The sequence below is a fragment of the Manis pentadactyla genome, chromosome 16 (assembly GCF_030020395.1).
Source record: "Manis pentadactyla isolate mManPen7 chromosome 16, mManPen7.hap1, whole genome shotgun sequence".
In the NCBI taxonomy this organism is placed as follows: domain Eukaryota; kingdom Metazoa; phylum Chordata; class Mammalia; order Pholidota; family Manidae; genus Manis; species Manis pentadactyla.
The window spans coordinates 57,633,027-57,705,115 of NC_080034.1; the positions used below are offsets into that span (position 1 = coordinate 57,633,027).

Sequence of the window (72,089 nt, forward strand, 5' to 3'; positions counted from 1 at the left end):
GAGAGAGGTGAGCTCAGCCTCCCAAAGACACACGAGGTAGGGAACATTCCCAAGGAGATCCTTCACTGAACCACTAAAAAAAATGTACTTACATGCACTCCAACACTAAAACAATCGGAATAGGAGGTATAGCATCCTGTGGAGGGAAAAGGAAAAGACAGTGTGTTCTAGACCACAGACCTTAGGATCAGTGGGGTGGGGGTATTAGTTCCCTAGGGCAGCAGTAACAAGCACCACAAACTGAGGGGCTTAAAACAGATGTGCATCCTCCCACAGCCCTGGAGGCCAGAAGTCAGAGAGCAAGGTGTCAGCAGCCTCGGTTCTCTTACAGAGGCTTGGAGGGGCTCTGCTCCAGGCCTCCGTGCCGGCCCCTGCTGGTGGCCGGCCACCCTGGGTGGTCTCCGCTTGTGGAGGCGTCACTCTGGCCTCTGCCTCCACCTGCAGGGGGCGTTTCCTCTGTGTCTCAGTGTGTCTGAAATTTCCCCCTGGTCCCCAGGCACTGGATTAGGGCCTAACATAATCCAGTACGACCTCATTTTACCATGATCTGTAGAGATCCTATTTCCAAAAAAGGTCTCATTCACAGGTTCCACATGAGCATGAATTTTGAAGTGTTCAAACCAGTACCAGGGATTTTTTTTTAAAAAGGATAGTAATTACCTGGGGGAAACATATTAAAAATGCAGATTCTTACTACCAACATCCCTGAATTTCTGCCTCTGTGGACTGAAATAAAGTACCGAGAACCTGCATTTAGTAAGCATCCAGGTGACTGTGTGGGTGGAGAACACTGGGTGAGTAGGACGAATGGGAAGTGCTCTCCTGCAGGCAGTAACAGGAGGCCGCTGGGGCGCTGAAGCACCAGGAAGGCTGAGTGGAAGAGGTGGCTCCTGGGGGGCACTGAAGGTGAGAGGTGAGGCGGTGATGAGCGTTTGCACCTGCTCCGCCGCACTACAGGAGTGATGGTGTGGGACAGGGAGCAAGAAGGCAGGAGAGGCCACGCCTTTGGTGTCTGTGTTTCAGGGGTCTGAGGAAGAGCACTGAGAAGCTGTTTGTGCACATCATCTTTAAGGAGTATGAATTAACTAGACAGCACTCAGTGCAAGGCTTGTTATGTACTTTGTGAATTGTTTTATGTCTAAACCAAGTTAACGGACTCTGAGTGAAGCACCAGGGCTGTGAGACATGTCATGTCAGTCATTACCGGCAAGCACATCACCCTCCGTCAGAGCCCAAAGGGTCCTATGCAGTCCAGTACACCGAGCAGGAGCTTTGCTCCGCAGTCCAGCAGGGCTGCCTCTGAGATGCCGACCGTGCAGCCCCCATAAGACCCACTCACATGAGCCTCACACCCTGGGCCCAGTGTGGCCATAGAAAACCTGGCTGCGGTTTCCAAAGCTGGAGCTTAGCATCGGATCCCAAAAACCTGCCAGCCACCCCCACTGAGGACCTGCCACCTCCCGGGGTCATGTGAGAACAGAGTGCAAGCTTCTGCTTTCAATCCCTGGGAATCTAAGCACATTCCTCGCAGGCCACTGGGTCACCTCCTCCACATGCCCCTTTCCTCCTGACCTGCTGCAAGTCCTGTGGGACAATCCAGATTCAGAACCCCCGAGAGCCGGAAGCTGTTGGGCCTCTCCTGGAGTGAGGGAAAGCGGGTGCTACAGGACACAAAGGCAGGCCGGGGTGTGGAGGGGACAAAAGATCAACTGCATCCCTCAGCTGATCCTGCCGTGGCCACCTGTATAAATCTGGGCTTCACCTTGTGTTTCTATATGTATTTATTTTCCTTTGTGTTGAATAACATAAGGCGATTTGGATGCTTTAAGTAAAAAAGAAAACAGTGTTTCCCTTCTCTAAGCAACAAGCAGAAGCAGCCCGGGGCTGGGTGCTTGCTATGGCCACGGCGAAGCTCCTCTACCTCTTCGAACCTCAGCTTCTCTCCTCGTTAAGGTCACATTTTCCCTGCCTTCCTCACGCCTCGAAAAGCTCCACGTTTCAAGGAAGGCAACATATGAAAAAGGATTTTGCAAACCCTATTTCCCTGATGGCTCACCAAAGATAGGGTTTGGTGAACCCACAAGTAAACACGTGGGCCTGTGGGTCAATCATCCTCCCATCACTCATTTTCTGGAAGTGTCTAATTGCTGGAGTCATGCACTGGGAGGTGAAGTTCAAAAGCTATTTGTGAGCGCTCCTTTTCCCTCTGACTGCACGTCAGCAGTAGGAACCAGACGGGCTACAGATACTGTCATCTGGTTCGTCTCAGCTTCGGATGGACTGAAAAGATGTCCCTGTGGGCCCGGAACAGCCCTGGTTTATCTCTGTCGCCCAGGCCCAGTGATGAATACAATGCTCTTCCCCTTCACTTTGGGAAGTGTTCCAGTTTGAGCAACAACGAAGATGCTCACCCTAGCCGCTTTAGGTAAAGACGATTAGGTAAATTACCTATGGCACAAAACAGGATGCCAGGTAATTACTAAACCCATCAACACTCTTTAAAGGATCCCACACCCCACAGGAATAGAAACTACACCCACCTGCTAATTCTTGAAATCTGTCGCCATCTCGTGGCCAAAGGCTGCTGCTCTCACAGGATCTTTTGACTTCAGAAAGATGGAGTATGGACACAAAATGCACAGAAGGAATCAGGGGTTTGCAAAGTATCTCTTTTACATACATTTTTGTGTTTCTTGACTAAAGAAAACAGCAAACATTTTCAGGAGACGCTGACAAGACAGGAATTAGGTCTCTGATTTTAGACTCAGATTCCCACTAAAGACTGACTATATGCAGCTGGCAGTGTAGAGTGTTATTTTAATGTAAGTTCTATCTTATATTAAAATATTGATTCATCAACTCAGCACAGTGGGGATGATGGTATGTAATCAAATAAATGCACCAACAAAGGTCTAATTCTTGTCTGGGATCGGGCCACTGAAGAAGGCTGTTCCATGTAATAAAGGAACTGTCTGGAAAGGGCTGGGGGTAGGGGAGCTCAAAGAAGCTTCCCTGAGAAAGTGGCTGGTGAGCTGAAATCTGATGATGACTAGGAGGGGAGCGGAGGGGAGGTCGGTGTAGGGGAAGTGGGTGGGCACATGCTTGTAACTGAGCCATGGCTCACACTGCTGTGAGGGTAGAGTGAGGGGCTGCGCATGAGGTCAGGCTGGAAAACACGATCTGGCCGCCTGTCACTGGGCATGCTACAGATTTTTACCCCTTTTTCTAGGAGCAGTGGGAGACCATTTACATGGTACAAGCAAGGAGATAAACAGGGTCATATGTGAGTTTCAAGAACACCATTCTGGTGACAATGAGGAGAAAAAACTGGAGAGGGACTGCAGTGGGTTGAGACAGCCCCTGTTGCAGTGATCCCGGAGAGCATCGCTACAGCAGGGAGCGCTCAGTATACACTGGGAGCTAGCCAAACGTTCTTTACAGAATCCTTACAGAAATCCTGTGAGATAGGTACCATTACTACCACCATTTTACAGATGAAAAATGAAACACACAGAAGTCTAATTCCAGAGACCACTCTTGTGGCCAGTACACTACATTGCCTACAGACTGTAATAAGAAAATGGAGAAAAATAAATCGTTTCAGGAGCTATTTCAGAATTAGAACTAACAAGACTTGACGTGTTAGATATGGGGCCTGAAGGTATCAAGGATGATACTTAGGCGGTCGACTTTAATAACTGTACAGAGGCCGCTGGAAGAACAGTTTCAACAAGGTTATCAATCTGACCTTGCAGACGTTGAGTTTGACCAGTGTTTAAGACAACCAAGAGGAGAGACTGTGAAGACTCTTGGCACAAGAGATAGGAATGTGTCCCCACTGGTGAAAAGAAGGGAGTTGAAGTCACAAATAGGATTGCCTGAGGAAACGGCACGGTAAGGAAAAAGGGACTTCAACCTAGCCCTGGGAGACTCTGACATTTATATGCAGGGTAAGCCTGCAAATGAGATGAATCGATGGCCAGACAAGATCAAAACCAATAAAGGGATAATTTCCTATCATTATAACCAAAGAAAAAGGATGTCTCAAGGAAGGGACAGGCTATGATGACAAATGCTCTGAGATCAGGCACAGCTGGGGACAGGGAAATGTCCTTTGGATTTTATGTCAGGGTCACAGAGGCAACTCAGAGAAGCCTGCTGTGGAGAAGGAAGTGGCTGGGAGACATGGGGAGTGCTGACAAGGACTTTCCCTCTTCAGGACAGAATGTTTGCCGAGTATGTTTAAACGTTGAAGAAATGGTCCTGTTGACAGTGACTGGATATACAGAAGAAAATCACGGAGTGTCAGTTTGCTGAAAGGCAAGGGGAACAGGAACCAACGCATGGGAAAAGGGTTTGTTTCACAGAGGCAGAAGGGTCTGTCCTCTCATGAACCAGGAGGGAAGCACAGACTGGGGGTAGAGACAGACAGACAGAGGGTGGGAGTATGAAAGCTTCTTAGAAGGGAGAAGAGATCCAGGCTAAGGTCTCAATTTGCTATGAAAAAGGACGCACAGCACTTCCCTGGGTCGGGTGCATAATCGAGGATGGAGGATTAGTATCTCATGTATTTCTGCTCTTTGGTCTCAAGTAATGACTTCTCTTTAATTAAAATGGTTTGCACATCTGCTTATTTCAGTTGTCTCTGATAATGTAGATAATTAAGTATTATTATGAAATGTTGGGTGTAAAAAAGGGGTTACTGTTTCTATGAAAACTTACTTGGATGTTTTGGGAAAATTTGATAAAGGCAAGATAGTAAAACCCTGTCTGTCCATCTAGGAACAAGTAAGGCAACTTTGTAAAAGATAAATATATAGTAAAAAAATATAGTAAAAATCATTGTTCTGTTAAGGTTCTGTTCTTGTTACAATTTTAAGAGACCAAAACTGGAAATCACATAAGTAAGTCTTTTACAAAGAAATTAAGATTGAACTCCAATGGATTTATATTCAGTAAGAAAAGCCTTGGTTTTACCTCAAAGAGTGTAACATGACTGACTCCCCATTTCAACAGACTTTTTCAATGAACTGACCAACTCCTGGACCAAGCTGTCTTTAAGAAGGCTTCTACGGCTACAGCGGTGAGTAAGATGTACGGAAAGAAGAGAGGGAGGTTAAGTTACTGGTTGCCTATTATATATTAACAAATCTACTTAACAAGTATTTTTAAAAATATATTCCTTACAAGAATCTTAGACGACATCATTCCCATTTAGTAGACCAAGAAACAGAGTGGTCAAATAAACTGCCAACTCTCTGTAGCATTTGGGTAGGAACTCAGTTCTCCTGATCTTTTATAACTCAAATCAGATTGGCCATTTTCACCAGTCTTATGCACACCTGGACTTATCCCCAAACTGCCCCCTAAAACATGTCCCACCTGTGTCCTCCATCAGCCACCATCGATTTGTACTTGTCCCTCGGCTTCCATATGTCATCAATTACCAAACCCTGCCAAATCAACTCCCATTAATATCTACTCATTTTGTCCCCAATACCACCAGCCTGCAGATTCGCATCGTCTTGCATGGACTGATGCAACAGTTTCCTGCCACCACAATCTCTTCTAATAATTAGCTCTGAGCAATGTCAGTCTACAGTGTGTGTCAGCTGAACACTTGATCTTCCTTCAAGTTCTTTCTTCGTCTTGCTTCCAGCATCTTACTTTCCTTCAGGTATGTTCCTGGTTCTCTGACCAGTCCTTCTCAATGTCCTAATGGCCTCTTTTGTTTTTTCCAGACTCTTAAATGCTGATGCTCTTGGGAGGCCACTCCTCTCCCTGGCAGGTCCAGTTCTTGCCTACAGCTCCAACTGCTTTCACATGCAGATGGCCACAGTCTGTTTCAACCATATCCAAATACTATTTTTACAACTGGTTAGTATTTCTGTATACCTAATGGCATATAACCACCTCAAATTCAAATATGTATGCCCCAAACTTGACTTTAGTCTTCCATCTCCCCGTGGCCAGCCTCAAACCTACTCCTCCTTTGTGCATCCCTCAGTGTCATCAATCCCAGCTTCAGGAATGAAACCATCCTGCAACTCTCCTTCTCCTACACTGGCCTTCACAATCCCATCTCAAATCCTGCTGATCCTGTTAACTCGAAATGGAAACTGAATGTAAGTCATGAAACCATAAAACTCTTAGAAGAAAACATAGCCAAAAATCTCTTGAATATAAACATGAGCAAATTTTTCCTGAACACAACTCCTCAGGCGAGTGAAACAAAGGCAAAAATGAACACATGGGACTACATCAAACTAAAAAGCTTCTGTACAGCAAAGGACACCATCAGCAGAACAAAAAGACATCCTACAGTATGGGAGAATATATTCGCAAATGATATATCCGATAAGGGGTGGACATCTAAAATATATAAGGAACTCACACACTTCAACACCCAAAAAGCAAATAACCCAATTAAAAAATGGGCAGTGAATATGAACAGATACTTCTCCAAAGAAATTCGAATGGTCAACAGTACATGAAAAAATACTCCACATCACTAATCATCAGGACAATGCAAATTAAAATGAGATATCACCTCACACCAGTTAAGATGGCCAACATCCAAAGGACAAACAACAAATGTTGATGAGGATGTGGAGAAAGGGGAACCCTCCTACGCTGTTGGTGGAAATGTAAGTTAGTTCAACCATTGTGAAAAGCAGTATGGAGGTTCTTCAAAAAACTAAAAATAGAAATACCATTTGACCCAGAAATTCTACTCCTAGGAATTTACCCGAAGAAAACAGGATCCCAGATTCAAAAAGACATATGCACCCTTGTTTATCGCAGCCCTATTTTTTTATTTATTAAGGTATCATTGATATATACTCTTATGATGGTTTCACATGAAACACAATGTGGTTACTACATTCACCCATATTATGAAGTCCCCCCCATACCCCATTGAAGTAACTGTCCATCAGTGTAGTAAGATATCACAGCACTATTTACAATAGCCAAGACATGGAAGCAACCTAAGTGTCCATCAGTAGATGAATGGATAAAGATGTGGTACATATACACAGTGGAATACTATTCAGCTAAAGGAAAAAACAAATCCTATCATTTGCAACAACATGGATGGAGCTAGAGGATATTATGCTCAGTGAAATAAGTCAGGCAGAGAAAGACAAATAGCAAATGATTTCCCTCATTTGTGGAATATAATGAAGCAAAACTAAGAAACAAAACAACAGCAGACTCAGACTCAAAGAAGGGACTAGTGGTTACCAAAGGGAAGGGGCTGGTGAGGGTAGGTGGGGAGGGAGGGAGGGAGAAGGGGATTAAGGGGCATTATGATTGGCACACATAATGTAGGGGGGTCACGGGGAAGGCAGTATAGCACAGAGAAATCAAGTAGTGACTCTATAGCATCTCACTATGCTGATGGACACTGACTGCAACGGGGTGTGTGGGGGATTTGATAATATGGGTGAATGTAATTACCATAATGTTGCTCACATGAAACCTTTATAAGATTGTATATCAATGATACCTTAATAAAAAAAAATCTTGTCGATCCTTCGTGTCCTCAAATTTCCCATGGTCATCACTCCTCTCCAGGTGGCACGGAGCTATTTTCTTACTGTAACTACAGTGAGACACACCTGTTCCTACTGTGCCTCCAAATCAACCCTCCTTGCTAGTTAACATCTTTCTACGCCACCTGTTTCGTCCAGGTGCCTGCCTGCAAGAGGAACGACTTAATACATGTCCAACAAGTGAATCAATGCCCTAGCTCCAAGTAAAGTATCACAATGCTCTTCAACAAATAGAAATTTCAAAGCCATCATCATTGCATAGAAGGCCTTTTGCGACCTAGATCTTTCCTACTTCTCCAGGTTCAAACCATCGTCCCCTATAATCACTCTATTCCAGGAATAATCAACTATCTACAGTTCTCCAAACAAGGTATCTTCCCATAACAGACTTTTTCAATGAACTGACCAACTCCTGGACCAAGCTGTCATTAAGAAGGCTTCCAAGGCTACAGCGGTGAGTAAGATGTATGGGAAGAGAGGGAGGTTAAGTTACTGGTTGCCTATTATATATTAACAAATTTAAATTTTTTTAAATTAAATTAAAAAATTTTGAAATTCAAAAGACATTTGCACAGCTCTTTGTTCTGTCTGGAATCCTTGTCTCACCCTCGACCTGGAAATCTCCTACTCTTCCTTTTATGATTCTCAGAGCTTTTGCTCCTTCCTGCCTTCCTCCCCCCCCCGCCCCCCAACAAGTTCTCCATAAACGGCATCATCTCTATAACCGAAGTACTTGCTTGACCATAACAATCACATACTGACCTGCAGAGCTGTCAGACGGGCCAGGGTGAAGAGAAACATTCTCACAGGTCCCCAAGAGTAAGCCTCTTCCAGTTTTAGGAAACTCCCTCCTTTCAGGGTCCACGTGATGCCCCACACCTTCAGGTCAGTCTTGCAAGTTCCTGAACTGGTCACCAGCTCATGGCAATCTCCTCCACCCCAACTCTAGCTATATTAGCGGCCAGTGACAGTTCACACACCACTGTGGTACAGTTCTGATTCCCCTTTTCTATGGCTATATTTCATGTCACTGTTCAGAACTGCTCCACTTCTAACATCCTAGTCTCTGTCCCAAACTTCCTTCTACCCATAACACACAAATGTCACACTCATTTTGTCTTAAATCTCTACCCCTTCCCATTCATCCAATTTATCAGTCTTAATGATCCGACTTCTCTTACAACCCAGCACGAATCTCAAGGCCCATCTCCGGCAATCTCTAATGACCTTGCCCCTGAGATACTCCTCCAATATCAAGCCTGACCCTGGCACAATCCACTTTTTCTCTCTCTACATTCTGGCAGCTGAGCACTGCTGCAGAAAAATTTTAAAAATTGGTCCCCAGACACTGCAATTAATGATTCCCTGTATCAAACTGGTTTTCAAAGGCATTTATCAATCTTTTCCTTGGCTTCGGTCTGCTTCCTCACTCAGTCCCCTGGTGGCTGATACCAGCAAAAATGTGAGACATTATCTATGGTAAGAGTATCAAAACATTCTGGAGGATGCTGGATAAAGTATGAAAAGAAAACCAAAGGATGAATATGGTAAATGTAAGTTAGCTCTAACACTGTCTGTCCTTCAGGTTCTAAGTCGTTTCCATCCATGGCACTGTGAATACTACTCTCTTCTCTGTCTTCTCTTAATTCTTAAAATGAGGTGAAGGGTGGACCATTGGTAAAAATAGCTGCTTTCAAATACCTTCATGTCCAAGGTACGCTTCAAGCTCACACTTTATCAATGAAACATATACGACTTTTGTTTTCATTTTAATTTATTCTGTGCCGTTTAAAGTGAAAGTCAAAACATCATACAAACCACAGCTTTAGATATAGTACTGACCAGTTTTAAAACAGAAACAGTGAATGATCATTCACACACGTCTCATGTCTACTTTGACATCTCGTTATATAAAGGTACTATTAATGCACACAATTCTAATTCCTTATAAACCTTTTGTCAAGTGGCCAGATCACAATGCATCATGGCCCAGCACAGAACCTTTCCTTTAAGAAACAGTATTTGGTGAATGGTTATTCAGAGAACTGACTTGGAGGGCAATGTTCAACACTGGTTATAAAACAGGCAATGCACGTACATTAACAAACAGAAAGTGTGACTTTTATTAAGATAAGATGTTACTCTTTATGCATTAAGCTAAAAGTTACAGGATACTTTAAAAGCAGACAATACAAGGTACTTTAATTCTAGACTCCAAAACAAAATACTGTTCCATTTAGCTGCTTGGGAGTCTATATATAACCTTTTGAGTATAGCTCATTAGCTTTTTAAAGCCAACTTCAAATATAAAAACACTTGAAGTTTACCAGTCAAAATCTCAAGTTACTTGGTTACAAGTTACAGTAAAACATACCTTTTAACAAAAAATTACTTTAAAAAATACTGCATCACTGACTTAAAACAATTTCAAAAATTGTTACTCTTAAAAATAAAAAAGCACTACTTTCAAATCTTTCAACACGTTTTGGCTCAAAATGCCATATTTTAAGAAACTATTACTTAATATATTCCCAGCTGTCAGCAAAATAACAGTTTGAAGTTGTTTTGAAACTAGTAACATCTGAAGATATGGGTCAGCACATGTGTGAACTGGCTATCCACAAAAAAAGTGTTTGTTTCACCATGAAAACAATACTACAAAATTCATTGGATCAATTTTATTTTTAGCTCAATGTAAATATTAAAAACCTCATTTAGCAGTGCCTCACAAATATTTAGTGTTTTTGGCATTTAAGTCAGAGCAATGCTACAAATACATTTGATACAGGCAACTTCCACAAACGTTTCAGAGGCAAACAAGATTTTGGAATGGTTGGATGGGAAGGAACAAGAACCTTCTAAGCTTTAAAATCAAGCAGAGGCTAGTCCATCTCCTACTGAAACTGAAAATGCACTTAGGATAAATCCTGGTAAGTTCAGCTGTAAAAGTACTAACACGAAAAAAAGAACAACAACACTATACCACACAAATAATTAAATTCTGTGCTAACAACTATTTCTCTTGCCTTTTGAAGTGGCCTCAGAAATAGGTACTATGGTAAGCGTACTGTGGGAAGAGGACTGCAGGGCAAAAAGGTTTTACACAAAGGAATTAGTTTACATACTTTTCATATTGGCATCCGTGACTTCTTTACTCTCTTAAAGAGTTAAAACACAGTAGAGTATGAGCTATTAAATATGCTTTTGGCTATATTGCCCAAGTTAAGCAGAACATTTCTTAAAATTCTATTTGAGACTTCTGTGAAGCATAAATATTAATAAATAATGCCAACATGTACACCTTTAGGTGGATTAATCTGTAGTCCTCTGTGGATGACCCTGCAGATTGTGTGGGGTTACATCAGCCAACATTAATACTTCACAAACGGAAGCTCTCTGGCTGCTTAAGGCTCTCAGCAGCTATTATTACTGAAATGCAAGATATTCACTATAAAGCAGAATTTATAACTCAATATTAGACTATGAGATCTTATTTAAATATCCTCCCAGTACCAAGAAGCTTGTTAGGAATGAATGTTTTTCCTAACTGATGATCACCTTAGTGTAATGTTTAGTTAGTATGAAGCACTAAAGTTAATGCTTGAAACTGTGTCACTGGTTTGGTGATCCCTACAGTCACATGAAAACAGAAAATTGCATCCAATAAGGAAATAAAGACAAAGATTAGGCCCTAGTCTCAGCTGCTGCAGGATCCTCCCCTAGCTAATATTAAAACTAAAGTTGTACTCTGTAAATTCCCTTCTAGTTTATCCAAAGGGCTACAAAAACAGCAGAAGCCTTCATCAGGTATACAACTTGGAGCACAGCAAGTGAACTATCGATAAACAAAGCTACCAGCATGAAGTTTGAGTACCAAACATAATTACACACCGTCCTAAAACAGGTGATATTCTGTGACTTGAGAAAAAAGTTTAAAAGCATAAACTTGGATTAATAAAATAAACTGGCTTTGCAATTCATTCTTGTAAAAAGCATATTAACACTAAACAGGAAGGTTCTTTAATCCATCTCCCTTCCCCAGTAAACACACAGTCCAAAGTTCAAGGAAGACAAACACAGGAAGCTGGCCAGAGTTACTTTACAGTGAAGCAGGCATTTCTCAGCTACTCTAGTTTTCCCTCAATGCCTAGAAATTCTGAGGTTTTGTCATGGAATGGTTTGTGAAGAAGTGTTTTCTTCACACACACACCTTGAGCATGAAGTCCTCCCCAAACAAAGGGAGTAACTTACCTGTTCTTCCTAAAGTAGAAGATAGCTCTTAGATTCCTAAGTTACTACTCTAAAATCTTGAATAGGTTGCCCCCAAAAATGTATCTCATAGAGGATAACTATTTTAACTATATTATAAGAGTAAGAATTAAGTTCTCCAATAAATAATTGCTCTTTTAGCAAGAAAAATAAATTTTCAAACTTTTTAAATCTAAGGTATCATCAGTTGTAGGATGCACCATATGTATCACTAAGAAAAAAAACAGGCAGTTAATCTATGACACGATGCCTTCATATCATGACGAATGTTTATTTTATACTTATGGAAACAGAGCTTTTAGAGTTAGATTTTTATCACATCAAGCTTGTGCAAATGTAAAGAAAGTGTACTGGTTAAGTTATAACTATAACTTCATATTCTGAGTTCAACTCTTCTGAATCAGTTCTCAAATCACAGTCATAGATGTCTTCACAACAGCCACCCTGGTGTCATCAAGAGCACTGGCGAGGCAGCATTTGTTGAAAGGGTGCTCCACCACTGTCTTCTGTTGAATGTTGGCAGGAACCTTTGGACAGAACAACGTCTGTTGCCTTAGTGATAGTCCTGCCTGATGCATGAATCTATCACACCAAGCTCTCACTGCTTTGAATTTTGTTGCATCTATTCCAAGGTTTTTGGCCATTTCTCCTGCCTTCCACTGCATAGTTGGCGTGTGATAGGCAATCCTTTTGTGCATGTCTCACAGACGAAACGTAGTACAGCTTTGCCAGTTCTGGTATCTTCCTTTCTTGGTCCTGTAAAGCACTTTGGGTTACTTTACAAGAAAATATAGAATTGCAATCATCCCTCCAGTGATGGGTATTTGCTTCACTAATATCAATGTACACCTGCTGTTCTGTTTCCATGCTTTTCTGCATTACACAATAACTTCTCGTTTCAATGCTGAATCATAGTGCAATCTTTTTGAAGACATTTTAAATGTCAATTAAACCTGACACATTTGATACCAACAACATGGTGATGATGCAATGACAAGCTGTAATTTCACACTTACTAGGCTAGGATAATTACATTAGGACTCTGCCCTGGTTGACAGCAATCATGACATACACCCCAATTTCAAACAAAGTAAAATGCACATTATAGAACAAAATATGGTTTTTTCAAGCCTGTAATGTTTACCAGATTCACATCAGTGCAAGAAAATAAATCCAAGAGCCAAAGAATAAGTATCTGAGTAGAAAGCTAGTGAAGCAAAAGATTATCTTTAAGATGAAATTTGCAGTGGTCCAATTTGGTTTTAATTCCCTTTATTTTCATATGGCTTACATGTAAACCTTTTTTGTAAATTAGACTTAAAATCTAAGTATAAATGTTCGATCTTTCAGCGAACTGCAAAGCCAAGTCCCTGCAGACAGAGGCTCCCACTGCCCTTCATCCTTCACTGAGACAGGACCCTGGTTGGGGTCAGCGGCCTTCATCAGCAGGCGCCCTCCTCTGCCGAGCAGGTCTGATCCTGTGCGGAGGCCACGGAGCATCTTCTTCTGTTTCAGACCCTGAAGGCTCAGGATCTCCCTCCTGAGAGCCTGTGTCTCCCACTAGTTCCCGCAGAAACTTGAACTTTGATAAAAAAAGATGCCATACGAAATACCAACCTAAAAAACAGAAAAAACATTAAGAAAATTTATCCCACACGATTATCAATTGAGAACATTCTAATTAATTGTGTATGTATGGGGGGATATAATACAAAACAGTATGTTTAAGTAATTATATATGTGATTATAAGTATATATGTAAAACAAACATGTATTAAGCATTTACTATGGACAAGGCATAAGGATAAACTCTGAGTACAAAAGACATTAATTAAATGTCAGGAATCAAACTGTACTTCACTGAAAACTTCTATGTCAGGTCTAAGAAATTCATAAGTTTCTAGAAATAATAAATTTTCACCAAAAATTAATAGCATTTCTTCAATTATGTGATAAAAAAATATAGCCAGAGCACCAGTAGTATCTTAAGGTCAAGATTTTTAAAAATACAGTGTTTTCCCTAGAAGAAATGGAAAACTTCCAAGAAAAATACAACCTTCCAAGACTGAACAAGGAAGAAACAGAAAATCTAAACAGACCAATTACCAGCAACAAAATTGAAGCAGTAATCAAAACACTACCCAAGAGCAAAACCCCTGGGCCAGATGGATTTACCGTGGAATTATATCATTATATCAGACTTACAGAGAAGACATAATACCCATTCTCCTCAAAGTTTTCCAAAAAACAGAAGAGATGGGAATACTTCCAAACTCATTCTATGAAGCCAGCATCACTCTAATACCAAAACCAGGCAAAGACCCCACTAAAAAAGAAAATTACAGACCAATACCTCTGATGAACATAGATGCAAAAATACTCAACAAAATATTAGCAAACCGAATTCAAAAATATATCAGAAGGATCATACACCATGATCAAATGGGATTCATCTCAGGGACACAAGGATGGTACAATATTCGAAAATCCATCAACATCATTCACCACATTAACAAAAAGAAGGACAAAAACCACATGAGCATCTCCATAGACGCTGAAAAAGCATTCAACAAAATTCAACATTCATTCATGATAAAAACTCTCAACAAAATGGGTATAGAGGGCAAGTACCTCAACAAAATAAATTTGCCATATATGACAAATCCACAGCCAACATCATATTGAAGAGCGAGAAGCTGAAAGCTTTTCCCCTAAGGTCAGGAACAAGACAGGGATGCCCACTCTCCCCACTGTTATTCAACATAGTACTGGAGGTCCTGGCCACGGCAATTAGACAAAACAAAGAAATACAAAGCATCCAGATTGGTGAAGAAGTCAAACTCTCACTATTTGCAGATGACATGATATTGCACATAAAGAACCCTAAAGAGTCCACTCCAAAACTACTAGAACTAGTATATGAATTCAGCAAAGTTGAAGGATACAAAATTAATACACAGAAATCTGTTGCTTTCCTATACTCTAACGATGAACTAGCAGAAAGAGAAATCAGGAAAACAATTCCATTCACAATTGCATCAAAAAGAATAAAATACCTAGGAATAAACCTAACCAAGGAAGTGAAAGACCTATACCCTGAAAACTACAAGACACTCTTAAGAGAAATTAAAGAGGACACTAACAAATGGAAACTCATCCCATGCTCCTGGCTAGGAAGAATTAATATTGTCAAAATGGCCATCCTACGCAAAGCAATACAGATTCAATGCAATCCCTATCAAATCACCAGCAGCATTCTTCAACGAACTGGAGCAAATAGTTCAAAAATTCATATGGAACCACCAAAGACCCCGAATAGCCAAAGCAACCCTGAGAAGGAAGAATAAAGTGGTGAGGGGAGGGAGGATCTCGCTTCCCAACTTCAAGCTCTACTACAAAGCCACAGTAATCAAGAAAATTTGGTACTGGCACAAAAACAGACCCACAGACCAGAGGAACAGGACAGAGAGTCCAGATATTAACCCAAGCATATATGGTCAATTAATATATGATAAAGGAGCCATGGACATACAATGGGGAAATGACAGCCTCTTCAACAGCTGGTGTTAGCAAACTGGACAGCTACATGGAAGAGGATGAAACTGGATTATTGTCTAACCCCATACACAAAAGTAAATTTGTAATGGATCAAAGACCTGAATGTAAGTTATGAAACCATAAAACTCTTAGAAAAAAACATAGGCAAAAATCTCTTGGACATAAACACGTGAGCAACCTCTTCATGAACATATCTTCCTGGGCAAGGGAAACAAAAGCAAAAATGAACAAGTGGGACTATATCAAGCTGAAAAGCTTCTGTACAGCAAAGGACACCACCAATAGAACAAAAAGGCATCCTACAGTATGGGAGAATATATTCGTAAATGGCAGGTCCGATAAAGGGTTGACATCCAAAATATACAAAGAGCTCATGCACTTCAACAAACAAAAAGCAAATAATCCAATTAAAAAATGGGCAGAGAAGCTGAACAGACAGTTCTCCAAAGAAGAAATTCAGATGGCCAACAGACACATGCAAAGATGCTCCACATCGCTAGTCATCAGAGAAATGCAAATTAAAACCACATGAGATATCACCTCACACCAGTAAGGATCACCACCATCCAAAAGACAAACAGCAAATGTTGGCAAGGTTGTGGAGAAAGGGGAACCCTCCTACACTGCTGGTGGGAATGTAAATTAGTTCAACCATTGTGGAAAGCAGTATGGAGGTTCCACAAAAAGCTCAAAATAGAAATACCATTTGACCTAGTAATTCCACACCTAGAAATTTACCCTAAGAGTGCAGCAGCCCAGTTTGAAAAAGACAGATGCACCCCTATGTTTATTGCAGCACTATTTACAATAGCCAAGACATGGAAGCAACGTAAGTGTCCGTCAGTAGATGAATGAATAAAGAAGATGTGGTACATATACACATAAGAAGAAAACAAATCCTACCATTTGCAACAACATGGATGGAGCTAGAGGGTATTATGCTCAGTGAAATAAACCAGGCAGAAAAAGACAAGTATCAAATGATTTCATTCATCTGTGGAGTATAAGAACAAAGAAAAAACTGAAGGAAGAAAACAGCAGCAGACTTACAGAACCCAAGAATGGATTAACAGTTACCAAAGGGAAAGGGACTGGGGAGGATGGGTGGGAAGGGAAGGATAAGGGGGGAAAAAAAAAGAAAGGGGGCATTATGATTAGCATGTATAATGTGCAGGAGGGGGGCACAGGGAGGGCCGTGCAACACAGAAAAGACAAGTAGTGATTCTACAGCATCTTAATACACTGATGGACAGTGACTGTAATGGGGTTTGTTAGGGGGGCTTGGTGATGGGGGGAGTCTAGTAAACATAATGTTGCTCATGTAATTGTAGATTAATGATAACAAAAAAAAGAAAAAAAAATAGTGTTTTCCTGTCGAAGTTACTATAAAATCTGAGTAACTCTCCTTAAAAATAAAAAAATTACTGACCAAGTTTTGTTTTTGCAAGGAGCCCAACATTTGCTAAATTTTAGATGCCCACTCATGAGGAACAATCAAAAAAGGAGCTCACAGGATAAGCCCTCTGAACCCATGTCAAGAGCATAAAATAAAATTAACCATTGAAACTAAGTTCTCCACGCTTGCAAGTTTCCTTCATGCCTTCTACTTATAAACTCTAGTTCCATAGACAATGGACTATATATAGTACATTATGATGACTACCATTTCATGAAAACAAAATCCAACATTTTTCTACCCCAGCGTTATACCAGGCCAGGATGAATGACCATTTAAAGAAGTTTCTAGGTTTACTTGTTTCTTTCTTCCAATCTCTGGTGGGGGTGGAAATGGTGGAAATTCCTTCATACTGAAAGACTAACTTCAGAGATTTAACCCATTTCTCAAATTTTTGCTTTCCTTTAAGCTTGAGTGCTGAGTGCTAACTGAAGCACAGCACAAATACATTTTGGTCAACTGTGTGTTGAGTAACGCTTCTTAACTTTGTGAAATAGTATCTTAATGATATTCCAAATTAGCATACTTTCTCTTCACCCAAAATTCTTTGTAAAAACGGGCACAGCCAATAAGAATAAGTGGAAAGAACACTGGAGAAGATGTCAGGAGTCCCAGTTCTGACAGGAGAGTCACAAAGCAAATGTGAAGAATAAATGAGAAGATGTCTAAAGGCGCTGAGGTCGCCTTCTGTAAAATGCCCAGTTGACATGAACTGGGTAGTTCCTGGGCAGTGGGATCCAAAGTGATGTCTATTTTATCTTTTTTTAAATTGAAATACAATTCACATAAAATTCATCCTTTGGAAGAGTACAATTCAGTTGCTTTCAGTATATTTGCAAGGTTGCCTTTTCATTATCCCCAAAAGAAAACCCACACCCATCAGTAGTCACTCCCCATTAACTCCTTCTCCCAGCCCTGTCGACCACAATCTACTTTTATGCCTCTGGATTTGTCCATTCTGAATATTCATATAAATGAAATAATATATAGTCTTCAGTGTCTGGCTTCTTTCACTTAGCATATAGTTTCAAGGTTCATAATCTATGTCATTGCATGTATCACTTCATTTTTATTGTTGAATAATATTCTTTCATATGGATATACCACATTTTGTTTAGCCATTTACCAATTAATGGACATTTGGGTAGTTCTGCTTTGGGGCTATTGTAGAAAACAAAGTCTTTTTGGTTGCAGCAACCATTTGTGTGCAAGTTTTTGCCTGAACAGGTTTTCATTTCTCTTGGGTATATACCTAGGAGTAGAAGTGCTGAGTCACATAGTAACTTTGTTTAACCACTTGTCAAATTGCTAAACTGTTTTCCAAAGCAGCTGTGCGGTGTTACATTCCCACCAGCAGTGTATGAGGGTCCAATTTCTCTACATCCTCACCAAGACTTTATTATCCACCTTTTTTATTACAGTCACTCTAGCAGGTATGGGGTGGCATAACGTTATGGCTTTAATTTGCATTTCCCTAATGACTAAAGATACTGAACATTGTTTCATGTATATTTCATCATTTTTATATCTTCTTAGGAGAAATGTCTATTCAATTACTTTGCTCACTTCTTAATCAGATTGTCCTTTCATCATTGAGTTTGAAGAGTTCTTTTTATGTTCCTGATACTAAACTCTCATCAGATACACGATGTTCAAGTATTTTCTCCCACTGTGTGGGCTCTCTTTTCACTGTCTTGATAATGTTCTTTGGTGAAATCCAATTTCTGTTTTTCTCTGTTTGCTTGGGAACCACTGACCAGCCCAAGGTCCTGAAGATTTATATCGATATATTCTCCTAAGAGTATAGTTTTAAGTGATCCATTTTAATTAATTTTGGAGTGAGAGAGAGGTTCTGGTGCATGTGGATATCAAGTTATTCAGAGCCACTGGCTGAAAAGATTGTTCGTTCCCCCACTAAATTGTCTTGAAATCTTTGTCAAAAATCAAATGACTATAAATGCTACAGTCCATTTCTGGACTCTCAATTACATTCCATTGATTGTATGTCTATCCTTATGCCAGTACCACACCATCTTGATTACAGCAGCTTTGTATTAAGTTTTGAAATTGAGAGTATAAGCCTATCACATTGGTTCTTTTCAAGATGGTTTTGGCTATTCTGAGTCCCTTGCATTTCAGCATGAATTTTAGAATTACCTGGTCAATTCCTGTAAAAAAGGCAGTGAGAATTTTGATAGGGATTGCACTGAATCTGTAGATCAATGTGCGGACCTACACTTTTTTTGTAAATATTTCCCTATACTTACCAAATTTTTCTACAATGGACACATGATTTTGATAATCAGGAAAATCAGGAGAAAAACAAGTCAGAAACTGGTAAGTAAATCAAGAATGTTCTATAGACTTACATGTTAAGTCTTATATGTAGGCTTATACCTCAACTGGTCTAAATCTATAAGGTAGTTGATTTCAATAGATAGTAAGGAAAATCCCTTTTAGGTTAGTTTTGACTGTAAGTCTTAACATCATAAAGACCAAAGATTCCAACAGTGGTTCTAACTTATAAGATGACCATAAACAAAAGTAAGGCAAGTCACCTGACATCTTTTGACTGAAAACAGACTATGGTGAATGACTCACCATTGGCATTAATGCCATAAAACTCCATGGTGCTTCTGCACTAGAGGCCATAGTGCAATGAGAGAACTCCTGAGTTTGGAGCACCAAGTTCAGACCACTACTTCCACACTTACCATTCTCGTCCCCGGCCACACCAGCTAAATCCTGGATTCCATACCTCTTCCTTTTTTACCCCCAAATATGGAGATATGCAAGCTTGAAAAATATACTAATTTTTCTCTGTTCAGCCTGGGTTTGTAAAGAGTGCAAGGGTTGGTGGTGCAGGAGGAGGAGCATGTGGGCAGTGCTTCCCACAAAAATCGTGAGGCAGAGATTCCCCTGATACAGAATCAGAGTTCATCTGCTGGGCAGCCAAAAAGAATAAATATCCACTGCGTTTGTTTTTTCACAATGACACTGTAACAACAGGGTGGGAATGCAGAGATAAATTGTATTGTTGATACAAACTGCAGTGGTATTCACTAAATTGAGAAGTTCAAGTTGTTCTCCAAGTAAAATGACTACATTCTTAACACAGTTATAATTTTGGGGTGAGAAATGGTAGGAGGACTGCAGGTGGAAGGATGTGTACCTAGGATCTCATGCTTCTGTAACAGATCAATGAGTGTTAAGAGTCTGAACAAAGGATGAAATGAAAATCCCAAGCAGTCTGAATGGAAAAACAACTACACAGAGTGTAACTTATCTTGGAAAAAGAACCGTTATTAAAACCCCAATAGGTATACATACCAGGAAAAGCATGACTTAGCCAAAAAAGAAACTAAGAGAGGTACTACAGAGACAGATAGAATGGCTAGTAAGATACTAACTGGATATGTTAGTTAGACATGGAAATAACAGCTAATTTTGGGGGGGGAGGGGGGGGACACAGAAACACAAGTATTATGAAGAATGCTCAGCACATATCATTTAATGGCTAAACTGTTATTCAATTTAACTAAACTGTCTCTTCACATACTTCTGGTATGTTACACTCCCTGTAAATGCCTATTCATTTCCAGTATTTTATTTGTACCAATCTTGTGATAAATACATATAAATACAAATTAGAAAGTCATATACGGTTGACCCTTGAACAAAATGCATTTGAACTGCATGGATCCACTTAAATGCAATTTTTTTTCAATAAATACTATACAGTACTGTAAATGTTTTTTCTTATGGTTTTCCTAATAACATTTTCTTTTCTCCAGCTTACTTTATGGTAAGAATAGAGTATACAATACATACAGCATACAAAATGTGTTAGCTGATTGTTGTATTACCAGTAAGGTTTCCAGTCAATAGTAGGCTATTGTTCATTAAGATTTTGGAGAGTCTAAAGTTATATGCAGATTTTTGACTTCACAAGGGGTTGGAACCCCAACCCCCACATTGTTCAAGGGTGAACTGTACATAGTTCATCTGTTATTTTAATAAAGCAGCTTTTAGTTCAAATAACAGGAACCCTGACTTAGCTTAACCAGAAAGGGAGAATTTGTTATAAGCTTACAAGAGTGTCTCACAGGGTCTCACACATGAGAGGAAGCACCCTTACAAGAGATTAGAACCACGAGAAAGCTCCTGTGAACTAAGGCCATTCTCTCAGCATTATGTTTCTTTCTACATGCTTGCTTTGCTTTCTTCTAGGCCTCTCATGCATGTATCTGCTTCTTCCCAGCTTTATATGATTTAACAGTTCATATCCTCAAAAATACAGCCTAGAATCTCTGTCCCCACTTGAGTTAAGTGTCAACCACAGGACCAGTGTACATTACCTGGGTCAGATATTGTGAACATGGCTGTAGGGACTACCCCTGACAGTTGGGGGTTGAGGGGATGATCTTTTTCCTATTTTTTAAAATTAAGTTAGCATTGATATACAGTCTTATGAAGGTTTCACACAAACAACATTATGGTTTCAAGATTCATCCATATTATCAAGTCCCCACCCCATTGCAGTCACTGTCCATCAGGGTAGTAAGATGCTATAGAGTCATTACTTGTCTTCTCCAAGCAGTACTGCCTTTCCTGTGACCTACCTATTTTGTGACTGCCAATTATACTGGCCCTTAATCCACTTCTCCTTCCCTCCCCTCCCACTTTGGTAACCACTAGCTCTTCTTCTGAGTCTGTGAGTCTACTGCTATTTTGTTACTTCAATTTTGCTTTGTTGTTACACTACACAAAGGAGAAAAATCATTTGGTACTTAACTTTCTCTGCCTGGCTTATTTCACTGAACATAATACCCTCTAGGTCCATCCATGTGGTTGCAAATAGTAGGATTTCTTTTTTCCTTTGGCTGAATAATACTCCACTGTGTATATATACCACATCTTCTTTATCCATTCATCTATTGATGGACACTTAGGTAGCTTCCATATCTTGGCTATTGTAAATAGTGCTGCAATAAACATACAGGTGCATATGTCTTTTTGAATCTGGGATCTTGTTTTTTTTGGGTAAATTCCTAGAAGTGGAATCCTGGGTCAAATAGTATTTCTATTTTTAGTTTTTTTAAGAAACCTCCATATTGCTTTCCACAATGGTTGAACTAATTTACATTCCCACCAACAGTATAGAAGGGTTCCCCTTTCTCTGCATCCTCACCAGAATATGTTGTTTCTTGTCTTTTGGGTGTTGGCCATCCTAACTGGTGTGAGTTGATACCTCACTGTGGCTTTAATTAGCATTTCCCTGACAATAGAGATGTGGGGCATCTTTTCATATCCCAGTTGGCCATTCGAATTTTTTCTCTGGAGAAATGTCTGTTGATCCTGTTCCCATTTTTTTAATCAGGTTATTTGTTTGTTGGGTGTAAAGCCATATGAGTCCTTCACATATTTTGGATGTTAAATTGGATAAACCATATATGAATATATTCTCCCATACTGTAGGATGTCTTTTTGTTCTGTGTCCTTTGCTGTACAGAAGCTTTTTAGTTTGTTGTACTCCCATTTGTTTATTTTTGTTTTTGTTTCCCTTGCCTGAGGAGATGTGTTCAGGAAAAAGTTGCTCATGTTTATATTCAAGAGATTTTTGCCTCTGTTTTCTTCTAAGAGTTTTATAGTTTCATCTTACATTCAGGTCTTTGATCCATTTAGAGTTTACTTTCATGCATTGAGTTAGACAATAATCCAGTTTCATTTTCTGACATGTAGCTGTCCAGTTTCACCAACACCAGTTGTTGAAGAGGCTGTCTTTTCCCCATTGTATATCCATGGCTTCTTTATCATATATTAACTGACCATGTATGTGTGGGTTTATATCTGGGCTCTCTATTCTGTTCCATTAGTCTATGGGTCTGTTCATGTGCCAGTACCAAATTGTTTTGATTACTGTGGCTTTGTAGTACAGCTTGAAGCTGAGGAATGTAATACCCTCCTCTTTTGTTCTTCTTTCTCAGGATTGCTTTGGCTATTCGGGGTCTTTTGTGGTTCCATATGAATTTCAGAACTAGTTCACTGAAGAATTGGTATTTTGATGGTGATTGCACTGAATCCACAGATTGCTTCAGGAAGGGTGGCCATTTCGACAATATTAGTTCTTCCTATCCATGAGCATGGGATAGGTTTCCACTTATTGGTGTCTTCTTTAATTTCTCTCATGAGTGTCTTGTAGTTTTCAGGGTATAGGTCTTTCACTTCCTTGGTTAGGTTTATTCCTAGGTATTTTATTCTTTTTGATGCAATTGTAAATGGAATTGTTTTCCTGATTTCTCTTTCTGCTAATCCATTGTTAGCATATAGGAATGCAACAGATTCTGTGTATCAATTTTGTATCCTGCCACCTTGCTGTATTCAGTAATTAGTTCTAATATTTTTGGGTAGAGTCTTTGCGTTTTCTAAGTATAATATCATATCACCTGCAAACAGTGACAGTTTAACTTCTTCTTTACCAATTTGGATGCCTTTTATTTCTTTGGGCTGCCTGACTTTCATGGTTAGGACCTCCAGTACTATGTTGAATAAAAGTGGAGAAAGTGGGCATCCTTGTCTTTTTCCCAATCTTAGAAAAATGGCTGTGGGTTTGTAGTATATCTTTATTATATTGAGGTATATAACCTCTGTGCCCATTTTGTTGAGAGTTTTTATCATGAATAGATGTTGAATTTTGTCAAACACTTTTTCAGCATTTATTGAGATGATGTCATTTTTGTCCTTTTTGTTGATGTGGTACATGATGTTATAGATTTTCAAGTATTGTATCGTCCTTGCATCCCTGGAATAATTCCCACTTGGTCATGATGGATACATTTTGATGTATTTTTTAATCGTTTGCTAATATTTTGTTGAGTATTTTTGCATCTATGTTCATCAGGGATATTGGTCTGTAATTTTCTTTTTTTGTGGTGTCTTTTTGGTTTTGGTATTAAAGTCATGCCAGCCTCACAGAATGAGTTTGGAAGAATTCCCTCCTCTTCTACTTTTTGGAAAACCTTTAAGGAGGACGGGTATTAGGTCTTCTTTAAATGTTTGATAAAATTCCACTGTGAAGTCATCTAGTCCAGGACTTTTGTTCTTAGGTAGTTTTTTTTTTCATTACCAATTCAACTTTTACAATTTTTTCTTAAGGTATCATTGATATACTATCTTATAAAGGTTTCACATGAGCAACATGGTGGTTATTACATTCACCCTTATCATCAAGTCCCCTCCCCCACATCCCACTGCAGTCACTGTCCATCAGCACAGTAAGATGCTATACAGTCACTAGTTGTCTCCTCTGTGCTATACTACCTTCCCCATGACCCCCCTACATTATGTGTGCTAATCATAATGCCCCTTAAACCCCTTCTCCCACCCTGCCCACCCCCTTCCCTTTGGTAACTGCTAGTCCCTTCTTGGGTCTGTGTGATTACTGATTCAATTTCATTGCTGGTAATTGGTCTGTTCAGATTTTCTGTTTCTTCCTGGGTCAGTCTTGGAAGGTTTTATTGTTCTAGAAAGTTGTCCATTTCTTCTACATTATCCAATTTGTTGGCATGTAACTTTTCATAGTATTCTCTAATAATTCTTTGTATTTCTGTGGTGTCTATAGTGATTCTTCCTTCCTCATTTCTAATTCTGTCTATGTGTGTACACTAGCATTTTATTATTTATAAGTCTCTCTAGGGTTTTATCTATTTTTGTTAATTTTCTCAAAGAACCAGCTCCTGCTTTCATTGATTCTATTGTTTTATTCTTCTCAACTTTATTTATTTATGCCCTGATCTCTATTATGTTCCTCCTTCTAATGACTTTGAGCCTCATTTGTTCTTTTTCTAGTTTCATTAGTTCTGACTTTAGACTCTTCATTTGGGATTCTTCTTCTTTTTCAAGATAAGCCTGTATTGTTACATACTTTCCTCTTAGAACTGCCTTTGCTGTATCCTACAAGTTTTGGGCTGTTGAGTTGTTTTCATGTCTCCATATATTGTTTGATCTGTGTTTGAATTTGGTCATCGATCCAATGATTATTTAGAAGTATGTTGTTAAGCCTCCATGTGTTTGTGGGCTTTTTTGGATTCTTTGCATAATTTATTTCTCGGTTCATACATTTGTGGTCTGTGAAGCTGGCTGGGATAATTTCAATCCTTTTTAATTTACTGAGACTCTTTTTGTGGCCTAGTATGTGATCTATCGTGGAAAATGTTCCATGTATACTTAAGAAGAATGTGTATCCTGCTGCTTTTGGATGGAGTGTTCTGTAGATGTCTCTTAGGTCCACCTAATGTGTTGTTCAGTGCCTCTGTCTCCTTACTTACTCTTTTTCTGACTGATCTGCCCTTTGGAGTGAGTGGTGTATTGAAGTCTCCTAAAATGAATGCATTGCATTCTATTTACCCCTTTAATTCTGATAGTATTTGTTGCACATATTTGGGTGCTCCTATGTTGGGTGCATAGATATTTATAATGGTTATATCCTCTTGTTGGACTGTCCACTTCATCATTATGTAATGTCCTTCTTTGCCTCTTGCCACTTTCTGTGTTTTGAAATCTATTTTGTCTGATACAAGTACTGCTACTCCTGCTTTTTTTCTATTATTTGCATGAAATATCTTTTTCCATCCTTCACTTTTAGTCTGTGTATGTCTTTGGGTTTGAAGTGGGTCTCTTGTAGGCAGCATATAGATGGGTCTTGTTTTTTAATCCATTCTGTAACTCCATGTCTTTTGATTTGGTGTATTCAGTTCATTTACATTTAGAGTGATTATTGATAGATATGTACTTATTGCCATTGTAGGCTTTAGATTCGTGGTTAACAAAGGTTCAAGGGCAGCTTCCTTGCTATCTAAGAGTCTGTCTTAATTTGATTATTATGCTATTTCAAATATACTCTTAAGTTCTTTTTTTTCCCCTTCTTCTTCTTCCTCCTCCACTCCTTATATATTAAGTGTCATATTCTGTACTCTTTGTGTATCCCTGGACTAACTTTGTAAGCAGTTGACTTAATTTTGCATTTGCTTAGAAATTAATTGGTCTACTTTCTTTGCTGTGGTTTTATTTTCTCTGGTGACGGCTATTTAACCTTAGGAGCACTTCCATCTAGAGCAGTTCCTTTAAGAAACACTGTAGAGATGGCTTGTGAGTGGTAAATTCCCTCAACTTTTGCTTATCTGGAAATTGTCCAATCCCTGCTTCAAACTTAAATGATAATCTAGCTGAATATTCTTATTTGGAGGCCCTTCTGTTTCACTGCATTAAATATATCAGGCCACTCCCCTCTGGTCTGTAAGGTTTCTGCTGAAAAGTCTGCTGATAGCCTGATGGGCTTTCCTTTATAAGTGATCTTTTTTTCTCCCTCTGGCTGCTTTCAATACTCTCTCCTTGTCATTAATCTTTGCCATCTTAATTATTACATGTCTTGGTATTATCTTTCTAGCATTCCTTGTGTTGGGAGATCTCTGCACTTCCATGACCTGAGAAACTATTTCATTCCCCAGATGGAAAGTTTTCAGCAATTATTTCCTCAGAGACTTTCTATCCCTTTTTCTCTCTTCTTCCTCTTCTGGTACCCCTATAATGTGAATATTGTTCTGTTTGGATTGGCCGCACAGTTCTCTTATTATTCTTTCATTCACAGAGATCCTTTTTTCTCTCTGTGCCTCAGCTTCTTTGTTTTCTTGTTCTCTAATTTCTTATTTTATTTACTCTCTCCTCTACCTCATCTAATCTACTTCTAAATCCCTCCATTGTATGTTTCATTTCAGATACTGTATTTTTCAATGTTTCTATCACTTTCTTGAAGTCCTCCCTGAGATCTTGAATATTTTTCTATAGCTCTGTGAGCATTTTTATGATTTTTATTTTGAAATCTTTATCAAGAAGATTGCTGATTTCAGTTTCACTAAGCCCTCTTTCTGGAGTTTTTTCTTGAATTTTTGTTTGGACAAAATTAATCTGTCTCTTAATTTTTTTTTAGTGTTTCTTATGGGACAATAGGTTTGTGTAGGAGGTGCCCTCGAGAGCACAGAAGTCCTACTCTCTGGAACTGCCAAGCACCTGTATCAATGGCAGGGGTCATAGGAAAGCGGAAGCGGCTCCTGTGGGAGGAAAGAGCTCTTGCCTTCCCGGCTGCAGTGCCAAGTCCAGTGGGACTACCATGCAGGGAGGAGCCTCTGTGCTACACCCTGTAGTTGCTGTAGGTAGGGCCGCCCTGTCTGGCCTGGCCCAACGGCGGGAGTAGCAGGTGTGCAGGACCGGTGCCTGCCGAGAGAGCGGCAGGCTCGCACAGCAGCGGGGGGCCTTGGGGCTGCGTTGCCCACCAGGGGGATGGAGTGTATGAAGCTCCTGAGAGTTCCCAACTGCTGGGCCGAGTTGCCAAGATGATTTTGTCCACATGCCCCTTATCCTGAGCAGTGAACTCTGTGCAATCTTTTCCTCTTTAGCACCTTTCTTGCTGTTGGCAAGTCTTTCAAACTACCCACCCTTCTTTGTCCCAGGGGGGCCAGCTGTGGGTAGCTGTTCTCCACAAGTGGCCAGAATCTTAGTCTCTCCCAGTGTTCTGCCAGTCTTTGCTTTCCAAAACCACTAATCTCCAGAGCACCAAGTAATGTGGGTTTGTGTTCCCAGGGCAGATCTGAAGGGCTGAGGGTTCAGCAGTTCTGGGCTTCTACTCCCTCTCTGCTCCGTTTCTCTTCCTCCCACATGTGGGCTGGGTTGTGGGGAGGGCCTGGGTAGTGCCGGCACACAGCTTTGCTACTTCACCCTTTTCTGTGAGGTCTTCTTTTTTCCCCAGATGTAGACAGTCTGTTCTGCAGTCCTCTGGTCTCTCTTTCAGGATTGGTTGTATTTGTTGTATTTTCATGTTCTATGTAGGTTTGGGGAGGATCTTTCTCCCATCTCCCAGTGGGGAGTTGATCTTAGAGTTTGGAAGGGAATGGAACTCCAGTAAAAATGTCTCCTCTACTTTTTTATTAGACCATTGGCTCCTACAGGATGGTCTCCACTTAAGGAGTCACACAAAAAAGCCATCCCTGAGCTAGATAGGCGATTCTTTTGCTGGATAAAGTCTAACCAAAACCTTCAATCTTTTTGGGATCTGCCTCAATTCTTTCAAAACCTCAACACATTGTGACCTTAACAACTGTGAACACTGTAAGAGGTCTTCAACCTCTTGAGCATAAGTAATACTTGGGGTAGGGGTGAGGTGGGATTGGTAACCTGATATGCAGACACCAGAAAACTCTTTACCTACCCTTTTCTATAGGGCATGTGTTGTGTGCCTTGCTGTGGGATTTAGTAAGAAAGAAAAGGGAAGGAGGAATAGAGAGAAAAACAACGAGGTGGGGGCGTGTAGGTAAAATTGTAACATTTACAGAATATCTCTCCTGGCTTTAGTGCGTTTGCAAATCCTCAGGGGTGGAGAGAAGTTCATCTCCATATCAATGGGTAATTACCTGGGCAACAAGAGGATGTGTCTGAACCTGAGAGGTTAAGAGGAGGGGCTGGCTTGCCCTGGGTCCAGGATTTCCTCTCCCTGGACTTACATCTGATGGCAGTCGGCAGGGTGCCTCTCAACCCAAAATCTGTCATAATGGGTGCGACCTTTCAGATGGCTGCTCCTGTGCATGGTGGGGCGGCCCCAGGGGATGCAGCAGCAGAGGGTGCTGCTTCACCTGTTATTATCCCCCCAGCTGTGGGGTTTCCAACTTGGGAACCCCGACTGCGGAATGGTCTAGGGTAAAGTACCTCCTAGAGGGGTGGGGCCTTCCCCAAAATGCCCATCACGCCTCAGGGAATCAGACACTTCTGGAATGGCTGACAGCTGTCATTAGGATAGTTTGGTCTAATCAGGGTGATTTGCCATATTTTCCCAGTAGTTGGAAAACATATGCAGAGCTCCAACAGGTACTGCAGGAATTGGGTATGAAAAACATCATCTATAATATGGACCCCAGGGTCCTGATGAGGAGGTGTTCACTACAGGAATGAGAAACCTGGTGCTGCATACAACTCCCACATCTCTCTGGGTCCCTAGTGAATACTCTTGCCCCCCACCTAGGGCAACCCATAAGGGAGGCTACTTGTATTTTAGCAGATCTGGGGGAGATTGAAACAATAAGGGCACGTAAGGAAGTACGAGCCATGACTGAAAGGAGAGGTGCAAAAGACCCCGTGAAGGTCTCGAGGACCCAGATGTGGGCTGATCTGATAAAGGCTGGAGTAATGAAAGAAAAACTCGATGGGCAGCCCAGTAGAATATTGTTAGAACTGTGGCACCAATTAAAGCCAGAGCAGCAATTCCAGTCACTGAGGTCCAGGACACAGAAACCAGAGTCAAGGCCTTATGCCCAGCCTGTTTCCCTGCAAAACTTCATGGGAGACAGTACTCAGGATTCGCCTGGAACCTCACCCCAACAGGAGGATGACTGGGCATCGCGGTTCGACTGAGGAGGGGGTTAAAGTCCCCACCTTGGGCAACATGGTGGGGACCAGAGGCCACATGTAGAATTAGCAATTCATTGGTCCCCTACGAATGTACAATGTGTCCTAGCGCTGGTGGACACAGGAGCTGAGTATTCTTTGATTCGTGGCAACCCTGAGAGTTTTCCCAGGGCCCCTGCTGTGATAGATGGCTCTGGGGTAAGGCAATCAGAATGAAGAAAACCCAAATCTTGTTGGGGAAAGGGCGTTTACCCCCAAAGGAGTATACTATGTACATTTCTTCCATCCCTGAATATGTTTTGGGGGTATATATCCTGCAGGGCCTGTGGTTACAACCACTGCAGGTGAGTTCGGACTGAGGGTACAAGTGGTAAGGCAGTTCTGAAGGGACATGCTAAATACTCACCTGTAGCTCTCCCTGTACCTCAGCAGGTGACAAATATTAAGCAGTATAAATTGCCTGGGGGTGCACAAGGAAATTGGAGAAACTCTACCAGAGTTGGAGAGGGTGGGCATCATAAAGCCCTCTCATAGTCTTTTTAATTCCCCAGTGTGGCCAGTGAGAAAGCCAGATGGCTCCTGGCATATGACTGCAGGCTACAGGGAATTGAATAAAGTCACACCCTCCTTGCATGCTGCTGTCCCCTATCGCAGACATTCTGGACACCCTCAGACATGAACTCGGAACGTATCATTATGTAGACCTTGCTAATGCTTTCTTCTCTATCGACATAGCATAGGAAAGCCAGGTACAGTTTGCTTTCATGTGGGAAGGCCAGCAATGGACATTCACTGTCCTTCCACAAGGATATCGTCACAGTTCCACCATCTGTCATGAACTTGTAGCCCAGGACTTGGTCACATAGAGGAAACCACAAACAGTGCAATTATATCACTACATTGATGACAATATGCTCACATCTGATTCTCTTTCAGATTTAGAAGGAGCAGTTCCTAGACTGTTGCAACATTTACAGGAAAAAGAATGGGCTATGAACAGCACCAAGATTCAGGGACCTGGTTTGTCTGTGAAATTCTTAGGCGTTGTCAGGTTTGGTAAAACTAAAGTTATTCCTGAAGCAATAACAGACAAGGCTCAGGCTTTCCCCACCCCTACCACTGTGGCAGTCTTACAAGAGTTTTGGGGTCTTTTAGGCTACTGGAGAGTGTTTATCCCGCACTTGGCACAAATTCTGAAGCCCTTATACTGGTTAGTACAAAAGGCATCAGGTGGGACTGGGATGAGACATGTGCAGCTGCTCTGCTTTTACTGCTGCTGAGCAGGCAGTCAAGGCCATACAGGCCTTGAATGTAATGGACTCATCAAGGCCCTGTGAACTAAATGTTCATGTAACCAAAGATGGTTATGGATAGGGTCTTTGGCAGCGGCTTGAATGGACATGCCATCCTATTGGATTCTGGTCACAACTATGGAAAAGGAGCAGAGGTCTGGTACACCTTGACAGAGAAGCAACTGGCTGCTGTGTACCACGCCTTGCTGGCTACAGAGCCCATTGCTGGAACAGCTCTGACCAAGGTAATAACCACCTATCATCCATTGCGGAGTGGGTACAAGACAGAACCCAAAGTCCACGGAGTGGCGTGGCACAGATGCCTACACTGGCCAAATGGGGCGCATATTTACAGCACTGCAGTTCTCCCCTTATGTGGAGAACTCCAACACTTATTGGGGCCGGTGACCTATACCAGTGGAAAGTGGGAAGAACTTGCTTTTCAGCCTCCTTATCAGGAGGGAAAAGCCCCTATACCTGAAGATGCTTGGTACACAGAAAGCTCCAGTCATGAGCAGTCCCCAAAGTGGAGGGCTGTGGCTTTCCATCCGAAGACTGAGACATATGGATGGAGGATGGAGAGGGGAAGAGCAGTCAATGCCCTGAGTTGCAGGCAGTATGGCTTGTGATCACCCAGGAGCCTTCCCCATAGTTGTCTGCACTGACAGCTGGGCCGTCTATCAGGGCTTGACCCTGTGACTACTGACATGTTACCATGCCAGCTGGATGGTTGGTCACCAGCCCCTTTGGGGGCAAGAGTTGTGGCAAGACCTATGGGCCTCTGGTCAGACTAAGACTGTTATCGTATCATGACTTGCCATTTGCCTTTGGCATCCCCAGGGAATGATGAGGCAGACACACTGGCCCAGGTGCTCTGGCTAGAAGGAAAGCCTGCCTCTGATGTGGCCCAATGACTACACCAGTGTTGGTTGCACACGGGTCAAAAGACAATGTGGGCTGTAGCCCATAGGTGGGGCTTGCCACCAACCTCTGAAGAAGTCAGCAGAGCCCAGAAGGAGTGCCTTGTGTGCTCTTAGAGGGACTTATACTGAGTCCCACAGCAACATGGGACAATAGAAAGGGGGCAATACCCCTTGTCAGGTGGCAAATAGACTATATTGGGCCTCTACCCATATTAGAAGGATATCAGTATGCCATGACATGTGTGGACACAGCTACTGGACTACTGGTTGCTTTTCCTGCACATTATGTAGATCAGCAAACCACCAACCAAGAGGGGCCTGGAGCATCTCTTTGCAGCCTCTGGCCAGCTGCCGGTGATGGAGAGGTATCAAGGCACCCACTTTACTGGACATGCATTACAAGGATGGGTGCAGCAATTAGGAATAAAGTGGAAATTTCATGTACCATATAATCCTACTGGGGCAGGCATGATAGAAAGGTACAACGGTTTATTGAAATCTGGCCTGAGGTCGGACACCAATAGTCTACGGGGTTGGTCAGTTTGCCTATGGACAGTGCTGCAGCGTTTGAATGAGAAGCCACGTAAAGGAGCTTTGAGCCCCGTGGATATGCTCACACACGGTGCTGCCTCGCCTATACAATTGTACGCCCAAACCAAAGAAGAGCTATTGAAGCCAGGATATGGCCAGCAGAGCAACATCCTGCTGCAGCCCCTACTGCATTAAGCCCTGGAGACACTGTTGAAGGGACCTGGCCCTGGACATTTCAACACATGGACCAGCGATGGCTGGCCCTTCTGGCATCTTGGGGGAAAGGCCTGGAAGCTGGCCTCGTGTGTATTCCTGGAGTAACAGCTGAATGGCCCCCAAAGGTCACAGTAGTGTACCCAAAACGTCCAGGAGGTAAGAGCATCTTATGGAGTTTTGTTTTATCTTTATGGCCAGTGCATGTACCTCCCCTATATATTGACCCATCTGTAACTCCCACAGGGATGGGGGTGAAAGTCTGGTACACTAGACCAGGATGAGATCCCATTCCTGCCACTGTTTTATCACAAGACCACTCTCTTGCATGTATCCTACCTGAGGGACAAGATTTGCCTACACTGGTGTTATTAAAACATGTATCTTATTGCCCCTAAGGTTATTTTCTCCTACAGTCCTTGTGGCCTGAATGTGCCCCCTGGCTGCAGCTGCCATGTGATGATTGCTCTGAACCCTCAGCTACTGCCTGCCTATGGAATGGACGGGCTATGGAATTAATCTGCACAAGGCTTTGTTTTGAACCTTGCTGAATCCTCTGGTTTGAGGATTGTCATGATTTTATGCTGTTGTTCTTGTTATATCATTAGTCTGGTCACAATGCTCCAGTTTTCTCACCCAGGGACCATTGTGGAATAAGGGGATGAGTAGATTGTAAGGCAAGATTTCTGGAGGGGTGGCCTGTGGGTAAAATTGTAACATTTCCAGAGTATCTCACCTGGCTTTAGTACATTTGCATATCCTCAGTGGTGGAGAGAAGTTCATCTCCATATCACTGGGTAATTACCTGGGCAACCGAGGGTGTGTCTGAACTTGAGAGTTTAAAGGGAGGGGCTGGTTTGCTTACTTGCTTCCTTAGTCCACAGCAGAGGAGAAAGAGGGCCCTGGACTGCAGTTTGTAAGCCATAAACAAGTTTTAAACTTTATTTCTCCCTTTGACTGCTTTTGGTTTTTAGAGGTATTTTGCCCCTGGATTTCCTCTCCCCAGACTTACAGGGTGAAAGGGGAGAAAATTGTCTACAATTCTATGTGCTTGTAAATGGAAATGTATACTGACTGTTAAAAAGAGTACTGCAGCTTTCCATAGTTGAAAAGGAAGGTCTGTGCCTTGCTCCAGTCTCACACTGATAAGCACTGTATATCAGAAAAACTAGCTGGCAAAGGCGGGTGTGTATTCTGGGATAAGCAAGGAGCCCTCACCTGGGTATGCCAATCAACTGTTAGTTCAAAGGTCAAATCTCATGAAACACACTGTACACTTCTTTTCTGTGCAAGAAGCCTTGAGTGAGTGAACCATCACCAACACCACACCACAAACCCAGGGTATAGCTGTGTTAAAAACACAGGCCCAACCTGGGGTCAGCACACTAGGCTTAATGCCTAACCTAACTGCAGTTTCAGATTCTCCGGAGGGTGGAATTTTAAACCCATTCAGTCTGGAACTTCCTGATCCCCAGTGAGGTGATCTGCGTAACACTCCCTGATCCCCCTGAGGGTGACCTTGCCTGAAACAATTCCTGAGCAGTTTTTTTGCCCCACCCTTCTATCTATAAAAACCCTCCATTTTGTACAAATCTCTCTGCTTGCTAGAGGGGATTCTACTTGATTCATGAATCATTTAATAAAGCAAATTAGATCTTCAAATTTACGTGGATGAATTTTGTTTTGTTAACAGTTGCAATTATGGAGTCCTCAGTTCACAAAGTACATTTCAACATCTCATTTTAACCTTCTCAATAGCCCTCAGCACTAATTAGCCTAGGAATCATTCCCAGTTTCTAGATAAGAAAAGAAAAGCTCAAAGTGACTCAAAGTCACTGAAGAAGGCCAGCTAGGCAAAATAGAGCAATTAATTTAAAAAGTGTATCAAATGTCTGATTTTCATGGTGAAAGTATGGCTACAACATAAAACACTAATTTGGGAATTCAAATTTAATTTTACTACCCAAGATCTTTTTAGGCCAAAAGCCCAGGTACAGTATAACCACAAATTCTATCTTTGTGGAATCATTCCAGTGGAGTTACACAATGTCACCTTCAGGATGGCATCTAAGTGGTTAACTAACTGGCTCTATACCAGTCTCAGCTGTACAAAGCTCTTCTTCATTTTCAATCCTACTACCTTATTTTCATGTTACCCTGAAGGCAGCTAAGGCTCACTTCTAAAATAGTACGTCCAAGAACTCAGATGTAGGCTAAGTAAAAACAGAGCCATGCTCTTCCTACTACAATGCACACCCCTTCTATAATGAACTGGGCAACACCAGAAGACAAGCTCCTGGAAATATACCATCACTGAAGCAACATAATGTTGAGCCATAAGACCTCCACATCCAAAAGTCCTGTATTTGATAAATATAAGACAGTTTTAACATTGCTTTTAGGACATTTCCTCTTCTCTATTTTCTTTTCTCTTTGGCAAGCACAATATTCCCATGGGTCCATATATTATGAATTGTAACTTTAGGGGGAAAATATGTTCCCAGCTCAGAGCAAATTACCTTTGAAGCCAAAATCAGTCAAAGGGAGAAGTCAAGTGGGAAAACCCAATCTATTGCTTACAAATTGTCATCCACTTCTGCTCACCCATGTCTATCGTGACCCAGATGCAAAAAGTGACCCCACCAAACCTCTCTGGTCCAGATATGCCCTTGCTCTCCCCATCCTCGTAATCACCTATTGACATGGAGATGGACTACTTCTCTCCACCCCTTGGAAACACCTATTGATATGGAGATGCACTAAGGCCAGGAGAGAGATTCTGGAAATACTGCCATTTTATCCACACTAATGATTAAATTTTTCATCCCTATCTTCTGCCTTTCTTGAGCCCCAGGAAGGAATCTCTACCCAGTTGACCTGAAGACACCTTTCTTAAGACATCCAACAGCTCTTTCCTGACCTTCATATTTCTGTGATGGGTATTGTGTCCTCTCCCCATCTCTGATGTGAAAGAGTTCCTTTTTCAGCACGATTATTCTTTTCAAATATATAAAGAGCATTCACCAAGATAGATCATTAATTAGTCTCATTAAGAGTAAACCAAAAGTAAACCCTCTTAAGTTTTATTATATAAAATACATTTTCTGACCATACTTCTCCTGTACTTTACCACAATGTACAAATTCTACCTTAATAGCCCTCTTCCATCTGTTTTCTTCTCCACATTCCCAGTACCATTCTGTATCCTAGTTCAAATCCTTATTATCTGTCAACTAAATCACCACCATCTCATATATTTCAGATGCATGTTGGAGCCACACTGCTTGGCCATGAATCCTCAATAATTTACCTGCAACTTGGGCAAGTTAGCCTCTATGTTCCTCAGTTTCCTCTTCTACAAAATGGAAATAACAACACCCACTCTTGAAGAGTCAATGTAGTAATAAAAACAGTACAGGTAAAATGCTAAAAGAGATGCCTGGCACATAGCAAACACTCAACACATGTTAGCCATTGTGCTATCTCCTAGTCCCCAGTCTCTTCCCCTCCAGGGTAACCTCCATAAACTCAAGGCTGAGAATGTTAACATCATCAGTACACAGTGTTTACATCTTTCTATCATACTGTCTCTTGAGTATAATACTGTCTTGGGTGACTGCTTTAGCACTCCATGATCAGCACTTCTGACCTTCCCTGTATTTACTAATTGTCTGTCATGCCCCCAAAATACAAGTTTCTTAAGGAAAGGAAATATATATGGAAAGGAAATACTTAGTTTATCAATGTTTTTCACTGAGTCTTCTAAGTCTTGAAACAGTACCTGGCACAGAGTAGACATCCAAAATAAATGAACCAACCTCCATCCTGTCCACCCTTGCACACAAAAGACTACCCATGAATTTAAGGGTTTAATGACTTTCACCAATTAACATTTCAGAGCTCTAAAGATACCCACTATGTAATATACTTGCTGATAAATGTAAAGACTTGCTGGGTGTCCTTTCACAAAGATACTGAACAACCTTATTGGCCTGACATGTAAAGAACATTCCACTCACTAAGGCAAAGTAATTATTCTTTTCAAGTATATAATGAACATTATCCAAAATAGATCATTAATTAGTCTCATGAAGAGTAAATCCTCTTAAATTTTATTATGCAAAATACATTTTCTGACCCTAACAAAATTAAACTAGAAATTGGTAACAAAATGATATACAGGGGGAAAAAACCAAATAGTCAGAATTTAAATGATATATTTCTAAACAATCCATGATCCAAAAGAGAAAGCACGAATAAAACTAGAAAATAGTTAGAATTGAATGAAATTTTTTTAAAAATCAAAAGCAGTATCTGGAAAGAAATTTATTTCATTAAATGTGTGTGTGTATGGTTTTTATTTTTAAGACAATACAATTTTTTTAAGTAGGCAAAAAATCTAAACAGACAGTTGATTACATGGCTGCTGGTAATGCAAAATATTTGGCAGTTTCTTATAAAGTTACCCAAATGAAATGAAAACATGTTCTCACCAAGACGTATAATTGAATGTTAACAATAGTAATGATACTTGTAATAGCCAAAAGCTGAAACAACCCTAACACCTATCAATAAATAAATGGATAAATTATAGTATATCCATACAATGGAGTATTATTCATCGATAAAAAGAGTAAGTTACTGATACACAAAACACCACAGATGGATTTCAAAAGCATCATGCTAAGTGCATGAAGTCAAACACAAAAAGGCACACTCTATAATTCCATTTATATCAAATTCTAGAAAAGGCAAAATTATGGCTATGGAAAGCAGTGCAGTTGCTGCAGGGGCTTAAGGACTGACTACAAAAGGACATAAAGGAACTTTCTAGAGTGAAGAAGTGTTCTGTATTCTGATTGTGGTGGTGGTCACAATACTGCACACAATTGCTAACACTCATTAAATTGTATACTTTCTGTTCACACTTTTCTGTGATCAACACATTTTATCTTATTCTATAGTACCTGTGAAATGTATATTTCTCACAAGTAAAACCATATTAAAGATAGTTTAAACTTCTAAAACAGGATTTAATCTTTGAAAAATCTGCTTTTCAGACATTAAGTAATTCATATTTGTTCACCTATTAAGTAATTCATATTTGTTCACCTGTACCTCAGAATGAGCGAGAGAAGCAGAAAGAGAGTCAATCTTCAACATTCCCAGATTCTACTGCAAAGTCCTCTACTGCCTAAAATAAGGGAGGCTGACGCACTGCTCAAGTCGCACAGCTAATAAGTGACAGTGCTGGTCAGCTAGATCAGCCAAAGTCCCACTCTGTTCACTAACTCCCTGACCTTGTCAGTCACAGCAGGAACCTGGAACTGGGTACTAGACAAGACCTACAAATTTCAGTCTCTCCAGGGTCTGCTGAGCCAGGTTGAACGGGGGCACAACCAAGCTAGCCTCTGGAGAAGGGATGGTCTGCATACTAGACAAATAACTCCTTCTCTCTCCTCATACAGACCCACATTGGTATTTTCCGGGGACCTAAAGATCTCAAATCTCACATGCTCTTCAGACACAGAGGTAGGCCGAGTGGATGGAGGTGGCATGACTGTTACTCCATCACATTACAATCAGAAGACCAAGGCTCCAGCCCCTACCGTTGCCGTTTACTTCAAACTTTCACCAACTCCTAACGCTAACCTGCTAACTGGTTCCCTTGCTTCTAGCCTTCCACTCTACACACACTGTAGCTCAAGTGAAATTCTAAGTTCCCACTAAAAACTTAGACAGCTCCTCATTGCCTATAAGAAAGCATAAACTCGCAGGTAATGTGAACAAAGTGCCACAGCCCCAATGCCTCTTGCCCCATCTATAACCTCATCCTACCCAATTCTTTAAGGGCTGAAAATTCATTCATTTATTCACTCATTTAAATATTCCTCAAGCACTTACTATGTTACAAATACCATCCCTACTGCAACATCCTTGTCCAATGATGATGAAGAATGACAGGAAAATCTAAAGCAACGTAAGTGGAAAGAGGGCATGTGTGGAAGGCTGGTATCATAGGTTGGCGACGCCTCGCTGACAACTAGAATGACAGTGTTGCCATTTTACTGAGATGGAGAAGTTGCAAGAAAAGCCCAAGAGTGACTTTAGATATCGTAAGTTTGAAATGCTCACTATATTCTTAGTTCCATAGTTTTTATAACCCAATCCCCAACCCCTCCCCAGGTGGTCAGGGGGTAGAGCTGAAACTTCCCACCCACTAAGCATGTTTGGTCTTTGTATGACCAGCCCCTATCCTGAAATTATCTAGGCAGCCCCCTCCCAGCCAAAACACAGGTGTGGTCCCCGGGCTTGCTATGAAAAACAAAAGGGCTTCTAGCACCTCCCTGATCCAGGATTCCAGGAGCTTAGGGAGCCCAGTGCCAGAAACCAAAGATCAAAAACATTTTTATTATCCCACAGAGATGAACTCAGCACTTGCTGACTATTCTTGGAGACCTGGGCAAAGGTCAAGGTCAAGGAAAACACTTGTATCCACTTGAAAGGAAGGTGGTAACAGGGAATGGATATACACTCTCAAGTTGATGAATTTCATGTAAAAGGACAGTGAACCTACATTACATACCTTTTCTTAAGACTCTTGCAATTTGTTGTTGAAAGCAATGACCAGACTTTATCATCTTCCTGAACTTGTGATTCAGTGGTAGAACCAGGTTTTAGTTATCTTTGTATCTCAGAACACCCATACTTACAAGAGATGCTCAAGTATCTAGTGGATGAGTGGGTGGATGACATATGGCTCAATGACTGGGAATGAATGAGGAAGGTAAAAAAATGCCTACAGTTTTGTGCATAAACTGAAAACAAGGAGTTGTTTTGGGTAAAGATTCTGAGCCCTATGAAAAAACAGGAAAAGGAGTAGAACCATGTTTGTAAAACTGGAGCTCAGAAGCCTAGGTTTTACTGGAATTACCTTGTGAATGTCTTCAGTTCTGGCGTAGAAGACCCTCAAGAGCAGGGACTATGCTTTAATTTTTGGGCACCCATGACCTCCACCATGGCCCCTGGACATAAGAGCTCACTAAGTGTGTTCTACTGAGAAATATAAGGGCTATATATCGAGAGAGCCCTGGTTTGTACTGTTAATCTTAAATATAAAAGTCAGTTATTTTACCAGCAAAAAGTGGTTTATTTGGGCAAAGCAGAGAATGATAATCTGGGACAAGCCAGGTACTGCAGAACCATGGGCATGTTTGGAGAACAAAGGAGAGGAACTTTTTTACAGAGGAAGGCGCTGAGTTGGGAGGGCTATTCTGAGCAAGAGTCCACTGGAGGAAAGTGGAGTCCCAAGTGTGGTGGCTTCTCACTGGCTGCACCGTGAGAGTCTCCCATTGACAGGGCTCTAGCGGGGAGGTGGAAGGCGGAAACCTCCTAACCCACCTAAAGCAGTACAGTCGCCACCTCTTCTGATGAGGTCCGAGGTTTAGAAGGAGTGGTGGGTGAGAGCTTCCCCAGCAGGCCTCCCAACACCATGTTAGGGAGGTTTCCCTAAATTAATTTTCACAGTGCCACACCTAAGACTTACTTGTAGTGGGAGTTTAATAATTTATCTTGAGGAATCTTTCTTCATTCCTTCTTCAAATATACTGAGGTCCTACTACACTCCAGGCACTACTTAAGAATCCAGGGATAGAGCAGTGAACAAGCCAAACAAAGTCCCTGCCTTCATGGAGCCTGCACTCTAATCAGGGGAAACAAACACATGAAACAGCTCATTTCAGACAGAGCTCACTGCTCTGGAAATTAAGGGTCAAAGAGATAAACAGTGACTGGATGGGCTACCCTAGGAGGGCAGGGCAGGGCTCTCGGGGACAACAGCTGATGTGAAGCCTGAGTGAAGAGGACCCTACCACAAGGAGAGCCAAATGAAGTCAGGCAAAGGGCAAAGGCCCTGAGGAGAGTTGGCCTCCTAGTGGAACACTAGGGAGGGAGGTGGAGGAGGTGGGTAGAGAGGCAGGCGGCTACATCACGTAGATTCTTGCAGGCCCCAGTAAGAAATCTGGATTGTATTCCAAGAGAAATGGGGAGCCATTATAGGATAGGCTTTAAGCAAGGGCTGACATTTTTAAGAGTAACAACTGATCTAGCAGAGATAAGGACCTCAAAAATCTGGATGGCAGGAAGGGGGATACCAACTAGAGTCAAAATTCAATCAAGAATCATAGGAAAAAATCAGGACTTGGGATGGGAAGAGAGGGAGCAGTAGGGAAGAAAAAAAGGTTTGGCTGATAGTCTGTTTACAGTATTGGCATGCAGGCAGCTGAGTTTTTAATACCTAAGCAAAAAATATGAGACAATTCTTCTCCGGAGAGACGGACTACTCTGAGAGTAAACCTCCAGATACTAATAACTGGGGATCCACTAGAGAAGAAGCCAACTTACTGCCCCACCACCTTGCGGTGAGCCCAGAGCTGACATCTGAATTTATCACCAGCTTTTACTACCTGACCCTTAAATATGATTATAGAACAGATCACCAGACATTTGCAGACAATCTCCAATCACAAAAGGAGTGCAAAGCAAGCAAGCAAAAAGATATTACTACACAAACAGAACACGTCCGGAAGAAAAATAATCAGACACAAAGAAGAAGCTCTGCAATTAGAAATTGGATAGCTAAAATAAAAACCTAAGAGATAGAAAACCCAACAAACACGTTTCCCAGTAGAGAAATGAGGAAGACAGAAAGTAGTAGATAAGATCAAATAAAAAAATCAGTCCATGAGGCCAACATCAGACTAACAGAAGTTTCAGAAAGAATGAAGAATATGGAGGGCAGAAAATTATCAGACTCCTTAGAAAATTTTTCCCAAAACAAATCTGAATCCAAAGGGCCCAGAGCAATGAAAGAAACATACCAAGGCATACTGTTATGACAATTCAGAATAACAATGATTTTTTTAAGACTATTCAGAAAGCATCTAGAAAGAGAAACCAAATCACATGTAAGGACAAAGAAACAAAAAGCATTAGATTTCTCAAAATCAGGGCTAGGAAGTTAATAATCAATGGAGTAATAATTTTTAAATTCTAGATGAAAATTATATGCAACCTGACATCTATTCAGATGATCAAATACAAAGGTATAAAGTAAAATAAATAAAAAGACACGCAGGCATGCATTAGCTCAAACAAGTACTTCCCATGCATTCTTTCATAGGAAGTTACGAGAAAATGTGCTCCTGCAAAACACAAGTGTTAACTAAGATTAATTACACAATATGAGATCCAGAAAACTGGGTTTGCAGCAGAGAAAGTTAAGGATAGGATGAGAATGAAAGCTGTTGAGAAGGTAAGGGGTCTCTGGGACTGGGTAGAAGAATTGGGGAGGCAGGGGATCTGGAAATGAGAGGAACCATTCCTTTAAATATATAGGACATACTATCAGTGGGTGTGTGTAAGAGATGAAACAGAGGCTGGGAGAGGAATAGCAATGTGTACATACAAAAAAGTAATACTAGGTAAATTAAAAATGCAATTATGAACTTTAAGTAAAATGGAAAACCACATAAGAAAGAATTGTAGTCTTATTATACTATTTGACCAGCAGGGACTATTTATACAATTGAATTACAAATCTTGACTCTCAAATTAGTCAAAAGTTGTCATTATTAATGACACGCAAGGAAAGAAATGGAGACTCTATCATGGTTAATAAGTTATGTCTAAAACTGCAAAATCAAGAAAAAGCTATGAATAAATAATTTAGGAATATGGAAGTAAATAACTGGCAGAAGCAGTGAAATTGAAGGTTGAAGGGAACTTTTTAATGTCTTTTAGTACTACTGACTTTTGAAACTTTCTTTCATTAAAAACTTTCATGAAAGCACTGCCTTAATAAGAGTCTAACTAGTATGTGAAAAGTATATTATAAAAAGACAGGGTGGGACACGGGGAGGGCAGTACAACACAGAGAAGACAAGTAGTGACTCTATAGCATCTTACTACGCTGATGGACAGAGACTATAATGGGGTATGTGGGGGGACTTGATAATGGGGGGAGTCTAGTAATCATAATGTTGCTCATGTAATTGTACATTAATGATACCAAAATAAAATAAAATAAAATAAAAAAGACAGGGTGGAAAACACTAGTTAGGAAACTAAGGCAAGCCGAAGATGACGATGGTGATGGTGGTGCTGAGAAACATGGAGAAGAGAACATATTTCAGATTTTTTAAGGGATAAAACTGAACAGACTTCCAAATGGAGTTAATAGCTAGAAAGGGAGAGGGGTGGGGAGTAAAGGAAAGGTTGAAACCAAGGATGACATCCATGTCCTTGGCTGCTGGGAACATCTGAGATGGGAAGAGGGGAAGGGAGGAAACAAGTGGTAGAAACCAAGAGTTCTGTTTTAGATGTACTAAGTTTGAGATGCTTATTTATCAAGAAAAAAAAAAACAGATGCAGAAGCCTGGGGTGCAGGAGAGAAGCAAGAGCTGGAGATATCAGTTTAAGTCAGTTACAGTTAATATTTAAATTTCTAGGTCTGCTAAGATACCAGAGAGAGAACAGAAGGAAAGATAAAGTAGAACTATATGTATTTGTATCATATTATAGAAATATAATAGAAAATAACACGTATCTCATGAAGAACAAGGCAGTACTTAAAATTTTTATTTCAGAAATAAGAGAGATGAGAAGTGTATTATTATTATTATATGTATATATAAACTGATATATGTAATTTATATACTTAAGAATGTACTGGTTATAATTTAACATTTATTTTCTATTGTAGATGGTGATCAAGGAAGAAATTCTAGGGAAGGAAAAGCCAGGAAAAGTTTATTAATCACTATAGTTGGAAGAACACCATGAAAGTACAGTGCACAAAAGCCAAAAGAAATGCTCCGTTGAAGGAATACTCACCTGCACAGAATGAGTACAAGAGGTTAAGTACAATTAAGACAACAGGTGACCGAGGACTTGGCAATATGGAGAACATCCATCCATTACTGACCTTGACAAAGGCTGCTTCATGAATGGTGGGAGTGGAAAACATTTTAGAATGCATCAGAGGCAAGAAAGTAGGCACAACCAACAGAACAGGAGAAGGAAAACCTTCCTAGAAACCTGAAATTTGAAAATGAAACTTGACTATGTGAAAGAGCTGGTCGGAGTTCTAAAATAAACTAGGCTGGGTTTCTTGGGGCAGACCTGTGTCACAGATTTCAAATTCCCAATGTGACTGCATTTGGACATACAGACTTTAAAGAGTTAATGAAGGCTAAATGAATTCATAAGGACGAGGTCCTAATCCAATATGACGGGGGTCCTTGTAAGAGGAGGAGATGAGGACACAGACACCACAGAGGGAAGACCATGTGAAGACACAGGAAGAAGATGGCCACCTACAAGCCAAGGAGAGGCCTTGGAAGAAATCATACTGCTGACACTTTGATATCAGATTTCTTGCCTCCAGAACTGTGAGAAAATAAATTTCTGTTGTTTCACGCCTGTTGTATTTTATTATGGCAGGTCCAGTAAATTAACACAATGCCCTAGTTTCTCTCTCAAATCTAGGGGGTTCCCTCCCTCCTATCTTCAAGCCCCAGGCCCATCCTAGTCAAAACATGAAGCTACCCCATCATTAGCTCTCCCAACAAAGTGTGCTCGGATTACTTCTTCATAGAGCTCTTAGTTCTTGACCATTCCAGTCAAAATAAGGTGTTGTTTTACGACGACACCTCAGCTCTCATTCCATGTTTTCTGAAACCACAGGCAGGGCACTTTTAGAAAAAATGATTAAGATTAAAATCAAGTAGCTACTGGTAGTTGAGAGAGCAAGTCTGATGTGTGTAATAATTAGGAATTTTGATGCCCCAGGGAGAAGTCTGGCAAATATCTTATCCAAGGTGTATGGTCTATATGTCACAACCTCATCTCCAGGTATCCTGCATCTTCAAATCAGAAAAGGAAACATATGCTTTCCTCCTTCCTCACATCCAAACAAATCACAGAGATCTGGTTTCCTTTCTTCAAGAATCTTAAACATCTACAATTAGCCCCAAATCCTTACATCACAAGCAGGAAATTGAGAAAGGCTTTTCAATTGTTTTACCATCAGTAAGAGAACGGCTGTAAATTAGAAGCTTTAACTCCAGTTGTGCCTTAGTAAAGCAAGAAAATTAAAAATATACATACAGATATATAAATACAAATATCTACATATGCATAAGTAGAAGTGCAATCACATTCTCCAAACATGTCTGATACTGAGCATTTACTACATTAATCATGTAATGAATAAGCCTTGTAGTATTTATTATGAATTCTGACCAATTATTGCATCAACCTGAACCCAAACTTGAATACCGTAATTACGAAAAAATAAACCGACATTTGGTTCCAAATACTGCCCAACTTTTCTCAATTATTCCCCACTTTGCTGAGATCTGCAGATATCAGTTATTGTAAATAAAGAAATCAAAAAGATCTAATATGGCCTTGAGAAGTTTTATGTCTTCCCATTCCAAGAAGGAAAAAACTCACAGCAAACAAAATAGCACCACTACTACAGAACTAAGAGTTAGGTGACCTGACATTACAAGTTTAATACAAGCCGGTGTTTTTAGGTTCTGCCTACTCCCAACATTTCTGTTCGGAATGAAGTGTAAGGCTGAACTAGAAATAAACAAGAGGATTTCACGTGTGCTGTAAATCCAGCTCTGTCCCTATCCCCGATCAAATGGAGGTAGTGAAACTTCTCGTTATCATTAGGGTCAGAACCTGTAAAAAAGAAAAAGGAGTAACCAATCACTTCACCTTCGAATACAGGCCAAGGTTAAAATCTGGGCAGACTGTGGTAAGAATGGCAATCAAGAGCAGACGCTACCGGTGAAGCAATATATCTGGTTTAACCCCGAATCAAGATGCCCAGCCCTGGATCCTGTTCTTTCTCCAGGATGCCAGGAGGCCTGTCAAGGGTCAAGGGTACATCTCCTCTGAGCTCACTCCTGAGAGGCAAGTGGACAACAGATGAGTTTAAGACACTTGTCCATCTACGCTTTTAAAAAGAATACAAAACAAACAATTCACCAACACGAGTCGAGGCGGCGTGTGTGCCGCGGGGTGTAACTGCCCCAGGGCGAGTGCCCCACTCACCGCACACCATCAGCAGCAGGACGATCAGCAGAGTGGCCACGAACACTAGCAGAGTCAGCCCGACGTTGTGCCACATCTTGGAGGCTGGAGAGCGGACGGCTCGGAGCAGCGGGCCGGCGGGCGCGGGCAGGCGTCCTGGGCTTCAGCGGCGGGCACGGCGCCGGGGCGGCATGGGCAGTGGGCGCCCCTCGGCAGCGCCCCCAGGGGGCGGGGCGGCGCGGGGCGGGCACCGCGGCGGGCCGGCGCGACCGAAACCCCCTTCCTCCCCGGCCGACGAGCGCGGGCAGGAGGCGGGACGCGGAACGCCCCTACCCCCTCATCGTTCCGGGGAGCCGGGGACACAGCGTCCGGAGACCCCAGCAGCAGCCGGATGTGCTTCCATGGCGGCCGCAGCGCGCCCGCGAACGGGAGAGGGGCGAGCTCAGGCACACGCGGCGGCCACCCGGCCCTGGTCGCCGTCCGCCCTAGGAGCCCTCGGCCCCGGGGAGCCGCAGATACCGGCTTCCTGCGGCGGCTCCGTGGCCCCAGACCTCCAACCCCTGCGGCAGCTCATCTCCGATCACCCCCACCGCTCGCCTCCTCCGCGGCGCGGAGGCCGCTGGGAAATGGGGTGCAGAGCCCGGTGGAGGCTCGTCGAGGCCGCCGGGAGGGGACTGCAACTCCCAGAATGCATCGCGACCCAGCCGCTGGGTTTCCCCCTCCCACTCGACCCTGCTGCCTTGGTCTTTCTCAAGCCACAACCTGTCTCTCTGCTGCGGCTTAGTATGCTGCGCAGAGTGATTTTAACCGTTATTCCACATACAAAGTCGTTTTGTTTAAAGACATGATCGACGAAAAGAGAACAAAGGGGAGGCGGCTGCCTGGTAAACTGGTTGTAGTTTATCAGGCAGGGTTATCAACAGGGTTGAACCAAGCCCCGTTGCTGGGAACTGTGGATGAATACTTGGGACTTTGAGGAAATACCGCATCCGTGCCAAAGACCGGCCGCAGGCACGGAATCTCACTTTTTCCTCTGACACCGATGTTGTTCTGTACGTTTTCGTAGGTAGTGTATTCCAGAAATGGTCCCCGAGGGACTTAAGGACTTCTGTTTGCCCTAATTCACCTGAGTTTTAAATTCAGATAAGTTGCTCCCTTGAGACGAAGCGACAGATGACCTACAGTTGCAAATTTTGCAGCACTTGTAAAACAAGACACTGTAATAATCTCAAGTACTTTATCTCTACCTGAAATTAAAACTACTCAATTCCACCAGATTACATTTTTCATTGCAGAGGTGCCTCCAGAAGAGAAGAGAAATGCATAGCTCTCTTTTCGAAGGAACCAGATGTAGCCTTTATGTTTTCCTGTGACTTGTTTGCTCCTTGCAGTACTTTTACGTTCTACAAATTCCTTTCTTCTGTCTCCAAAAACAAGGAAACAATATCTGAGCAACAGTCCTTTGACTTAATAAATATATTTTTGCCATACCCAGCTGCCCCACTCTATGAGCTATATTCCCCAAACAGCAGTATTATGAGCAAATACTGTATTTGAAAATACATTAAGGGACCATGATTTTGCAAATTTAATTCAGGGTTCTTAGAGAATGAATCCGGTGCAATTGTGATATATTTACCAAAAAAAAAAATGCATTGATTTTTTTTTTTCATAGATGGGTCAGTTCTTTTTGCATAAATAAAACACATTTTATTAAAAAATCCAGTTTAACAGTTGAACACAGAAGAACTGGAAGGATTTAAAGGCTTTTATCTTCTCTTTCATTCACGTATATTAAATACCTAATAGATACCAGGCACTGTTCTAAGTGCTGGGGACACAGCAGTGAACAAGACAGCCGTGTTTATACTCAACATGATTATGCTTGGAAGACACAGTTAATAAGCATAAATAGAGAAATCTCATGAACAGCTAATTCCTATAGTGAAAAAAGAAGGACAATGTGATAAGATTATTCTGGACTGGAGTGATCAGGGAAGGCCTACCTGAGAAAGTGACTTTCTGTCTGAGGCCTGAATAACAAGAAGGATCCACCTAATGGGAAGACTGTACCACCTAACAGGAGTGCAAAAGCCACAAGAAGTGAACAACTTAGCCATTTCTCTAAGCCTTGGTAGTATTTTTCAAACCTGGATGCACATTTCAAATCACCTAGGAATTTTTTAAAATTACAAATGGCCAGACCAAAGGAGTCAGAATCTCTAGAAGTCAGTCAAACGCACAGTAGTTTTTGAAGGCTCTTAAGTGATTCTCATATGCACCCATAGTTAATCATTGCTCTAAAGCAGTGGTTCTCAAAGAATGGTTTCTGGACCGGCAGCGTCAGCATCACCTGGGAACTTGTTAAAAATGCAGGTTCCCAGGCCCCACCCCAGGTCTGTCCTATCCAAAACTCTGGAGTAATCCAAGTAAAAGATGATGTCTTGGATTAGGGTAGTAATCAATACAATCAGTGAAAAGTGGACAGATTTGGGATAAATATTAGAATCATCAGGATTAGCTAATAAATTTAGATGTGAAGATAGGTGAGGAAAAGAAAAAAATGACTCCCAGGTTTGTAGCTTAAGCTAGATGAATGGCAGTGCCATTTTCTGAAATAGGCAAGATTGTGCAACCATCTCCCCACAATGCTTTAGGAACTCCTATCTTTACAAACAATCCTTAAATATCCGGGTGAAAGAGGTTGTGATGAGGGCAAAGTCACACAGCCAGAAACAAAAGTCTCCTAATACTGAAAAGTTTGAGATCTTTTCCATTAACCCACGCTGCCATTTGTCTTATGATTTGCTCTATTAACATAGATCATTTTTCCGAAGATGAACTCTGTAAGGGTTTTCAAGAGTAAGGTCTTGAGGTTGCTCTTAAGCCACAGTTACTTCTGGAGTCCGTATTGTTTTCATCCCTGTGTAGAAATGCCCTGCTCCTTCCTTTCTGACCACCTCAATCCTACTTATCCTGCAGTCCATCCAATTTCTTCCTCAGTAAGAACCCCCAGATTCCTGTTCACCTTCTCTGTATAGCTCCTCCAAGCCAATGGTTCTCAGCTTTACTTGTACATTGGAATTACCCAGGGAGCTTTAAAAACAGATTCCCAGCTTTAATGCCAGACATATTGAAGGTTGGGATCCGGGAGCAGGGTTGGGGGGAGTTATAGAGGATCTGCAATTATTTAATTGCAACAAAAACCTCCAGGTTTTGATGAAGTCAGTTTGGAGAAACACTAGTGCAAAGTGTATTTAGAAGTTAATTAGGTACCTATCTTGTGCTATTCCTTGGATTGTTTTATATTATTATTTAGTATTTAATATATTTACATGCATATTATTTGGTATTTTACATATATGCATATGTATATATAAATACACACCATATTTGTATGTACATATGTAAACTATAGTATTTACATAGGCCTATACATATGTTAAATACTGAATAATATGCATCTGTATATGTGAAATGCATACATATAACTTGTTCCCCAAATCTGATTCTTAGAAGGGAACACTCACCCCTCCCCTAATTTCCTTCCATAAGGGAGGAAGCTCAGTTGGTAATAATATGTCTGGTCTCTCTATGCTTTTATTCCCTCTGTCACTGGTCCAGGCAGAGTGACTTACCTAATTGGTGTATTTAGAAAAAATAAACTGGTTTTGCTGAGTTTGGCTCCTCCCACATTCCTCCTGGGTGTGAGCTGCTTCATGCCTCAGATCTGCATAGGCCTCAGCAGAGCCTATGAACCACCCCCGTTCAGGATTACCTCAAGTTAGGGTTTAAATAATAGGCCTGACCGGCTCTCATGTTACTATGTGTTCTGTGACCTCATCTTTGTTAATAACGATGACATGTTGGCCTCCATGCCTTACTCCATTTTTCAATTTCTCAGGCAATTATTCCTTGTTAGCCCCAGCAACCCCCACACCGCTTTTAAGGTAATTAAGGAGCTATGAATTTAACATTTATGTATTGCCATATAGTAGGTGCTTGTCAACTGTTTATTGATCCAAATGTTTGGTCTCTAAAGCCTAACAATAGGCATTTGATTCCCAAATATTGTGTGAAGAATTATGCCAATGTGGGGTGGATACAAGGTAGCAAAGATAAGATAGCTGCCCTCAAAGAAAACCCAGTCATATCACAAGAATTTGTCAAATGTTTATATACTTTGTACCAGGCACTGTGCTTGCCAATAGCAATACAAAAATAAATAAAATATGCTCCCTTATGTAAAAGAACCCAGTTTGACTCAGCATTTTTCAACATTGACCCATCTGTGCTTCATGAAATCAATTTAGTGAGTTGTGACCAGCACCTTAAGGAATAAAATAAAATAGAATAGAAGATATTACTGTGTACTTACTACAAGTAAGCAAGCATTACTCATGAAACCGGTTTCAGTTATCCACATTTATGGGTATGGTATGAGTGTGTGTGTACGTGTGTGTGTGCATGTGTGAATCAAGTCTTAATGCAAACTATAGTCTTATTGTGAGTTACAGTTTTTAAAAGTTGAAGAGCCATAGTCTAGCAGGGAGAACCAGACATTCACATGTGATTATATTAAGTAATATTTTACATGTATAACACAAGATATGTACAGATGAGATCAGACTTAGAGATCTAAACAATTTGAGAGTAGGTAATGGATAGAACTGACATTCAAACCCAGGTAAGTCAGACTTAACAGAAAAATTTGTCTCTGCTGTACCACAAAACAGAGGGTGGCTTGGGAAAAGGGGGAAATAAAGGGAAAACTCAGGAGCAAAGTCTTGAAGTCAGTAAATACACTTTGTGTCTATGTCGGAGAGGTTTAGGATCCCAAAGATTCCCTGGAAAAAACACAATTCTTTTCAGTTCTACTGAATTTGGAGTTGAGATGTAATTGAAACAGGAGTTGAAAACTCCTGCTCTGTAGTCAGACTCTGGGTATGAATTATGACTTGAATTTTTTCATCTCCTTTTAAGAGTTTAAGCCCCTGTTACATTTGTAAACACTAATATTTTTAAGCATAAAATAGGCATATAATAATACCTTCTTTATAGGGTTGTTCTGAAAATTTAATGAGACATACAAAGAGCTTTCTTAGCATAGTGCCCTACACTTAGGAGGTCTTCCACATGTTAGCCATTAATCTTAATAACCTAATATATCTAATATATGATGGAAAGAATTGGGTGTCAGGGTTGGTTTTATTTGATTTCAGTTTTACTTGATTTGGAAGGCAGTCTGTTAGGGTTGGATCAGAGAAACAGACTGTGTGCACTATGGAGTAAGGCAGTTAGAAGAATTACAGGCAACTGTGTGAGTGGTAGGCAGTCTCCACCGTGCAGTGTTGAGCCTATAGTTGCTATACTGACTGCTGGGAAGGAAAGCTGGGTGTGGATGAGGCCAGGGCAAACAAGGACCAAAGAAGGCAACCCTTATCCAGAAAGACTAACTGGAACCCACGCCTGCCTCTCCCTGGTCCCACCTCGATGCCGAAGGTGATATGTAGAAGTGGCACCCCTTCCCGCCCCCTGTGGAGTCCAGAAGCAGGAGGAAATGGAGGAGGAGCTCTGCTTGGAGCTGGAGTGTGTCAGTTTGGTACGCTGGTCATGACAAAGTGACACAAACCAGGTGGCTTGAGACACAAATGTCTTGTCTCACAGCGCTGGAGGCTTCAAGTCTGAAATCAAGGTGCTGGCAGGGCCACCCTGCCTCTGAAGGCTCTAGGGGAGAATCCTTCCTCACTTCCACTGTGGTGTCTGGCAAGGCTTGCCCTCCAACCTCTGCCTCCATTTCCCCATGGGCTTTGTCCCTATGTGTCAGTACCTCTGTGTCTTCAAGAGGCCTTCTTATAAGAACACCCGTCATTGGGTTTAAGGCCCTCCCTGATCTAGTAGGACCTCATCTTTTTTTTTTATCATTAATCTACAATTACATGAGGAACATTATGTTTACTAGACTCCCCCTTTCACCAAGTCCCCCCAACATACCCCATTACAATCACTGTCCATCAGCTTAGTAAGATGCTGTAGAATCACTACTTGTCTTCTCTGTGTTGCACAGCCCTCCCTGTGCCCCCCTCTACATTATGTCTGCTAATCATAATGCCCCCTTTCTCCCCCTTATCCCTCCCTTCCCACCCATCCTCCCCAGTCCCTTTCCCGTTGGTAACTGTTAGTCCATTCTTGGGTTCTGTGAGTCTGCTGATGTTTTGTTCCTCCAGGTTTTTTTTTTGTTGTTGTTCTTATACTCCACAAACGAGTGAAATCATTTGATACTTGTCTTTCTCTGCCTGGCTTATTTCACTGAGCAAAATACCCTCTAGCTCCATCCATGTTGTTGCAAATTGTAGGATTTGTTTTCTTCTTATGGCTGAATAATATTCCATTGTGTATATGTACCACATTTTCTTTATCCATTCATCTACTGATGGACACTTAGGTTGCTTCTGTTTCTTGGCTATTGTAAATAGTACCGCAATGAACATAGGGGTGCATATGTCTTTTTCAAACTGGGTGCCTGCATTCTTAGGGTAAATTCCTAGGAGTGGAATTCCTGGATCAAATGGTATTTCTATTTTGAGCATTCTGAGGAACCTCCATACTGCCTTCCACAATGGTTGAACTAATTTACATTCCCACCAGCAGTGTAGGAGGGTTCCCCTTTCTTCACATCCTCGCCAACATTTGTTGTTGTTTGTCTTTTGGATGGTAGCCATCCTAACTGGTGTGAGGTGATATCTCATTGTGGTTTTAATTTGCATTTCTCCGATGATTAGCGATGTGGAGCATCTTTGCATGTGTCTGTTGGCCATCTGAATTTCTTCTTTGGAGAACTGTCTGTTCAGCTCCTCTGCCCATTTTTTAATTGGATTATTTGCTTTTTGTTTGTTGAGGTGCATGAGCTCTTTATATTTTTTGGATGTCAATGCTTTATCGGATTTTTCATTTATGAATATATTCTCCCATACTGTAGGATGACTTTTTGTTCTATTGATGGTGTCCTTTGCTGTACAGAAGCTTTTCAGCTTGATATAGTCCCACTTGTTCATTTTTGCTTTTGTTTCCCTTGCTTGGGGAGATATGTTCATGAAGAAGTTGCTCATGTTTATATACAAGAGATTTTTGCCTATGTTTTTTTCTAAGAGTTTTATGGTTTCATGACTTACATTCAGGTAATATCCATTTCTAATTTACTTTTGTGTATGGGGTTAGATAGTGATCCAGTTTCATTCTCTTACATGTAGCTGTCCAGTTCTGCCAATACCAGCTGTTGAAGAGGCTGTCATTTCCCCATTATGTCCATGGCTCCTTTATCGTATATTAATTGACCATATATGTTTGGGTTAATATCTGGACTCTCTGTCCTGTTCCACTGGTCTGTGGCTCTGTTCTTATGCCAGCCCAAACTGTCTTGATTACTGTGGCTTTGTAGTAGAGCTGGAAGTTGGGAAGCGACATCCCTCCTGCTTTATTCTTCCTTCTCAGGATTACTTTGGCTATTCGGGGTCTTTTGTGGTTCCATATGAATTTTAGAACTATTTGTTCCAGTTCTTTGAAGAATGCTGTTGGTATTTTGATAGGGATTGCATTGAATCTGTAGATTGCTTTAGGCATGATGGCCATAGGGCCTCATCTTAATGTCACTAATTACATTTGCAAACATTTCATTTCCAAATAAGCTCACATTCTGAGATTCTAGGTGGATGTGAATTAGGGGAGAGGGGAGGGGTCACCACCATTCAGCTCTAAACGTGGAAGAACTTCTGTTGGGTCCTTCCTCAAGAAAATAGGTAGCTTAGCTGCAGATGAGAAACAACGTGCCTGGCACCTTCCTCCAGTCAGTAAAATAATTAAAGAAATCATTAGCAGTGGCTTCATTTCTACCTCCCAAATAGCATCAAAAATGTCTCTTGTTGGCCACCACTGATCCAGAACCATACAGGAAATTCTGGGAAATTCCAGCTTAACTAAATTGACACAGTACGGAACTATCACTCAGTGAGAATCACTGAAGATTTTATTTTTTTGAGCGGGAAATGACTTGATGGAAGCATTGTTTTAAAAACACTTATCTGGTAGCAAAGTGGTGGAGAGATGGAGGGTGAAGAAAGACTAGAGACTTGAAGATGTCACTGGCTTAGTCTAAGATAGCAGTCTCTAAACTTTTTGATGGGGCTTATGGTAATGGTAGACTAAGTAAATGGGACCAACCGTCTGGCTGAATACAATTAAAAACCAATAAAAATATCTCAGTGTCAAAACACTAGTAAGATAATGAGAAATAAGTGGGCCAAGATCAGGGAGAACATAGAAATGGGAATCCAGAAACCAAAATCAGGCCAGGCATTTGGGGGCCCTTTTGCCCAGGGAGAGGGGGGCATTGAAGAGACTGTGCAGTGCCTTCTGCTCTGGGGACTGGGGCAAAGCTGGTGTTCAGTGCTCTGGGTGATCACAAGGCACCCAGGGCTGAAACACCAAAGGGCCACACCACAGGAGTTAGGGAGGACCGAAAATAAACCCGCAGCCGGGGTCAGCTTTCCCTGATCTGACTGACCCAGAAAAGGTGGAATCCTAAAATTGGATTAGGGGAATCCTGGATTGCTATGACCCCAAGGCCTGGCGGAAACAAACTGAGAAGCTGAGCATCCTAGGCCTCAAATTATTTCTTCAAATCACTTCTCGAACTCAATTTCCAGCACATCCTCAAACATTTTCTACTGCCAGCTGCTCCTTTTGTCTTAAAAAATTTTGAGCACAAGCCTTCAATACATACATATTTATTTGCTTACAAAGGTGAAATAGAGATTACATAAAATACTTTTTAAAAAATGTTTTTATATTGGTAAGAAAAAAATTACCATCTCTGTTTAATTTTCTAGGACCACTGTGATAAAGTGCCACAAACTGAATAACTTAAAAGGATAGAAATGTATTCTCTTATAGTTCTGGAAGTTAGAAGCACAAAATCAGGGGGTTGGCAGGGCCGTGCTCCCAATGACGCCACTAGGAAAGGATGTGTCCCTGCCTTGTCCCACTTGTGGTGGCCCCAGGTGTGCTTGGCTAGTGGCAGCATGAATCCAGTCTCTGCTTCCATCCCCACATGGCTGTCTTGCCTCTGTGGGTAAATTCCTAGGAGTAGAATTCCTGGGTCAAATGGTATTTCTATTTTGAGTTTTTTGAGGAATCTCCATACTGCTTTCCACAATGGTTGAACTAATTTACATTCCCACCAGCAGTATAGGAGGGTTCCCCTTTCTCTGCATCCCCACCAGCAGTATAGGAGGGTTCCCCTTTCTCTGCATCCTCACCAGCATTTGTTGTTGTTTGTCTTTTGGATGGTGGCCATCCTAACTGGTGTGAGGTGATATCTCATTGTGGTTTTAATTTGCATTTCTCTGATGATTAGCGATGTGGAGCATCTTTGCATGTATCTGTTGGCCATCTGAATTTCTTCTTTGGAGAAGTGTCTGTTCAGCTCCTCTGCTCATTTTTTAATTAGATTATTTGCTTTTTGTTTGTTGAGGTGCCTGAGCTCTTTGTATATTTTGGATGTCAACCCCTCATTGGATATGTCATTTATGAATATATTCCCAAATATGTATTTCTTATGACTCATTATGAGACAGGGACTGTGGGTGTAGTCAGAGTAGGGTGAGGCCCTCTGGAAAAAGACCCCTACCAAAACTCCATATTAAACAATTAAGCAAAGACAGAGTCACATTAATTCTCTAAAGTAAAATATCAAACTAAGAATATATGCATTCTTCAATAAAGATTAGTTAAAACTAAAAAGCCAGAAGTAACTTAGCCTAGAATGTTTGAACATCTCCCAGATAAGAAAATACCTCAACATAGTCCATGTCTTGTCTGTGTCAATTAAATGAGGCTATTGTAAAATTTACTTTAGCCTGCTAAAAGGCCCAGTTTATCTTTAACTTTGCCCAAATGCTGCTTTTTCTCCTCCAGCCCTAATCAAGTCAGTAACTCAGCTCACCTTGAAAGCAAGACAAGCAGCCTTGACTGATACACTCCCAAACCAAGAAACTGCTATTCTGAAAAAGGATCAAAGCAGTAAATTTCTTACGTTAACTCTGCAGAATAGTCCAGAAAACTGATAAGAAATTTACTGTCTCTTTAAAAATAAACATTTAGAGACCATCTGGTGGATCTGCATCCCTTGCTCTTTGTCTCTCAACCACCTGTAAATCCCCTAGACAATGCAACACTACGAGCTCTCTTGTCCCCTCCTGGCCTGAGCCAGGAGCTCTCTGTCTGTCCTCTCACTGTATCTCTCAATAAAAGTCTCCCTGGCTCTCCTACCTTGACTGTTTCTAAGTTCATTCTTCGACTCTGCAAACAAGAACCCCAGCATTAATTATATCACACAGAGTGAAACACAGAAAGTGGAACTCCTACTATGCTCTCAGGATATTGCCTATTACTCTACTTAACATATGAGCATATAACAGAAGGACCAAGTGAGGGCCCCAAGGTCAATCCTTATAGTAAATATTAGGAAAGCTGTCTACCTCTTTAAAATATATTCTTGCTCATCTTTTCTTTTTGTGCTCTCAATGCATTATATAGTGTACTGCACTCACCTGGGCACAAAGCCACAAGAACCAAACCTAGGGTGTGGCAAAGGAAGAGCAAAGGGAAGCAACACTGTGGAGAGAGGACGCGTGAGATGTCTGTGCTGCTGAGGATGTGGGAAGAGACGATGGTAACTTCCAGATTGTTGGCCCCAGTGGCTGAATGCAAGCCAAAGCCCTGAACAGAAATCTTTGACTTGGGGAATAATGTAGCATTTGCCATGCTGGATTTGGATCCTGATGCTGGGGTATGTGGATTAGATGTTCAGTAGGAAGCTCTCAGGGGCGTCTGGAGGTTGTTAAGAGAGCATTCTGGACTCGAGGAGCCATCTGCAAAGTTGGGTTGTTAAGCCACAGGCAGGATCGAAGACAAGATGACAAGATCAAAGTAGTGTATTTTAAAACAAAGGCCTTAAAACAAAAAAGAAATATTGAAAGAAAAAAAAATGATGCCTAACAGTGGAGTTGAATATATGTTGGAAAAACATTAGGTCTTTTAGGGGTTCTTAGCATGTTACCCCAAAATATGCCACTTTGGCGTACTGATGTTTTTGAATTAAAGACATTTGAAAATAGCATTTCTAAGAAGGGCCCTCTGACCTTCCCTTTTCTTCCTGGAAGCAGGAGATAAACTCTCATGTGAAAGGTGCTCCCCCTCTGTACCAGGAAGAAGGATGACATTCCTATCACCAGAGATGGGAAGAAATCTCTACAAACAAACTAGCCAAACTAACCCTTGTCTTCCTACCCACTTTCCACAACTACCTGCCCTAGCCTAAACCGCGTTGTCCTGTCACACTTTCACAGGTTTTCACTTTGTCCAACCTAGTATACAGGCTTGGACCCTAACTGCTTTGGGTTTTCACTTTGCTTGTGAAGGCTCCTAAGTACCCATGAAAATTACCAAATAAAATTTGTATGCTTTCTGGCTAGTAATCTGTCTTATGTCAGTTTAGTTCTTAGGACTAGCCGGACCCCTTTAGAGAGCAGAGAAATTTTACCTCCTGTACAAGTCTCAAGGTGACCTAAAAGAGGCTGCAGGGATGCAGGTTTGAGCTAAGGAAGTCCCAGGCGAGGGCGTGGGGAGGGGGCGGGAAGGGAAAGGAGAGGACGGCTTTAGGAGAGGTGTCACTGAGAAGGGCAAGTTTGTGACTAGCCAGAGTGAGAAATCAGGGAAAGGAAAGTTTCAAGTTTTCCTTTTACATCTCATTTGGAAAAACATCTTTATTTCAAATACACTGCCCTTACTCTCCCCTACTCTCATTCTGGCTTCACGGAGAGCCACATAAACATGCTTCAAGTCTTTGCAGTGGTCTGGTTAACTTAGAGTTAGGCATTGACCACACACCAGATTCCCTGTGGTGATTTACACAGCTGACTATGGTAACAGATTTTTACCTACCCAGATAGCAATGACTTGTCATGAGCAAGAAAGCATACGCATTTCCTTCCTCAGTCTAATCATGTCCACAACAGAGTACTTGGTTTTAGACCACATATATAGAAGTTCTTTTTGTAGCTGTTTAGGGTAATGTTAGTTTTTTTAAGGAAAGGCTAAACAGTTTAGAACTTTAAAAGATAGCTATACTATTAATTTCACAATGTAATAGGTTGAACATTTATAATGAATGCTATCTTAGTCCATTTGGGCTGCTACAAAAAAAATACCATAGATCTCAAACATTTATTTCTCATAGATTTGGAGGCTGGGAGGTCCAAGATTAAGGCACCTGCAGATTTTGTACGTGGTGCAGAACCACTTGTTGGCTCAGAGGAGGCAAAAGTCTGGCTGTGCTCTAACATGGCAGCATAAGACAGAGAGCTCTCTGGGGTCCCTTTTACAAAGGCACTAATTCCATTGGTGAGGGCTCCACCCTCCATGACTTAATTACCTTCAAAAAAAAGCCCCATCTCCTAATACAAACATTTTGGGGGAGGTAGGATTTCAACATATGAAATTTGGGGGGGACACAAACACTTCAGTCTATAACATACCATATTTCTTTCCATTGGCAGCTCAACCTACTTTATTTCTAAAGTACCAAAATCACTTCTGCCAACCAAAAAATCAGATAACAACAGAGAGGAAAAACAAGGGCACTGAGCAAAAAGAAACAAATTCCTAAATTGTGTCTTGTTTTCCTTGGTGGTACACAGAGTGGAGTCTGCATCCTTCAGTTTGAACAATAAAGCCCTGATTCTTACATTTCCAGAAAATGACATTTTACTGGGTCTTTATTTTCCAGTACAAAAATTTTAATTTCTGGTAGAATCATTTTTCCCCAATACAGTTTTTTAGGAAGTTAATCACTTGAATAAGTTATTGTAGATCCATTTGAATCAGGACTGGAGAAAACTGCAATTGCAGATTACTAAAAACACTTATCCTGGACTTAATATTGTAGCTTAAGCCACTATTTTCAAGCGACTGTCTAAAAAGTTCTTATCAATACAGTACTTTCCTACCTTAACATGAAAATATAAAATTTGGCTCAATTACACTGTAACGTAATTCAAGTCAGACTAACAGTAGCTAGTAACTTTTCTGTTGTACTTGTCTACTATGTAAACTCATTTAACTTTCATCTTAATTATACTAGGTAGGAAATATTATTGTTCCCATTTTATAGATGAGTGTAGTCCCCATCCCGCCCCTGGGGCAAGATCCCAATGAATCCGCTGAGACAGAATAAAGGCAAGGGCAGTGAGCTGGGGATTAAGGGGTTACCACGTTTACTCTCACCGTGGTCACAGGCAGCCAGGTACATGCAGCTGGCTTGAATGCAATCCCCAGGCCAGCTCCAGGTTATGCTGACCAGCATGTGCTCAGCTCTCCAGCAGCAGCCAGGTTCCATGGCTCTCTCCCGGCTCTCTCCCTGCTCCCCCAGGGGCATGCTCCTTCCCCGCCCCTCTGCCCCACTGGCCTGCTATTCCCATGACTGGCCATTGGCTCTGTCACCAGTAAAGGTCCCATAAATGTGCAAACAGACACTATACACACAGTGGGCACTATTAAGGCCAGGTGGGAATCCTGGTCAGAAAGTTCCATTTTCCCCAAATGAGGAAGCTGAGGCATGAGGTTAAATCACTCAATCAAAGTTACATAGCTAGTAAATGGGAGAGCCAAGATGCAGACCTAGACAATCAGACTCGAGGCCATGCTCTTAGCCACTCTGATATTCTGCCTGCATTAAGTGAGAGGGAAGTAATTACAGGGAAAGAAAATATTCCAGCTTGCCTCCATAAAATTCCAAAATCCAGCACATGGTTTTGTTATAGATTGGGGGGGAAATCAAACAGTTGGCACCTATAAAATAAATTACTCCTGAAAGATATCACAGGTATTTTCTGCCATTCAGCCTACCCTTGAATCCCACCTTCCAGCACTCCATCTTACACAGTAAGAAAGACAAATGCATGCCTTAGACAGTGAAATGCAACAGTCTTATGACATTTCAGTGATGAATAGTGATCAAAAATTAAAAAACAGAACACAAACTAAAGTGTCCTCTCATTCAGATTTTTCAAGCTTCAAGTCACCATGCATTCATGAGTTATGAGAAGCATTTTTTAATGGTTGCAATATAATAAAAACATCATAGTACATTTCATAAAGGTTATATTTATTAATTTTGTACACTATCACAACCTAAAATACAGTTCTTACTGAGAGTTGCAAACAAATAACTTTGATATCTACTGATCTAGTCTATATCCCCCTTTTTGTGAGACCAGCACCAAACTTTAAGTCAACAACGGGGTCCATTGTTCTTAAGCGCACCCTTAAACATTCAGGCCTAATCACTTATCACTTACTCTGACAGTTTTATTGACTTAAGAATAACTGGCTTATATTTAAGACTGTTACTTAACTTTTGAATCCCTTGCCTTGAAATGTCTTATTTTGTTTTCTTCTCATACTGCACAGATTAAGTGATTTATAGGTGAATATCTGCAAAAAATAGTCTTTCCAACAAAGAAATTGCCAGAGAACTGGAAAAGACTACTATCATTGCTATCCAAAGTGTGGTCCATAGACCACCAGATTCAGCATTGTTGGAGAAGATCCGCAGGCTCCACACCTAACCTATGCAATCAGTCTGCGAGATCCCCTACAAGTCAGGACTTTTTAGGTATTAGCAAGGCGAAGAGCATTCACCAGATTAGATTTAACATAGGTTATCATTGACACATGCTCCCTAAGATTGCCTACTGATCCCTGAGAACACCCACCACACTCGCTTGAAATACCCTTTCTTTCCCCTCTCCTTTCGCCACCTGTAGAAATGCCAAACGTTCTGACATGACTTAATGCAAAACTTAGCTCTCACTTACCCAGACAGAACAACAAGGGCTGGGTGAAGTGCAGAGGAATCAGAGGCAGAATTCATTTTGAGAGACTCAGAGGAAGGTTCCCAAAGGAACTAGTTCTGCATTCGTCATTTAAAAACGACTGGCATTTCTATAACAGGTGGAAAAAGGAGAGGGGAGAAAAAGGGCATTTTTAAGCAAGTGTGGTGGATGTTCCCAGGGAACAAAAGCTAATCATAGGGAACCTATGGGATGATAAGACTGGAAAATAGACAGTGCCCAGTTATGAAGAACTCTAAAGTCCTCCTCTGGCCCTGGGTTCAATTCTAGAGTCCAAGGGAAACCACTCTTAAAACTCAGTAGTAGGAATTCTGTTTTGCAACACAGAGCCAACGTTGTCCTACCTGAAGCATCTACCCATCTCCCCCTTTACACCAGCTCCCATCATTCTTAAGGCCAAGAGCAAAACTCCCTCCCATGACCCACAAGGCCCCTTGATCTGGCCCTAACTCCTCTCCCTCCCTCTCCACCCTAATCTCTGCTGGAACCTTGTCTGTCTTTCACTCCTGGAACCATCCAGGCTTCCTCTCAACAGTGTCCCACCTGTTGCTTTCTGGGTCTGGCTGCTCTCCCTCCTCCCATCTGCTCTGCTCTTTGGCTGGTGAGCACCTGTTGTAGGTGCCATTTCAGTTCCCCTCAGCTCAGCCATGAATTTGTGATTTAGCCCAACTAAGTGAGGTCTCCTTGTTATTCAGAGGACTGTATCCTTTCAAAGCATACATCATCGTTCATAATTAAACAGTGATCTCTTCATTGATGAAAGGTGGCTCTCCAATAAGACTTCCTGAGGACAGAGTTAACTTCTCTTTAGCTCAAGATGGAATTCCTGCCCTTAGCACTGTGCCTGTCACACAGTCTGCAGAATGAATGACTGGGAATGACATAACTTATACTGAAATTTGGCACATAACTCAGAGACACAGAGACTGGAGGCTGGTAAGCACACGTGTGTGTGAACACAGTGGGGGTGTCCTATGGGAAAGAGGCACGGTATTACAAATTTTCTACTTTTCACTAAGTGTATTTTTACGTTGTGACTGTGTAAATTCTACACACATTAATGACTGCACTTGTATTTCTTTTTCTTTAGCATCTGCAGGAGACAAATACCACTGGTAGAGGGATAGTTTGTCAGAAGGGCATTTGTTTAAAGAAGAGATTTCTTTCGGTACTGAGTATAAATACTGCATTCTCCAGAGCCTATGTCTGAAAAGTGTTAAGTCAAAAGACCATGTTGGTGGGAATCACCTGTATTTATCAGAGGTGCACAAATTTCCTCAGCAGAGGGTGCTAAAATACAAATTTGGCACAGTGAAGCTTAGCAAAAGTTTGTTTCATTGAATAATAGATTTGTCTATCCAGTCTTGACGGTCAGGTTTTTATAGCAAATATATCTAAAAAGGACTAGTCTTGTAGAATATGGGCATAGGAGATCTTAAGAACCAAAGTTCTTTAAATGTGCAATTATTGATACTAAGCCAAATACAAGGGTAATTGCTATGTTGCCTTGTTAGTTTGTAAAGGTTTTAATGTTCCTGAAAAAAAAACATGTTGTAGGTGCTACAATACATATGTATTATATATATAATATTGCATATTTGTTATTTATATATCTATACTTCTATATATTTTAATATTTTATTGTATATTTATATAAATGTAAATTATTAAAATAGTAAAATGTTTATATACTTACATTAGTGTTTGTATTTATAAATATGTTATATAAGTATATTTATAATATATATACATAGTCTATGTCATGTAAATATATATATCATTTATAAATATATGAAATAAAATGTAAATAAAATTTAAAAATAAATAAAATATATGTATATATTAGATATTGCATAAGTTATCAGAAGATTGGAAAATAACCTTTATAGAAAGCTTGGCAAAACTATCATTAGTCCCTAAAATTGTAGAAGGTGAGTGTTTCATCACACTCATCAAACCAAAACCTTTTCTGAGGTTACCTTAAAGTTAACTGGGGACTCATTCGTTTAGTGCTTAGAAGCTTTTAAGAAACCCTACGTAACCATTGACCAAGGCTAGGTAATGCTGCCCTAACAATCCCAATGTCAGGGCCTTGAGAAGCAAAAGTTTGTTTCTAGCGCGTGCACGACATCCAGTGGACAGCTGTCTGGGGGCTCTACCCAGCATTGTCGTTAGGGGAATCAGGTGGGTGAAGTGGCCCCCACCCTGAAAGTCAGCAGTCACTGTGGTAGGGGGTAAGAAAAGCATGCATAGGCAGGTCGTGGCTCCCAAAGCTTGTCTGGAGGAGCAGCCATTCACATTGCTCACATTTTCTTGACTAAAGCAAATCACATTAACAGCCTAACCTGTAGAGATCTGGAGATACAACACTATCATGCATCTGGGAGGAAAAACAGAAATATCTGATGATAGCTCTAGCAATTACCACATGCTGCAAATGTAATAATAATAAGTCACTGGAAATAATAAAGCAACATTAATCTTGAAGTTATATCTTCCAATTAAGCTTTTTAGGCTATGTTATTAACTTCCTTTATTGTAAAAACTGCTATCATGGATAATTGAAATATTTCGCTTTTGGCTTTTAAATTCATTGCCACATTTGATTTGGAGGTGAGGAGTGGGTTGCAGATTTACTTCTTTGCTTAGGTTTACTTTGATTAATGTTAAAACCTATTTTCTTTTCTGAGAACACAATAATTGCTTGATGTGTGAGGAGACAGGAAGGGGCAACCAGGCTTGGGGACAAGAGTCAGGCAGCGGGAAGCTACCCGTTTGCTGCTGGCAGGCGGGTGACAAGGTGGAAATGAAAAATTTGTGGCTCAGCATTTCCTCTTCCTTTAACTTCATCGAACCAGAGAAACAGGTTTCTCTAGTAAAGATGTAAAATGAAGTAGTCCTTCTAAGTACTGGATATTATAAGAGCTTCTTTATGCAACAGACCTAGAAGGAATCTCAGCTGGATCAGCTGCAGAGCATAGGGTTTGACCACCTCCTGCAGTGTGACCTGGCCCTGCTCCTCAGGAACAATCCAGGGCTGTCATCAGGCTGTAATCAGAGAGGCACAGACCAGTTATCTCTGAAGCTGACACTCTCCTGCCAAGGTAGAGCTGGCAAGTTGCCTGACCTCAACAACACCAAAGGATGCTTTAGAACAACCTGGTGAGATAAATGGCAGCAGGGGTCACCAGGACCATGGCCATTAGTAATCCAAAGACAATCCTGGGCTTTTTCAATGGGACAAGCAAAGAGATAATTAGCAGCTCACATAGATGGTCAGCATGCCCTTACTACTGCCCCCACAACCTGGAGCTGCCTGGAAGAAAGGCAGAGAAGGCAGGTGAGGACTCATTCCCAGCTGCAGACAGTGCAGGTTGCTGAGCTGTGGACAAAGGTGCAAAGAGCGCTTTGTGCATTTCCACAAAGTCAGCAGGGGGGAACAGTGCTTATTGGGACTTCTATTAGAATGTTGTATTCTACTTAAATATTCATTACCTTCATTCCCCATCCACGTAAACTTTGCTGATATCCTACTTATCATGCAAGAGCCTTGCAGCTCTCATGTTCTTCAAAAGCTTTTTCTGATCCCCACAACTTAGAATACTTTCCCTCCCTGTTCTGCAGCACTTTTTGTTGGCAGCTTTGTAACACTCACTGCATCCACTCGTGTGTGTGTCTGTCTGTCTCCCTCCACCCCCACCTCTAGATTTGGAAGGCAGTGATCAAAGATTGTTTCTCAGCTGATTGCCCCCAGCTGCCACCCAGTATACACAGAAAGTGCTCAGTACATGTCTGTTGATTTCAATTGACCATATGGACATTTTATGATGGCATTCCGTTTCCTCTGTCAACCTAAGAAATATTTTGAACATCCAAAAAAGTACCAAGAATAATAAAGCCCACCCTCAGGATGGCATTCATTTTTCCTAATGCATTTATCCAGGCAGTATAGCTTAGAGGTTAAGAACATGGACATTGGAATCAGAAGGATGTTTTAAATCTCAGCTCAGTTTCTTATAAACTGCATGTTCCCAGCACATTATTTAATCTCTCTAAACCTCAGCTCTGTCTACAAATGCAACTGATAATACCTAACGTGCTGGTTGTTGTAAGAATTCAATGAAATAATATATGCAAAGCACTTGCCACAGTGCCTGGCTCATAGAAGGGCCTCAGAAGGCAGCTATTGTCAGATCATATGCATGACCCAGGCTCTTGTGAGACTACAAACATAGTGATCCTAAGTGTCAGAAAGTATATTGTTTAAAAACCGATGAGAGAGAGAAAGAATTGAAAGTTGTATCAATCAATTGCAATGTAGGGGACCTCAGAGAGATCCTGAATGCTAACTTTGTTAGCAGTAAGGAATTGGTGTGAATTTTTAAAGATGTCATAATGGTATAGCAGTTATGGTTCTTGAAAAGAAAAATCCTTACCTTTTAGAGATACATCTTGATACCATCACAGGTTACATTTTACAATATCTGGGATTTGCTTCAAAATAAGCTAAGGAGGAAGTGAGTGAGGGTAGAGATGAAGCAAAATTGGCTGCTAGTTGACAATTATTGAAGCAGGGTGATGAGTACATGGCCATTTCATTCATTTGAAATTTTGGGAGTTTTCCATAAATATTCAGCTACCTGAATATATTTGTCATGGGTCAGTTTTCCCTAAAAAGCAACCTCTGAAATGGAGATTCCCTGGGGAGTGCTTTTGGGAGTGAAGGAAGCAGGATTAGGTGGTAGGAGGAGAGATCATTGGATCCAATGGGTGTTCTGGGGGTGGGAATGTCCTACAGAATCATCCTAGATTAGGTCAAGGGAATGGGTCTCTTATCCTCATGTGACAAGTCACTGGGCGTGGGCATAACTGCATGCAAAAGAGGGGCTGTAACTTTGAGCAAAGCAGCAAGGCTCTCCAGCCTGGAGAAGTCAAGGAACACACGTGGCTATCTAAAGCCATTTCACAGCAGCTGCAGGAGAAAGTGGACATAAATAATGATAAATATTGGTCAGTAGCCAAAAAATCCTTCTTTATTCATCTGAAGGACAATGATTGGATATTTTGTGTCCTTCATAAAGATGGCCTGATAGTAGGTGATTTATTATTGAACATATTTCCTGAAGCCATCTTTCTCTTCAATACCCTATCTACCAGTTAGAGCTTAAGGAAAATTTTCTATTTTGTTCTAAATAATGGATATAAGGGAGGGATTAAAGATGGCAGCATGAGATGTGGAACAGAAACCTCCTCCCAAAACCACATATAATATGAAAATATAGTTAATACAACTAACCCTGAAAGAGCAACAGGAAAGAAGGCTGCACCACACTACATACACCTGGAGAAAAGAAAAGACCTCACGGAACAGGTAACATACCAAAGCCGTGATCTGGCGGGACCCAACAGTGAGAGGAAGAGAAATTGAACAGGGAGGGGGTAGAGGCCTGGGACTGCTGAACACCCAGCCCTCAAGATCTATACTGGGAGCACAAACCTACATTACATGCTGCTCTGGAGATTAGTGGTGTTGGAAAGCTAAGACAGGCAGAACACATGGAGAGACTGAAATTCCAGCAACTTGTAGAAAACAGTGATCCAGATCCAACCACTCTGGGACAAAGGAAAGGAGGGCAGTCTGAGAGATTTTCTAACAGCAAGAGGGCTGCTAAAGGGGTAAGGATTGCACAGAGTTTGCTGCTCAGGAAAAAGGACAGGTGGACAAAATTGTCTGGGTGTACTCTGCCCAGCAGGTTGGGAACTTTCAGGAGCTTCAGGCACTCCATTCCCCTTACAATCCCCACCATTGCTCCAGACGCTGAGCAGCTCCAGAGAGTAGAGCCTCTGGGCACTAGAGGGCACCATCTAAAATGTGAAACATCAAAGGAACCTGGTTCAAACCAAAATCCCACAAACACCAGAAGGAGGGACAAGTGAAACTGAATTCACCAATCTTCCTGAAAGAGATTTCAAAATAAAAATTATAAACATGCTCATGGAGGTACAGAAAAATATTCAAGAACTCAGGGAAGAATTCAGGAGTGAGATTCAATCATTAAAGAATACAGTATCTGAAATAAAATATATAACAGAGGGATTTAAAAGCAGAATAGATGAAGTAGAGGTAAATGAAATAGAAATTAGAGAAGAGTAATACAAAAAAGCTGAGGCACAGAGAGAAAAAAGGATCTCTAGGAATGAAAGAATATTGAGAGAACTGTGTAACCAATTCAAATAGAACAATATTCATATTATAGGGGTACCAGAAGAAGAAGAAGAGAGAAAAAGGATAGAAAGTGTCTTTGAAGAGGTATTTACTGAAAACTTCCCTAATCTGGGGAAAAAAATAGTCTCTCAGACCGTGCACAGATCTCCCAACACAAGGGACCAGAGGAAGACAACACCAAGACATATAATAATTAAAAAGGCAAAGATTGAGAACAAAGATGGAGTATAAAAAGCATCCAGAGAGAGAGAAAAGATCACATACAAAGGAAAACCCATCAGGCTATAATCAGACTTCTCAACAGAAACTTTACAGGCCAGGAGGGAGTGGCCTGATATATTTAATGCAATGAAACAGAAGGGCATTGAGCCAAGAATACTCTACACAGCAAGATTATCATTTAAATTTGAAGGTGGGATTTAAACATTTCCAGATAAGCAAAAGCTGAGAGAATTTACCTCCCATAAACTGTCTCTACTCTATTTTGGAGGGACTGCTATAGATGGAAGTGCTCCTAGGGCTAAATAGCTGTCACCAGAGAAAATAAAACCACAGTAAAGAAAGCAGACCAATTAATAATCAGCAGATGCAAAGTCAAATAAACTACCCCCAAGGTAAGCCAAGGGATAGACAAAAGGTACAGAATATGATGCCTAATATATTAAGAATGGAGGAGGAAGAAAAAAACAGAACCTTTAAATTGTGTTTGTAATAGCATATGAAGTTAGTTAAATAGGAAGTTACCCTTGAACCTTTGGTAACCATGAATCTGAAGCCTGTAATGGCAATAAGCACATACCTATCGATAATCTCCATAAATGTAAATGGACCGAATGCACCAATCAAAAGACATAGAGTCACTGAATGGATGTAAAACAAGACCCATCTGCTGAGAAGAGACTCACTTCAAACCCAAAGACATACAAAGAATAAAAGAGAAGAGATGCAAAAACATATCTCATGCAACTAATAGGGAGAAAAATGCATGAGTTGCAGTTTTTGTATCAAACAAAATAGACTTTGGAACAAAGAAACTAACAAGACACAAGGACATTAGATAATGATAAAGGGGTCAGTCCAACAAGAGGATATAATCATTATAAATATCTATGCACCCAACACAGGAGCATCTACATATGTGAAACAGATACGAACAGAATTAAAGGGGGAAACAGAATGCAATGCATTCATTTAGGAAACTTGAACATACCACTCACCCCAAAGGACAAATCAACCAGACAGAAAATAAGTGAGGAGACAGAGGCTCTGGACAACATATTAGAACAGATAGACCAAATGGACATCTACAGAACACTCCACCCAAAAGCAGCAGGATACACGTTCTTCTCAAGTGTACATGGAAAATTTTCAGGAACAGATCATATACTAGGCCACAAAAAGAGCCTCAGTAAATTAAAAAAGGTTGAAATTGTACCAGCCAGCTTCTCAGAACACAAAGGTATGAAATGAGAAATAAACTATGCAAAGAAAACAAAAAAGCCCACAAACACATGGAGGCTTCACAACATGCTCCTAAATAATCAATGGATCAATGACCAAATAAAAACAGAGATCAAGCAATATATAGAGACAAATGACAACAATAATTCAACAACACAAAATCTGTGGGATGGAGTGAAGGCTGTGCTAAGAGGGAAGTCTATTGGATTACAGGCCTACCTCAGGAAAGAACAACAATCCTTTAGGAGCAGTATAAACTTACAATTAATAAAACTAGAAAAAGAAGAACAAATGAGGCCCAAAGTCAGTAGAAGGAGGGACATAATAAAGATTAGAGCATAAATAAATACAATTGAGAAGAATAAAACAATCGAAAGAATCAATGAAAGCAGGAGCTGGTTCTTTGAGAAAATAAACAAAGTAGATAAATCCCTAGGGAGACTTATCAAGAAAAAAAGAGAGTCAACACACATAAACAGAATCAGAAATGAGAAAGGAAAAATCACTATGGACACCACAGAAATACAAAGAATTATGACAGAATATTATGAAAAATTTTATGCTAACAAACTGGATAACCTAGAAGAAATGGACAACTTTCTAGAAAAAGATACAACCTTCCAAGTCTGACCCAGGAAGAAACAGAAAATATGAATAGGCCAATTACCAGCAATGGAATTGAATTGGTAATCAAAAACTACATAAGAACAAAACCCCTGGACCAGCTCACTTCACCATTAAATTTCATCAAACACTTAGTGAAGACCTAATACCCTTCCTCCTTAAAGTTTTCCAAAATACAGAAGAGGAGGGAATACTTTCAAACTTCCTATGAGGCCAGCATTACTCTAACACCAAAATCAGGCAAAGACACCACAAAAAAGAAAATTACAGTCCAATATCCCTGGTGAATATAGATGTAAAAATACTCAACAAAATATTACCAAATTGAATTTTTTAAAAATCAGAAAGATCATTGATTATGATCAAGTAGGGTTTGTTCCAGGGATGCAAGGATGATACAATATTTGAAAATCTATCAACATCATATACTACATCAACAAAAAGAAGGACTAAAACCACATGATCATCTCCATAAACGCTGAAAAAGCATTTTGAAAAAACTCAACATCCATTCATGATAAAAACTCTCAACAAAATGGGTATAGAGGGCAAGTACCTCAACATAATAAAGGCCATATATGACAAACCCACAGACAACATCATACTTAACAGCGAGAAGCTGGAAGCTTTTCCTTTAAGATCAGGAACAAAACAAGGGGGCCCACTCTCCCCACTTTTATTCAACACAGTTCTGGAGGTCCTCACCACAGCAATCAGACAACACAAAGAAATAAAAGGCACCCAGATTTGTAAGGAAGAAGTTAAACTGTCACTATTTGCAGATGACAATGATATTGTACATAAAAAAAAACTCTAAAGAATCCACTCCAAAGCTACTAGAATGTCAGAATTCAGCAAAGTTGTAGGATACAAAATTAATTCACAGAAATCTGTTGCATTCCTATACGCTAATGATGAACTAGCAGAAAGAAGTCAGGAAAACAATTCCATTCACAATTGCATCAAAAAGAATAAAATACCTAGGAATAAACCTAACCAAGGTAGTGAAAGACCTATACTCTGAAAACTACAAGACAGTCATGAAAGAAATTGAAGAAGATACCAATAAATGAAAACACATCCCATGCTCATGGATAGAAAGAATTAACATTGTCAAAATGGTCATCCTCCCTAAGGCAATCTACAGATTCAGTGCAATCCCTATCAAAATACTAACAGCATTCTTCAACGACCTAGAGAAAATAATTCTAAAATTCATTTGGAACCACAAAAGACCACGAATAGCCAAAGCAATCTTGAGAAGGAAGAATAAAGCTGGGGGGATTACACTCCCCAAGTTCAAGCTCTACTCCAAAGCCACAGTAATCAAAACAATTTGGTACTGGCACCAGAACAGACCCATAAACAGAATAGAGAGCCCTGATATAAACCTAAGCATATATGGTCAATTAATATATGATAAATGAGCCATGGACATACAATGGGGAAATGACAGCCTCTTCAACAGTTGATGTTGGCAAAACTGGACAGCTACATATAAGAGAATGAAACTGGATTATTGTATAACTCCATACACAAAGGTAAACTTGAAATGGATCAAAGACCTGTATGTAAGTGATGAAACCATAAAACTCTCATACATAAACATGAGCAACTTTTTGCTGAACGCATCTCCTCAGGCAAGGGCCAAAAAGCAAAAATGAACAAATGGGATTACACCAAGCTAAAAATGTTCTGTACAGCAAAGGACACCATCAGTAGAACAAAAAGGCATCCTACAGTATGGGAGAATATATTTGTAAATGACATATCTGACAAAGGGTTAACATCCAAAATACATAAAGAATTCACATGCCTCAACACCCAAAAAGCAAATAACCTAATTAAAAAATGGGTGGAGGTTGTGAACAGACAACTCTCCAAAGAAGGAATTCAGATAGCCAACAGCCACATGAAACGATGCTCCACACTGCTAATTATCATGGAAATGCAAATTAAAACCACAATGGGATATCACCTCACACCAGTTAGGATGGCTAACATCCAAAAGACTAGGAACAACAAATGCTGGCGAGGATGCAGAGAAAGGGGAAGCGTCCTACACTGCTGGTGGGAATGTAAACTAGTTCAACCATTGTGGAAAGCAATATGGTGTATGCTCAAAAAACTAAAAATAGAAATACCATTTGACCCAGGAATTCTACTCCTAGGAATTTACCCAAAGAAAACAAGTTCTCAGATTCAAAAAGACAGATGCACCCCTATGTTTATTGCAGCACTATTTACAATAGCCAAGATATGGAAGCAACCTGTGTCCATCAGTAGATGAATGGATAAAGAAGAGGTGGTACATATACACAATGGGATATCATTCAATCGTAAGAAAGAAACTAATCGTACCATTTGTAACAACATGAATGGAGCTAGAGGGTATTTTGCTCAGTGAAATAAGTCAGGCAGAGAAAGACAAGTACCAAATGATTTCCCTCATTTGTGCAGTATAACAACGAAGCAAAACTGAAGGAACCAAATAGCAGCAGACTCACAGATTCCAAGAAGGGACTAGTGGTTACCAAAGGGGAGGGTTGGGGGAGGGTGGGTGGGGAGGAAGGGAGAAGGGGATTGAGGGTTATTGTGATTAGTTCACATGGTGTGGGGGATATAATGGGAAAGACAGTATAGCAGAGAGAAGACAAGTAGTGAATCTGATGGACAGTGACTGCAATGGGGTATGCGGGGGACTCGATAATATGGGTGAATGTAGTAACCACATTGTTTTTCATGTGAAACCTTCATAAGGGTGTATATCAATTATACCTTAATTAAAAAAAAGAGGTATCTCAAAATTCAGTGCAATATTATAAACAAGTTCCAAATAAGATGTAAATATTTGCCAAAAAATAGTAATGGCCAATAAAAAGGAAAAAGTCAAGCAACTCACAAGAAACCAACCAAATCCAAGATAATTTCTACTTAAAAGATTTCCAGTAAGATCTGCTTATCAAGGATCACTCATATTTATTGGTAATAATTAGCATAATCCTTCCTACTCTTAGAATGTCAACTGAGGAAACAGGACAAAACAAAAAAATGCTTTCGTAATTCCAGTAAAAATTTTTTTGGAACAAAGACCCAACTATTGGAAAATAGTCACATAAATTAGGTTCTAGAATTACATAGCCACTTAGAAATATTCATGAAGAGTTTATTATGAGAAAATGCTTAAAGTATAATGTCAAATGGAAACATCACTTTATTAAATGCACACACTCAAAATTCTACAATCCTGGGAAGCAGGACGTCGCACAGGTGACTCAGTCATGGTGGTGGTTTCCAGGTCTGCCTGCTTGAATTTCTACACTAAGGAGACAAACACGTGTACCTGCTTGATAGAACTGGAACGACTCATGGCCAGCATTGCTGGCAACAGAGATGGGCCCCACTGCCGCCACGGCCTTCATGAGGGCCTTCTCCCGCTGAGGGACGTCCACGA

The 72,089-nt window shown here is 40.9% G+C and overlaps 1 protein-coding gene and 1 pseudogene across 1 annotated transcript; both read right to left on the bottom strand.

Annotated features, from left to right (window-relative positions):
* Positions 1 to 9,450: 9,450 nt before the first annotated feature.
* SMIM13 (small integral membrane protein 13) lies at positions 9,451 to 45,532 on the bottom strand. Its single transcript, XM_036888687.2, has 2 exons — positions 45,377 to 45,532; positions 9,451 to 13,442 (listed from the first exon to the last, which is right to left on the bottom strand). Exons 1-2 carry the CDS (start codon positions 45,450 to 45,452, stop codon positions 13,255 to 13,257), a joined length of 264 nt encoding a protein of 87 aa, XP_036744582.1. The 5' UTR covers positions 45,453 to 45,532; the 3' UTR covers positions 9,451 to 13,254.
* A 26,378-nt stretch (positions 45,533 to 71,910) lies between these two features.
* LOC118914178 (procathepsin L-like) overlaps positions 71,911 to 72,089 on the bottom strand; it is an 878-nt pseudogene continuing 699 nt past the window's right edge.

Coding starts and splice junctions, on each gene's coding strand:
- SMIM13 (XM_036888687.2), bottom strand. CDS start 45,452: ATGTGGCACAACGTCGGGCTGACTCTGCTAGTGTTCGTGGCCACTCTG. Junction 13,443..45,376: donor CCTGCTGCTGATGGTGTGCG/GTGAGTGGGGCA, acceptor TCTGTTTTTTAG/GTTGGTATTTCGTATGGCAT.